Source organism: Phyllostomus hastatus, unplaced genomic scaffold, assembly GCF_019186645.2.
Source record: "Phyllostomus hastatus isolate PE091 unplaced genomic scaffold, TTU_PhHast_1.1 phas_contig_1714, whole genome shotgun sequence".
Lineage (NCBI taxonomy): Eukaryota > Metazoa > Chordata > Mammalia > Chiroptera > Phyllostomidae > Phyllostomus > Phyllostomus hastatus.
Genome location: NW_025333667.1, coordinates 1 through 71,683, shown reverse-complemented (window position 1 = coordinate 71,683; position 71,683 = coordinate 1). Strand labels below are relative to the sequence as shown.

The 71,683-nt window shown below is 40.4% G+C and overlaps 3 protein-coding genes across 3 annotated transcripts; all 3 read right to left on the bottom strand.

Annotated features, from left to right (window-relative positions):
• Positions 1–300: 300 nt before the first annotated feature.
• Positions 301–21,254, bottom strand: LOC123815470 (nuclear autoantigen Sp-100-like; the record flags this gene model as incomplete). Its single annotated transcript, XM_045833738.1, has 7 exons — positions 21,093–21,254; positions 11,419–11,569; positions 10,157–10,325; positions 8,370–8,453; positions 7,620–7,682; positions 2,827–2,910; positions 301–354 (listed from the first exon to the last, which is right to left on the bottom strand). Coding segments are annotated over exons 1-7 (637 nt in total), but the record flags the coding sequence as incomplete, so codon positions are not given.
• A 5,370-nt stretch (positions 21,255–26,624) lies between these two features.
• On the bottom strand, positions 26,625–29,681 carry LOC123815469 (nuclear body protein SP140-like protein). Its single transcript, XM_045833737.1, has 5 exons — positions 29,330–29,681; positions 28,535–28,643; positions 28,157–28,234; positions 27,807–27,938; positions 26,625–27,062 (listed from the first exon to the last, which is right to left on the bottom strand). The coding sequence occupies exons 2-5, from the start codon at positions 28,553–28,555 to the stop codon at positions 26,985–26,987; spliced, it is 309 nt and encodes a 102-aa protein (XP_045689693.1). The 5' UTR covers positions 28,556–28,643; positions 29,330–29,681; the 3' UTR covers positions 26,625–26,984.
• Positions 29,682–35,084: 5,403 nt separating this feature from the next.
• Positions 35,085–62,505, bottom strand: LOC123815468 (nuclear body protein SP140-like protein; the record flags this gene model as incomplete). Its single annotated transcript, XM_045833736.1, has 11 exons — positions 35,085–35,202; positions 36,347–36,486; positions 38,119–38,223; positions 44,194–44,247; positions 49,604–49,657; positions 52,103–52,183; positions 53,861–54,007; positions 56,510–56,572; positions 57,264–57,347; positions 61,082–61,250; positions 62,355–62,505. Coding segments are annotated over 11 exons (1,117 nt in total), but the record flags the coding sequence as incomplete, so codon positions are not given.
• Between the last annotated feature and the right edge of the window lie 9,178 nt (positions 62,506–71,683).

The following is a 71,683-nucleotide window of genomic DNA, read 5'->3' as shown; positions in this document are numbered from 1 at the left end:
GGTCTTACAAATTTGGCATTGAAGGAGGCAGACCTGTCACTTGGCTGCTTCCCAAGATGACTTTGTGAAATAGAGCCCCCACCCCTCCCCTTAAATTCTACTGTTTTCGGGACATAGACCTCTTTGGGGGTTTTGTCATAGCCACTAGTCTAATTAATATAAAAGTTAAAATGTGAACTATCTTAAATTAAAACAAATTTGTACTTTACTATAAAAGATATAGCAAGGAATTAGAAGGAATTTTTTTTTGCAGAAAACACTGCTCATTTGTAACCATGAAAAGCTGTTATTTGCTCTTACCTCTTTTGGAAGGTCTGTTTCCAGGTGTAGATGACTTTGTTAAGTTCACAGACTCTATAAAGTAAGAGGAAGAAAAGAGGTATTTGTTAGCTACTGTCTTACATAATGTATGATAACTCACACAGCACATAGGGTTTGTGATAATCTCAATTTTGAAATGAGCATTTTCCTCTTTCCTTGAGCTGAACCCAGTTCTGGTGCCCACAGTCCTAATCCTGGGTTCCTGCCAGGCTCTCCCCTTTACTTCTATATGTGAATTTGTAAATGACCTTCAAACATTACCTCCAGTTTCCTCATCTGTAATACTGAAATAACCTGGTTACCTCATCTCCCTGTGAAGGTATTTGTGAAAACAAAATGAACCTGTATTCACAATAGCACTGTGAAAAATCAAAATGTAAGCCAATAGTTTAAGTATCATTTGGGCTTGAGAGGTACTTGGTCTGAGCCACTTTTTTCCATCAGTAACTAAATATCAGCACCAATAATTCTATTAAGAATTCTCAAGTTTTGTACTAATAAGAATATAGCTAAGTAATTATGAAATACTATGCTCACTACTCTCTGTAGAATATAAAACATGTTGGTAGAAATGAAGTATATTTTTCAACTCTTTAGCAGTAATTGATATGACAGTGTGTCATCAGTGTGTAGTAAAAAACACTGTCATTTGCCAGTGTAGTTAGTGTGTTATTGCTATGTTGTCATAATATCAATTGATTGGGCTTATCCAGTTGAACAACAGTTCATAATGCCCCTTTTCCCTCTTTCATATTCCAATAGGGCCAAAGACATTAAATGCTCAAAGTGATGCTCTAGAAGTCATTGAATCAATGCATATGGACAATGTCAGGATAAGGTTTGTTGGGAAAACAGAGCTCTGTGTTTAGACTCTGAATTTTGATGTCCAGAAATACATCTTCTCTGGTGCATTTTAGAGTCATGAACAGGTGACTTCTTGGTCTTTCCTCCTTTGCTCAATTCTAAGGAGTCCAGGTTATTTATCTCTGCACAGAGGAATAGGATTTGCTAGGTGTCTCAGTGTGTCAAAGGAACTGATTCAGCAGGAAATTCCCTAATAAACATGGAAATATCTTTGAAAACCCATTTATATCATGGTCTGCATAGGCCACCTGGACTGCTCTCCTAGGTCACCTGCCTTGCAGGTTACTGATGCTCCTTTCCCTGTCCCCAGAGCAGAAACAATTCATTGCTTTGTTTGAACCTGACCTTCCTACACTTCTCTCTCTTCCTCCTCCTACCCCTTCTATTGTCATTCCACAACATATTCATTGGCTGTTTCTCTGTGAGGAGAACTTGGATATCTTGTGTTGAAGGTAGAGAGCCTCCTATACACTGTGGTGCCTCTTGAATCATTTACAAGGCTGAGAAATAATCTTCTCTTGTGTCTGAGCCATAGACCTATGTTGGGGCCACCTTTCAGTGCAGTATGCTACACTGAGACGTGAGTCAGAAAGTACACTCCCTAAAAACTGAAGCAAACTTACATTATACATTGATGGATATAGTGAGATATGAGAACAAAACTATTACTTGTGATATTGTTCTGTCGTAACGTCAAGAGCAGGTAACATTTTTATTTCGCTTTTAAAATCTTGACTTAGTAAACATGTTTGCAATAGACAGGTTTGCAATATCCTCTGAGGAAGTAGAAAGGGAAAACCAATCACCAATTTGTGTGCTGAAGAGCTATAAATCTTACAATTACTCATGTTGCACACAGGATTGAGGAAACCATATTTTTGTAACTGTTTTGAGCTCCAGTTTTGTAAAGGAAACAACACAGCATCCAGCATACTAGTCTTGTCTTTCCCCTTTTTCTCCATGAGACTTTATGGAAGACCTTGGAACATTTATGTGTTTGTGTTTGCTCATCTAGAAACAAAATTAACACTGTCCATCCTGCTTACCCCTCAGGGTTGCTGTAAAGGAAAAAAGTAATGCACTATTTGCAAAGGTCCTTTGAAAAGTCACTGTATGTTTCTAACCTGATGAAGAACTCTGTCAAAAACAATACTTTGGGTTTCAAAATACCTTACCCATTTCTGCTCACACTAGATAACTGAAGGAATTGGCCCTTGACACTATTCAAAGCTTGTGACCTGATGACAATATGACCTTCCAGCAAAGAAACACTTAGCTTTCTTTTCTCTATAGAAACCACTGTAAAAATCCAGCCAGCACTTTATAGTCATAGACTCAGTTTTGAAACACATTCATTACTTTGCTGGCTTATTTCTACTATGCAATCAATACATAGATGCATAGGTTGATTAATAGGACCCATAAATTAATAGGCCCCATTTTCAAAAAATGTAACATAATGAATTCTTATTATCTTGTATATCCCCCAAAGGTTAAGTAAAATAGTGAAATGAATGCAGAGAATGAGATTCCAAGATAAACTGGATCCATAGTGCAGCATGAGCTAGAACAGATGCCCCAGGAAAGAGTTGCTCTTAATTCAGGTCCTGCAGCCCAAGCCTTGAGCTCCCACCTCCTTACCTGGTTTTCTTTTCAGTGCTGAGGTGGAAGCTTTGGGAGGCTCTTTTCTGTTTCTGCATTCTGCAGAGTCAGCACTGCTGGTCACTGCACAGAGGACAAAAACCCCTTAGACTTTCAGGGAGGTGCCAAGGAACCCACTGATAGGAAACATCATGACAGGAGCACAAGGAAGACCTAGAAGCTAAGTCAACTCAGGTCCCCCTGGTTTGTGCCCCAACGTGTGTGGCCTGCAGGTTGTTCCAGGTCTTACACAGAAGGTGGTGACATTCAGGCACAGAGGACAGCTGTGCCCATTCTGCAGCAATGCTTACCCCATAGTCACCCCGTCTCCTACTTCCATCCTCACTCTACATCCGATCCCCACCCTCATTCTACCTCTTCCCTTTGCTCTCTAATACTTCCACCCCCATTCTATCTTTTTCTTTCATTCTTATTTTAATTCTTCATTTCCCTCTTGGTTTAGCCTGTTTTTTGCTATTTTTGTTTCTGGTGATGGTATCTCTTTACACATTCTCTTCTCTTCCTGTGTTTGTTTTAATCTCCTTTCATGAACATCTTGGTTCTCTGAATTATTGAGTTGAACATAGAAAATAGTCTCTGACCTCAACACTTAAATTTACCTTTTCTGTTTTTTTACATTTTTTCCAATCACAGGGGACATTTTTCTGTTGAACTCACTGCATAAGACACTGATTCTTTCCTTTCCTATGTCTAACTCAGGCCACCAGCACAGCCTCCACAGGCCATGTGATGTGTCCAGACCCCAACCTGCTACCATGGTTCACATCACACATTCTTTCAGTCAATCTTGCCTGTTATATCACATGCCAGGTTACAGTCAGTCTTTGCTTGGGCTTCCCATTCATCTCCTGAATTAAAAACATGACTTTTTCCTTCATTATATCCACAAGATCTACAGAGCAAGAATCGATTCAGTTTCTATGGTGTGGTAGCTCTGCTCCTGAACATAATTAGAACTGATGAACAATTTTGTTCGTCTCCCCAAAAGGAGTGAGCACCCTCTCTACAATTAAGACCTTCTCCCTGTAATTCCACTGGGTTTTATTTATTTATCTGTTTTACTTTTGTTTCTACTTTTCAAAGTAGCAGCCTATTTTTATCTGAGAGGGTCCCAGGGCCACTCTGGTCACTATGGACACCTCACCTTCTCAGTGGTGTGAGGAGCAGCCCACTGTGCCTTCGTTGTGGTGCCTGTCTCCTCCTATCAGACAATATTTGATCCTCTCTCTGCCAGTTCTCCATTTATTGTCCTTTACTCACTTCAACACAGTTTTCTTTGTGTCTCACTCCCCCATTTTTTATTTATTGATACTCATTTCCTTCTGTATCTTTGTCTCCTTCTACTATTTCTTTACATTTTTATCATTGCCTACCAGGCCCAACAGGGTCTTGAGTAAAGCAAAGAAGGTGCCCAAGACACAAGAGGTCCTCAGGGTGAGCTCCTCCTTACTTGTGTCCCAGGGTCTTCTTGCTTCACCCTAGATCTGGCCCTGCTACCCAACCTGATTTTTTTTTGTTTATCCATTCTCAGTTATGTTTCCTACTTTCTCCTATTTTCTTTCTGTCTCTTCATTATTTTTGTGACTCATAAAGCCCTCGTCTATGTCAACTTTGTCTTTCTTTGTCATTTCTTCCTGTCTAGCATTCCAGTCATCACTGCAGTCTCCCTTGTGCCTTTACCCACAATGTAGGGTCCCTCCACCTGCCAGTTTCCTTCCACACTCATTATACTCAGCCACTCAATCTTACCTATTGGCTCAAACTCTTGGGAAAATTGTTCAATTGCTTGTTGGGTTTCTAATGCATTGTTGTCACTGACTGTACTTGTATCTGTGCATTTATGTCTTCTGTTCCAGAGAAGCACTCTGAGAGTCTATTATCAGGTGGAGCTGTACTAAGACCATGTATGATTCATAGGTATTTTCCTTGCTTTCTTTATCACTCAGAGTCCAACCAGAAAACAGAAACTTCTCTAAGCTTTTAGAGCCGAAGGAATTTAATCCAGATGATCAGGTCATACAGCCAATGGAAGAGCTGAGAATTCCAACCCAAAGAAATAATGTATAGGAAGCTACTGGGAAGGGATCAAGGGTGAGATCATGTGCCAAGTCTGCCTGGGAGCTAGAAAGGTGATCATGTTTGCCTGCCTGGTGGAAGGCAGAGTCATCAGAGTTACTGCTGCTGCCAGAACTGTTGCCCAAGACAGGGAATGGGAAAAACCAAGCTTCTGCCTTGCTCCCACTCTCCAATCTCTTGCTAATGTGACCCAGGTTAGGAACCCAGGAGGAAGCAGAAGCAATTGAGATGTCCAGCAAGTCTGCATGGGTCTGTGGCCAGAGACAAAGGGCATGTTGAAAGAAGAAACAATAAGGTCCTGGATAAACTACCCAGGGACCAGCACACCCTCTTCCCCACACTGAACCTCCCTCACTCATTACTGAATCCACTGACCCATCCCCCTCTGTTCCCAGCAACCTCAATACTGTATGGATGGAAAATATTTTATCAGTGCAACTTCAATTATTTTATGTACTGCTCTTTTCATAAACAAAGTACTTTATGTAAAGATGATTTAAAATTTATTTCCCACAATTTAAACATAGAACATGGGCCCTGGTACATGTTTTATGTTACATCCATGTTCCTTGGAGCCTCCTCTTATGGTGGGGGGCATCAGACACAGTGTTATCCTCACCTATGCATGTCACAGTCAACCCGTCCTGCTATGTCAGACTCTTGGGTGTATTTACTGGTGGTTTGTTGCACATTATTTGGGTCATAATGTCATGGTTCCACCCAACACCCCACCTGCACATTAATTTGCTTCTCTGCTCATTACTAGTCACAATTCCTTCCTCTCAATCCCTTCCTGTTCCCTACCAGCTACACTGGTAGATGAACTGCTAAGAATACACTTTGATGAATGTTGGATGCATGTTAAAGTGTTAACTCTTTTACTAAATGTAATTTTCTAGAAGTATCATAGTGGCTTTTAAAAAATTGCTCTGTGTTTTTATTTTATATAAAAATGCTAATTCATACTATATTTTATTAAATAACACATCCCACACAAGCTACTGAATTATGCCTTGCATGGTGCAGGAAGTTCCCTGAGTCTCCTCCTTGTCACTTATTTGCAAAGAAGAGTCAGGGAATAAAGACATAAATTTGTTATACACTAGTGTGATATAAGGATGGCGAACCTGTGGTTGTCTATTTATTTTCTTGGGCCTGAGATTGGTACTGTTTTGATCACTACTCCACAGCCCAAGGGATAAATAAATCCACCATTGACATATGTGAGAAAAGAAAACCCCACAGTTTACTGTGGTACATAACAGTTTAGACTCTGGCTCAATACTAATAATAATGATCTATAATGATTAATAATACTAATAATAATGAATAATAATAATAGTATAAACATAGTACTATTAAAAAGTCTTTACAACATTGATGGAGACTCTTGCTGTGACAGGACATAGCTGAGCAGTAGCCATTCTTAGGCAGGAGCTGACCAGCAGCCGTTCCCAGACAGCAGTCTTTCCCAGATAAGTAGTCATGTCAAGGTCGTAAGCTAATCCCCACTTTTAGCAGATGCAGTCCTTTCCCCCCCCTTCTGCCTGTGTAACAAGCATATAAGGAAACTCCAGCTTAAGCTCAATGCCCAGAATTTGGAATTTTATCTCCTCTGGGTCCACATGCGTGAACAAACTCCACTTTGTAAACTCCCAGGCCATCTGAGTCATCTTTTCTGTAACAATGCAAGTCTGTGAATTCTTTCATGATACAACTTGTCACCCTGTGAGGGAGGTACTATTATCACCTCCATTTTATAGATGATGAAACTGAGGGACAAAGAGGGGAAGTCACTTCCCAAGGTCTCAGGGCAGAATTGGAGCCAGCTGTGGGTCACCAGACCTCCTGCTCTGACACTGCCCTATGGCAGAGTTTAATCCCTAGTCTCAGTGCCTGAACTCCCACAAATAGCCCAAGTCTCCAAGCAGATTCTTTGTCTTCTGAAAAACACAGATGACATACCATCATTGTAACTGTTTGACATAAAATATTGCCTATGTTACTATTCGTGATATGGTGACTGACAAAAAATTAACTTTTCAGGATTCATGTCTTTTAATTAATCTTATTTTAAATATTTTAACAACTTTATTATCATATTTTAAATATTTTAACAACTTTAGTAAGTATGTTATAGACTAAGGAAATGTTAAGAGTTGTAAACAGTGGTTATTGGTTGTTAAAGTCTCAAGTGTTTGTTCAGAGGCCCCTCTGGTATTTCTGACCAGCGTCTGGCCCCGCTGTGCTGGGGATGATGGGAGAGGGTTTGCACGGGAGGCACATGGGGCTGAGTAAAGGATTCAACAGGTGAGGGACTCTGCCCCAGGGAACACAGTCATCATTGCTAAGCTGTCTCCTGCAGGACAGGCCACCACAGGATGGAAAATCAGCAGCTGAGGCCACAGCCTATTTCAAGCAAGACAGATGCAGAGGCCATGAAGCCAGGCACGTGGACAATAGGTCCCAGAGCTGTCAACAGTAGGCAGAACGCACATGTGAGAAGGAGAGGACCAACCCTCCCAGGCAACTCAGTGTATGAAGACTCTGTTATCTAAATCTTTGGAGACATTGCACATGACAAGATGGACAATTCTGGTTACTCCATACTAAAAAGAAGCAGCCCTCCCACCACAGCCTATTGCAGAAAGGGACAGGAGCAGCAAAGCATCACAGAACAGCCAGAAGGAACAGACCTGTGTAATTGGACTTGTCCGGGGAGAGCCAGGACAGGCATGGATATGAGTTTTCACCAGTTCCTGAAAGAAAAATTTAGAAACTTATTTCAGAAATTGAAGTGTGAGCTGTGCAATTCTCTTCCAGTCCCATGTTAATCTTTACAGTGTAGTACTTGACAACCCCTTCCCCCAGGAATCAATGCAGACCTGCACCCCTGGCCTCAGTCAGGCCATCTCACTATGTCATCCATGAGGCACTTGGTAACTAGTGATGGCTTGTTTTTTCAGCCACAGCCATAGGGAACCTGTTTTAGTCTCCAGAGCTACCCCAGACTGGTGGTCTTACTGGACCCCCGGCCTGCTTCACACAGACCCTCCCTCTGCAGGTCTGTTCACTCTGCTTTGTGGGCTTTTTCACCAGGGTTCAGCAAGTGATTTCCCTTTACTCCTGTACCTCTTGGTATTCTTCCTTTTGTATCTTCCTTTCTGAATATATTGCCCTATTTTTGACTCATGGGTTTGTCTTTGCCTTCAGTTTATCTTGGAGTTTATAGAGTTTAGAGGATGGCCTTTGGGTTCAGAAAGCCTGGGTTCATCCTGCTAGTTTGACTCCAAGCCAACTGCCTACATGGTCTCTCCGGATTTCAGTCACTTTTTCTGCAAATGGGCACATGGTGATACTTCCACCCAAGGGCAGCAGTGAGCACTAAACACAGTTCTCCTTACGTTTTAGCAGAAGACAATCGGTTTTTATCTATTTGTAATCACCTTGTTCAATGCTCAGTTGAGTATTACGGTTCTCTGCACTCTCACCTCCAGTACTTGCTTGATGAGAAATTTTCTTTAAGATCACTGAAGAGAGAGAGAAAAGAAGTTAGAGATCTCCATCAGAGTGCAGGGACATCAAGTGTGCATGTTTAGGAATTTTCAGCCTTCTGGTCACTCAGAACTCAGTGAGTCCCAGTCCTCATGGTCAAGTTCCACACCATCCCTGGTACAGAAAAGAGAATCCCCAATAAGGGCATCCTTATGTTACCCACACAGAAAGGAGTCACTCGAATGTCAGGATGAAAAAGTCATTGAGAACACCATGAGTTTGTTACTCATGTAAGAAAAATTACAGATGGCTGGAAAAGCATGTGTCAAATAAAAAGTGGAGGTGAAGTGTGTTTTCTGACCTCTTCAAACTGTAAAGAGAAGACAAGAATTTCCTCGTGAGAAGGACAAAGATCCTGTGAGTGACTGCATGTATGAAAGTGAAAGCACAGAAACTTGAAATAAATAGGTGGTCAAGTGAAGGGTGGAGTTTACTGGGTCAGGAGGATGAGCACCTCCCAAAGAGACAGCAGAGGACACAAGAAGAACTAGAAAGACCTCCAGGGACCCAGATCCCAGGAGACTCTCTGAAGCTGCCAGGAGGCAGTGAATATTGTGGCCCTGGAAGACATCTCAAGAGGTCTGTACCAGGGCCTGGGAGGCTGCCAAAAAGGTGAGACCAGTGCACCAGCCAAGTGCTTTTCCAGGAGCCTCTGCACTACTCAGTGCACATAATTCTTTTTCCTGTGAATTCTCCATTCTTATTTGGAGATCTTGGTGGATGCTAAACTGTGTTGAAATAAAATTTTTTGGCAGGTCAAAACAAAAATTATAGGAAGAAGAAATTATAATGAGTGACAATCATGCTAAAATTATTGCCCAAACATTTTGAACAGCAAATTCAGACTACAGTTAAAAATTATACATTATGATTCTCAGGAAAAAGTGTTGAATCAATCATTTTTGTGTGGTACCAAACACAGTTTCTGGCAGAGAAATTGATTTTGAGATTATTTGATTAATGTTTGTCTCACCCCTGGTGGAGAAAGAGCTAATTCAGCCATTATCTTTGTTTAAGGACCAATTTGACCTGGGTTAATTTTCTTGCTCATTACTCTGGGTACCTGATGAAGGTGGTCTCTCTTTTTGGTATTACAAGGTCAACACTGGGTTTAGGGTGAAAAATGACCCATAACTGGACTCAGAAGGACTCCATGTCAACTATGAGCTATAGCAGATCTTCCTCCAATGTGGTGACTCTTGTAACTCAGATGTCCCTCATGAGTCCCTGAAAGCAATGACTACAGAGTTGTTACATGAGACATTGACTCCTCTGGTCTTGGTGCTGCTAAGCCAGGTGGATCCTGCACCCACTGCTGAGCTGTCAGCTGAGGCAGATAGTAGGGTACTTGATGGTCTGCTATTTGGACACATGAAATAGAGCAGCAACTGATGGTGCCTTACTCAGATGCAGTGGTTCTTGTCATTTGTTCTTCAAAGTAAATCTGATGTGACTTTGACTCTAATTGTTGTGTGAGTTTAAATGCTTAGTTAAGCAGACCTCCAGGTGTATTTTATACTGTAGTCACTATAGCAAAAACTTCGAGAAGACTCATGATGTCTGTATTCTTAATTGCTATGTCACCTCGGACCAGCATCATGTGTGACACATGCTCAAAATATATTTGTCAAAAAACATTTGCCACAGACATTGAAAGGTAGGCTATAAGCCTCATTACCATCTGTGAAGCCTTCACAAATGCCATTTAAATCAGGGTAGCTCTTCATCATGAACTCGCTGAACAAGATTTCCAGAAGTGGCAGGTGACGTGTCTCCTTCATTTTATTGAGGACTGCATACACCACTTTTGGTACAGCTGACTGGTTTTCACAAGATGCTTTAGACTCCTTAAAAAGCAGTAAACAGGGAAATATGAATACAGAATTTTAAGTTACAGAAGTGCCCTAGAAAGTGATTTCATTTTAATGTATTACAATTCTCCTACATAGGTATCTTCTCATGTACAGTTTTAAAATTTCCCCATATTAGTATAGCTACAAATAAGTAAATCTTTTTTCCTTAAAAATACGCATTTGTGCATTTGATCTCGTCATTCCCATTTATATTAGATGGAAGGAGGAGCAATATGCAGAATGAAAATTGGTTCAAAGTTAAATGATATGTAGCCCTTTCAGAACCTGGCAAAATATTTTAGGAATTGACTGAGCGGGTGATAGGCTGATGTTCTATTGAATGAAAAACAATTGTCCCTTCCCTAGGGGCAACTTGGCCTGACAAAGTTCAAGGAAGCCAGGTGGTCATTTTTCCCTTCCTGTGAGCTTTGCTGTAAGTAGCCTATTCATAGGGAAAGAGAAGATTCACATCTTTGTATCTCCACCTATGTCTTTTGCTAGAATTATCTAATTTTCAAGATTCCAGAAATAACAAAGGAAAAGAAAACTGAAAGGTGTTGGAGGGAGAATAGCATGTAAATAGTTAGAAATTTGTCCTAACAATGCATTCATTTTCTGTGGGTTTTAATGTTCTCAGACCTAAGCATTTAAATTGATGTTCACTGGAAGAAAGTGTGTGTAAATTATTCTATTAAATCAGTTGATTAAAGTTATTCATCCATTCATTAAAAATACATTTAATCTCTAGTTTATGCTGTATTGTACATCTAACACCTGCAAGCATTATACTGTACACCTATGGGGCCCATAGGCTTCAGATCCAGCCTATCTCCAGTGTAACTCACCTCAACTCTAGGGGGCACCAAAAAGTCCTGTTCCTTCAGTCAGGAGCATGACTGCCTCCAAGGATGCCTGCTTCTCTTTTCTTTTTCACCTTATAGGAACACTTAGAGCAGTACTTGAGAAAGCCCCCACTTACAGGAGACCCCTCACTTGTCTATTTGTGCCCTGACATTTGATTCCAAACTACCCAAAAAGCTAATGTGGGGCTGATTTACCAGATTGTGACATAATAAACTTCACTTACTTTATACGTTTTATTGGTGATGAATTCACGGTCAAGAAGGGTCTCAAGGAAAGGAAATGATGTTTTTATTGCATCTGAAATCTCAACCTTACGTTCTTTGAAGAGTTTGACTGCAGTCTCACATGCAAGTTTGTAGTCTTCTGGGGACATCCTAGGGAGAAAGGATACCATGATAAAATGGTCATCAAGCCTTTTAAGTGCTTGTGCAGAGTGTAATGTTTTATATATGAAGGACAGAATGTGAAGAATCACATGAATTAAATAAGGATTTCTGAGTAGAGACCAGAATAAATGGAAGTGGTGCAATCAACAAAGATATAATAGAAGAAGCATGGAGGATCAGAAAGACATGCGTATTATAGAAAATGTCCAGACTGTCCCAATTGAAGTCATTGTACACATGTCTCCTCCTAAACATATTTGAAATATTTTTTATTAAAACCTTCTATTCAACATAATATTGGCAGTTCTAGCCACAACAATGAGACAAGACAAAGAAATAAATGTCATTATAATTTGGAAAGGAAGAAGTAAAACTCTACTTCTTAGCAGATGACATGATATTACAATAGAAAACCCTAAAACCTCTACCCAAAACTATTAGAACTAATAAATGATATTAGTAAAGTTGCAGAGTACAGAATCAATACACAAAAATCTGTCATGTTTCTATACATCAATAAGAAACAATAAGAAGAAGAAATTAAGAAAACAATCCCATTTACAATTGCATCAAAACATCTAAAATATCTAGGAATAAATTTAACCAAAGAGGTGAAATACTTTTACTCTGAACAGAATAAAACTTGTGAAAAGAAATTGAAGAAGTTACAAATGAATGGAAAAATATAGTGTACCATATTCATGATTTGGAAGGATTAATATTGTTAAAATGTCCTTACTATCTCAAGTAATATATATACTCAGTACAATCCCTGTTGAAATATATTCTTCTAGAAATTAGAATTAATCCTAATTTTTTTATGGAACCAGAAAAGACCCCAAATAGCCAAAAAAATCTCAAGAAGAAACAAAGTGGGAAGTATCATACACCCTGACATAAAACTACGCTATACAACTGTAATAATCAAACAGTATAGTATTGGCAAAAACAAACAGATATATAGATCAATGGACTAGAATAGATAGCCCAGAAATAAATCCTCACATATATGGCTAATTAATTTAAGAGAAAGGTATACAATGGGGTAAAGATAGTTTCTTCAATAAGTGGTGTTGACAAAACTGAACAGTTACATGTATAAAAACTGAAATTTGACCACTTTCTTATACCACAGACAAAAATAAACTCAGAATAAATTAAAGACTTAACTGTTAGACTTGAAACCCTAAAACTTTTAGAAGAAAACATATGCAGTAAGCCCTTTGACATCACTCTTAGAAGTATCTTTTTGGATGTATCTTTTTGAGGGAAATAAAAAAATAAATAAATGGGATTACATTAAACTAGAAAGGTTTTGCACAGCAAAGGAAACCACTACCAAAATGAAAAGACAAGCTACTGATATTTGCAATTGTTCACACATTTAATAGAGGATTAACATTTAAAGTATAAAAACAAGTCATACAAGTCAACACAAAAGAAACAAAAATTCAATAGAAAAATGGACAGAGGACCTGAACAGACACTTCTCCAAAGAGGACATGCAAATGGCCAACAGATATATGAAAAGAGGCTCAACATCACTAGCTACCAGGGAGATGTACATTCAAAGCACAATGAGATATTACCTCACACTCCTTAGAATGGCTATCATCAATAAATCAACAGATAACAAGTGCCTACAGGATGCAGAGAAAAGGGAACTCTTGTACTTTGTTTGTGGAACTGTAAATAGGTGCAGTGACTATGAAAAACAGTATGGAGACTCCTCCTCACACAAGTAAAAACAGAGCTGCCATATGATCTGGCAATTCCACTTCTGGGCAGTTATCTGAAGAAAACAACACTAATTCAAAAAGGTATATGTACTCTTATGTTCATTGCAGCATTTCTAGTAACAGCTGAGATATGGAAGCAATCTAGACATCTATCAATAGAGAAATGGATAAAGATGTTTTATAAACACACACACACATGATAGAATATTATTCAGCAATAAAAAAGCATGAAATTTTGCCATTTGTGAAAACATGGATGGACCTGGAGGATATTATACTAAGTGAATTAAGTCAGATAGGAAAAACAAATACCGTATGATATCATTTATGTGGAGTAAAGAACCTCAAAACAAATGAATAAACAAAGCAAAACAAAGCAGAAACAGACCCATACATCCAGAGAATAAGCTAATGTTTGTCAAAGGAGAGGAGGTGGGGAGATGGGAATTTAAACAAGAAAAAATTACATTTGTATAAAAGTGAGATGGAATAGAGAACTGTTACAAACATGATAGATATTAACTCAATTTATTAGTAATTATTTCAATGTGATTGGTCTTAATATTCCAATTAAGAAACAGAGATTATATATGAAAGAAGTGAAGGGATCAGGCAAAGAACATACAAGCACAACCCATAGACACAGACAACAGTGGGGTGATGGCCAGAGGGAAGGGGAGGCAGGGGTTGGTGGAGGTAGGCCAAGGGGGACACATAGGGACATCTGTAATAGTGTCAGCAATAAAAAAATAAGAAAAACCCTCAGAGATTATCAAAGTGACTGCAAAAATCAAAAAAACCTCTATGTTGTAACAAAATTAAAACCTGGTTGTCTTAACAAAATAAACCTTTAAATATAAAACTCATGTTAAGAATGGAGAAAGAGAGATCATGCTAATACTAACCAAGAGAGAGATGGAGTAGCTATGTTATTTCCAGACAAAGATGATTCAGAACGAGAGAAGGTATGAAGGAGCAAGAGGGCATTACACATGAAACAGGGGTCTGTTTTCCAAGAAGATTTAACAACCCTTAACATGCATTTACCTAAACACACACCATCAGATTATAGAAGGTAACAATGGAAAGAACCACAAGTAGAAATAAATAAGTCTACTATTAGAGTTTGATGCTTTCAAACCCTCTTGTAGTAATTTATAGGTCTAGCAAGCAAAGATTTAATAAAAATACATTTGATCTGAGCAACACCGTTAATGAAATTAGTCTGTCTGGCATTTATAGAATAGTCTGACTCATAACACTGTGTACACACAGACCACATGATTACAGGGAAACTCACCTACACCAAGACAGACCACATTTGGGGCCATAAAGCACACTTTAACAAGTGCAGAAGAACAGAAATCATAGAATATGCACTCAGACAAGAAAGAAATTAAATCAGAAATTAATTACACAGAAATAGATACAAACTCCTCAAATATTTGGAGATCAAAAATATACTTCTAAATAACATATGGGCAAAAATAAGTCTCAAGAGAAATTTTAAAATTGTTTAAATTAAATGCAATTGAACATATAATTTATCAAAAATTGGTGATGCAGAAATAGCAGTAATTAGTGTGAAATAGATTCTGTTAAATAGATATGTTAGAAAAGAATATAAACCTAAAATGGAAGAAATAGGATAAAATAAAAATTTAATAAGATAGGAATCAGTGAAAGTGGAAATAGAGAAAAATAGAGAAAACCACAAAACCTAAAGCAGGTTCTTGGAAAGGATTAACCAAATTGATAAACTTTAACACAGGCTAATAAGAAAAACAGATAAAAGACACAAAATACCAATATTAGAAGTCTAAGCAGGATCATCACCAACTGATCCCAAGGACAATGAAAGCACTTTCAAAACCTACTGTGACAAATCTCTGAGTACCATTTTGGTAATTTCAATAAAATGGGCCAAGTCCTTGAAAGATACAAACTACCAAAACTCACACAAGGACAAATAGATCATTTGAGTAGGACTGCATCTATTTTTTCTTTTTAAGTGAGGGAGTAATTAACACTGAAAAAAAGTAAGTATCAGGCTCAGATAATTTCACTGGTGAATTCTGCTAAACATTGAACTAAGACATGGTATAGTTCTTCAACTCTTGCCCAGAAAATAGAAGCAGAGGGAGAAGTTTTAACTCATCCCATGAGTCCAGCATACTGCAACACCAAAAGCAGAGAAAGACGAACTACAGATTTATAACTCTCATGAATAGCAATACAAAAATCTTCACCAAAACATTAGCAAATTGCATATAACAATGTATAAAAAATTATCCCCATGACCAACTGGAATTTACCCCAGATATGCAAGGCTGGTTCAATGTTCCAAATCACTCAGTGTAACCCACCATATCAAGAGGCTGAAGAAGAAAATGGAGTGATCATGTCAGCTGATGCAGAAAGTTCATTTGACAAAGTTTACTTCCATTCATGTAAAATCCCCTAGCAACCTGGACACAAAAAGGAACTTCCTCAACTGGAGAAGGGACATCCACAAGAAGCCTGTAGCTGACATCAGACTTACTGCTGAGAACCTGCACCCTTTCCCCCTAAGATCAGGAAAAGGAAAGATGTTCCCTTTTACAAGTCCTGGTCAATATTGTACTGGAATGCATACTGGAAAATGAAAAGGAAATTAAAACTATAGAGTTTGGAAGAAATAAAACTGTCTTTGCAGATGACATAACTGCCTATGCAGAAAATCCTAAAGAATTCTCCAAAACATCATCTATAACTAAGAAATAAGTATAGCAAGGACACTGGGTACAAAATAATGTAAAAATGATAATGGCTTTTATACATGCCAGCATTGAAATATTAAAATTCAAGATTAAATAAAACAATACCATTAACAATAGTTTCAATAATGCAAAACCTAAGTTGGTATTCAACTAAATGTGTAAAGAATCTGTATGCAAAAAATTATTCTAGAAAGAGAACATTTTTGTTTTGCAAAATAATAACTATTTCAGTGTAAGGCTGCAAAGTATATCAACAACTTAAAGTGTAGAGCTGAGTGGTAAAGGGAAATTGGAGTTAAATGACTTGTTTTTATATTTCACAATCATTTTTCATTGAATTTTTTCATTACCTCTTATCCCCCTTACAACCTGCTGCCCTAGTTCCCCACACTGGTGTCCATGAGTCCTTTTTCCTTTTTGCTTGATATGATTTTTTTAAAAATTTCAAAGGCTAGAACAATATGGTTTCAAATTCAAAACTACAAAAATATAGATTAAATATAAAATAAACAATTGAAAAGAACCCTGGTTGATTAAAATTAAGCTTTTTAATGTCACTTAAGACAGGAAGAAGTAAAATAAAAAGAAAACATAGCTTGCAGTTTTAGACAAAAAAGGAACAAGGAAAACAATAAGCAGTTTAAAAGTTAAAACAGGAAAAAGTACGAAAATTATAGTATGCAAAATCCTTGATGTCGATGAAACAATGGTGATATTGTTCTGCACAGGACCAAAAGTAGAATCCAGCAAGAGACCCAAGGAAGACAAAGTGCCATAAAAAAGTTGTTAAAATCACAGATAGAAAAGCTATGGTATGTAAACATAAACAACAACAGCACCAACAAAATGATGCTCATGCTGATGGGATAGAAAAATTCAAAACACAAGTAAAGGAACAAATGTTTTATAAATATTAAAAAAAAACTTTTACTTCTAGGTTTTGACTTTTTGCACAGGCAAAAATTATCATACAGGATCTGGAGATGTTTGCTAGAAAGACACATTACTTAACCATGCATGATGAAAAGAGGGAACTACAATTTATTTTCAGTATTTTGAAAGGAATGTCAACACATCATGATCTTCATTACAAAAGAAGCTTCAGAAAATTTTAATTGGTAAAAGCTAAACATGCTGCATGTGAAAATAGTAACAATACACCCAAATTGTATGACAGAAAACAAAAAACCGTCTATTTGGTAAAAGGGGAAACAGATCTTGCTGTTAGAGGTTGTTTTGGAAAAAAAAATACAGGAAGACAGTGGAATGAGATTGAGCAAAGCCTGTTGCATATCAGGAAACCTTTTATGAAATTTATTGCAACAATAAACAAAAGCAGTGAATGTATATAGTTATATTCATAAATTATTTTTTAAAATGTGAAGACTCCATGCTGGTATTTTTAGAAAAACTATATGAAAGAGTTGAAAGCTGACACAGTACAAACTCTCAAAAAACAGCAAATACTACAGTAAACATTGAAGTGATGAGGCCATTCAATGATGCCTACCATTACCACAATTTGCTCACATGTATGTTTTAGCTAATGCAATAGGATAAGAAAAAAATTCATTGGTGTAAATATTAAAAAAAGATACAATATTATATGATGTATGATTACATATAGAGAAATGATAGAGACCTAAATAAATTCCTGAAGAACTAGAAAAAGAATTTGCCAAGAGGCATGAATTTTTTAAAAACGTACATAAAATGAACAGATTTTATTTGCAACAACATATGTTGAAAAGAAAGAAAATATTACTTCAAACACAATAGTCAATACACATTCATATATTTATAAACATCTGAAAGTTATGAACTATATGAAAGAAACTATAATGTCTTATTGAAGAAAATTATCAAGCTCTAAATAAATGGGGAGGTGGAAGGTGCTTTCAGTTAGGAAAACATAACAATTTTAAAGTGTCAATCCTCCTGAAATTCTTGTAAAAGTGTAGTGTAACACCTGCAATTTGTAACCCTATTGAAAGTGGATAAGGTAATTTAAAAATATATAAGACAGAAAAAATATCTGAGTCAAGCAGAGTAAGTAGAAGATTTAATTGATTTAATGTTAAAAATTCAGTGAGATAGTAAAAGAATGTAGAAATATATTTCCAGTACACAGGTCTAAGGGTTATTATATCTAATATACAAAGAGTCCAGTCTATTGACAAAATATGACATACAATGCCAAAGAAAACACATCTGAACAGTCACTTAGAGAAAATAAAACTAAAATGTCCAATAAACATACAAATACATACAAACTAAAATATCAATGAGAAACCATTTGTCACCCACTGGATTGGCAAACACAGTTTCACAAGTGACAATGCAGCGCGGGAGAAGATTCAGAGAAGCAGACATTCACTGCTGGTATGAGCAGAAATTGCAAACGCTGGTGCTGTGTAAAAGGGACAATGACATCACTTTTTGAAAAACCTTTGTGACTTTGAGTTATAGAAGACAAAGAGGTAGCTATGAAACCAAAAGTTTCATCCATAAAGAAAACAACTGATAAATTAGTAAAAAATAGTAAATATTTTGTGCTTCAAAATATACCATTCAAAATATGAAAATAACCAGTCCCAGAGCAGAGAATGAGAACCTAGGCTTGGTCAAGGGCAAGGAGTTCTGCTGGGAGCAAGGAGGACAGGTGAGCTTGCGAGGGTCAGGCAGGGCTGGAGTGAGGGTCCCAACACACAGTCAGATTCCCCCTTCGGATACACGGTCTAGTTTTCCAGGCCACAAAGCGAAAGAAGCCATGTCAAATGTCCCTGAAAAGCAGAGAGGAATTCCCCAAAGGCTCACCATTTGGAGCTGGCCATGACCATGATGATGAGGTCCAGAGAACATCGAGCAGAAAGCTGGGAAGTCACTTCCTCCCAGGAAAGCAGAGCTCAGCTCTGGCCACACCTGGGGGACTGATTACCTGGCCTTTACACAGACAGAGGGCTACAGCTGGGAGATGAGGAAACTCACAGACTCAGCATTTCAAAAAATTAGTAGTAAGAAAAACCCACAAGATCTACTAAAAATTAAGTAGTTGTCATAGGAGAAAATTTGAGACAACTATTATGAACAGGAAGTAAAAAGATGATTTATGAGGGACAAATAAAGCTGTGAAGGCTACAGTTGCATGCAGGGAAGGAGTTTTACCCCCAAATAAAAAAAAATACATTTTGTAGATTTTAGAGAAGCAACTTTCCCTGAAGGAAAGGTAGAATTGACTCTGCCGCCTCACTAAACAAGAACTCTGGTTAAAGACAGTGTGCATGGAATTCACCAATATCTTTCAGCATTGCTTTTATTTATTTGTGATAAACAGGGTGCATCTATCTTATAAAATCAATATGACAAGTTTTTACTCTAAATTTGAAAGCTTTAACAAGATAGAAGTTACCATAAAAAAGTTAAAAGACAAGGAAGCATATTGACAAGTTCAGAGTATGTAGCAAACTCTCCCTTGTCATTGAAGGAAGGACAATCACCTCAACTTACTACATTGGCCAAAATAAACCAACAATTCATAGAAGAGGCAATTTAAGGCCAATAGACTTGAAAACCTGTTCAACCTCCCATGCAATCAGAGAATGCACATTAACAGGCTGCATCCCTTTATCCAGCTCCTTTGTGAAGTCTGGGGGTGAAGAGATGACTCATCAGCCAGTGGCGGGAGAATACAGTGACTGGTTCAGCCATGAGGAAGGCAATTTGGTAGGATCTACGAACAAGTGAATATTAGTACCCTTTGCCTGAACAATTCTACCTTTTGTTTTCTGACACGAGACAAATACTTGTATATATGCAAAAACATAAAGAAATATCTCATGGTTGTTATTGGAGTTTACTGGCAACAGTGAACAATCAAAAACAACATAAATGGATTAAACGGAACATAATTTAACAATTATGGAAAACAACTCCATGGAGCAGTGTGCACCTTTTAATAAGAATGGGGTAGATCCTTATGTTTATTAATGTAAAAAACCTCTAATAATTTTAATATTGAAATTTAACAAATGTAAAATCCAGAATGGTGTATACAATATAATCTCAGTCAAAAAACAAGACAGAAATTATGCATTTAGGTAAACCAGTCATGTTTTCATTTACACAGAAACACGCTTTACATGTTTTCATGTAAATGTAGAGAAAAGACACAGAAGGCCGTGCCCACAACACTCAGCAGGCCCAAGAATGGAAGCCCCACGGGGTGGGTGGTGAACAGGACTGCTTCCCTCTGTGTCCATCCCTGTCATTTGAAATTTCATGACAAAGAAAGTATAATGTATTTCTTTTGGATTCAAAAAAACAAACAATTAGACATATCAAGTAAGGTAATTTATGACTCCTTACTGAAGAAAAAAGTGGGGTTTCTAGCCTTTTCCTTGTCAGAGGTAGAACCCACCCAGAGCAGAAAATCACAGTAGAAATGAGAGCAGCAGCCTGCACTGGGCTTTGGCGTCTTGGTCCTTCCTCTTCCTTTGACTTCCTCATCAAGGCCCCTGGAGGAGACCCAGACCCCCAGCCAGAGGTGGGAATGGGCCCGGTGCTGACCCGTCCCCAGGTCAGTTAGGAGACCAAGGCACCCAAAGTCAGATGTTTAATCTGAATTTCATATTTTCTTAAGTGCCCTCTTTGAAACAACCTAGGTGAAGGTGGAGGGGCCAGAGGGAAATGAGAGAGTTCAGAGGCCATGAGACAATAACAAATCCCTTTCTCAAAGTCAGAAAGAACAGCTGAGTGCAGAGGGGCCATCAGTGGAGCAGTAGGTGTACCACCAGCGTCCTGTGGGCTGCGGCCGCTGCGCTCACACCAGCGGCTGTCCCTCTGCTGTTTAAAGATCCAATTTCCTTATCACACATTCCTGCATTCCACCACACTGCACGTGAGTGTACGTGTAAAGCAGGACTAAGGTCAAGGGTTAGTTCAGTGTCTAATGACAGACAGTGAAGCAGGAGCACAGCTAGAGGGGAAGTTAAAAGAAGGAAGGCAGAGACTGACCTGATCCGAAGGTTGCTGCTTGAACTGGCCATCGTCCTGCCCTGGGCCCTGCCAAGACCTCTGATCCCTCTGGTGTCCCCTGCCTCGTTTGAGCCTCGTTTCAGCCTGGTTTCAGCCCACCCAGCCCTGAGCAGGAAGTCTGTAACAGACTCACCCCGAAAGGGCTCCACCCAAATGGGGAAAACAGAAGTGAAAGTAACTTTCCCAGTGTTGTTAGCCACATTTCCCTCCTCCTGCAGCCCCACAGTGGCTCTCAGCCATCAGGACATGTGGCAGCAGGAATGGAGGACAAGGAGGGACACTCAGGACCTGGAGGGCCAGGGACAGGGGACCTCCAGCAATGAGCAGGACCAGCCTTCAGCAGTCCCCTTTTTGGAGAAAACAAAAACAGAAACAAAAAACATGAGCAAACCCCACTGTTCTCACGGCCCTGGTTTTCTGAGAGGGTGCAGAGGAACAGAGTTAGGTGTCCGTGTTCAGACACAGAGCTGGAGAAGCGCCATTCTCAGGGCGATGGGTTCCATGTTTGTTCCCTGAGTCTGACTCCCCCTGGCTGGACTACCAGTTCCAGTCCAATTAAATTTAAGACACAGGGAAAGGTTGTACCCTCTCTCCACACATGTTCCTTCTTTCCCTACAAGGAGTGAGGATGAATCTGGGCAGACTCCGGGCCCTGATGAGGACGTTTCTTTCCCAGGGTACAGGGTCTCACTGAGTCCTGGATGCTGCACACACGGGGGCGGGGCCTCTCTCTCCAGCCCTGTCACCCTCTGTTTGGGGGTAGAAAATTAGTAAGCTGAGCCTCTGCTGGGCACAGCTGTCCTCTGCTCCTGGCCTCCATGGTTTGGGAGACCCAGACAGGGTCTGATATAGACAACACCAGCCTTTTCCAGGGGCCCCCACCTCTCTCCTCTGTCCCTCAGCAGCAGGCCGACTAGGGCCCCGCTGTGCTGGGTATGGGCAGACATGTGCCTGTTGTCCCTGAGTCTGCTGAGAGTCACCAAGATCACCACATGCATGAGCGGTGGATAGCAGTTGGCTGGGTGGGAGGTCCACCAGGGCCAGTCTCCTGGGTAGACACTCCCACACTGGGGCGGCCCTGGCCAAAGGGAAGGAGACAAACCTGTGGGGCCAGAGAAAGCTGAGCAGGCACCCCGTTCTGCCAACAGCAGTGGTTTCTGAGTGGTCAGGAGGCCTCTGTGCAGAAAGCAAAACTTTTTGATGCAGAAAGCAACCTCAGACCCACCTGGGGGAGGACCTGGACGAGACCACCTTCAGAAGCAGGTTGACCCTAACAGTCCTCCTGGCCTGATGTGAAGGACAGAAGGGAGTGCCTGGGACATTTTCCATGCAGCAAGGACCAATGACAATGGGGACTGTTCCTGTTCTCTGGGAAGTTGCCCCAGCTACGGTGCCCGGAACCTAGAAAGCAGGAGAGGCAGCAACTGAGGAGGCACATGGAGCAGAGGACTCAGAAAGGGAACAGGCTTTCTTGGCTTCACCAGGAGCAGCTTCCAATCAGACGTCAGTAGTGGGCTGAGTCTCCAGCCTGGGAGACCCTGTGGGGACAGGGGTTTGTCCCTGAGATGAGGCAGAGTCCGGACCTGAGAAGTCACCAGCAGGAAGAGGTGGCAGCAGCAGCAACAGCAGCCACTGGGCTGAGGATGGAGACCTGAGGCATCTCAGTGGAGGTAGGAATGGAGAGGGTGGCACCTGGACCTACAGGGGAACTCTCAGGCCCCACACCAGTGTCCCCTTCTGGAAGGTGGCCTACTAACCAGCAGGACTCCTGGTCCCCATGAGCACCCTTCTTTCTGGGGAGACTCTGAGGCTGGGAGTTCTGTGAAAGGTGAGTCTGTTCCCTGGTGGGTCTCCCTGGGTTCATCTGGCTGGAGAGGGTTGGACTTGGTGCTCCTTCAAGCTCAAGGTCACAGGGAGAGCAGTCTGTGGGGTGTGGACTGACTGTGCATTTGTGTGTTCATGGGCTTGTGCAGTTGATTGTAGCAGCCTGAGGCCTTGTGGATAAATCCAACCCTAGGGTTCAGATTTAGGGGTTATCTGGCACACATCGAAGCTGGAACCCCTGATCCACCTTTTCCCAGGAAGACATTTGTGTGTTGATCTTCATCTCTCTCATCTTTGTGCCTTCAGTTGGTTGGGAACTTATGTTTGGTGACTTGGGGAGAGTTTATAAATAAAATTTGAGGTTTCTCTGTGATGGTCCTTTTTTCTGAGATTACCCTCTTCCCCCACTAAAAACTCTGGCTGCCTGACTTTGCTGACTGTGAGGAAAGTGGCTTCCTACCAAAGGATTGACCCCCACACAAGCCTGTGGCTGCTCTCAGAGCCCGGTGATAGTAACCTGGAAACATCAAGTGTGGGCTGCATGTGAGATTTGACTTCTCTGCAGAATTGTCCTGTCTTTGTTCATTCTTCCAACATTTTAAGCATTGTTTCCTCATTATATTTTTAATGATTTAATTTGTTTTTAGAGAGAGGGGAAGAGAAGGAGAGAGAGGGAGAGAAATATCACTGTGTGGTTGCCTCTTATGTGCCCCTGACTAGGGAACTGGCCTGAAACCCTGGCATGTGCCCTAACTGGGATTTGAACAGATGACCCTTTGGTCACAGGCCAGCACTCAGTCCACTGGGCCAACAAGCCAAGGTTGTTCTCCGATTATTGCCTAGAGTTTCTAGCTGTTTTCTTCAATTGGCTGGGTTAGTAGGAAGTCACTCCTACAGATCAGAAGCAGAAGTCTCATCCCTACTCATAAGCAGCAGACCACCCTGCACAGTCCCAGGCCCAGCCTTCTTCTGACTTCTGGAGAAGCCCAGTGGGTCCAGTGCCTCTGAGCCCCTGCGCACCGAGGAAGGGAGTGGAGTGTGGAGCATCAGAGGCACATATTTGTTAGGCGACCCACAAGCCAGGGTAGATACACTTTGTACTTCTGTACATGGGAGCAGAAACACATGCCCATTAGAGTGGGCTCCTTTATAAATAAGATAACACAGCAAACAATATGGCTGCAGCAAAAACAGGGTTTATCCTAACATTTCAGTTGGAGGTAATACTTTACAAGCCACCTAGAATGATGAGGAATGTATGTTGTTGCCAAGAAGACTAAGAATATTTGCTTTTTGGTAAAGGAAGAGATTGAATGATGGTATCAAATCTGTTTTTTTTAATGGTTTATTTATGCAGTCCCTGAACTCTGATGTGGGCCCTTGTGAAGCCTTGCTGGGAGATCTCCCCCCTCCCCACTGTGCACAGAGACCATTGGAGAATATCGGGTCTCCTCAACAAAGGGCACTTCTGTCCAGCAAAGCAGAGCAGTGTGTGAGCTGACGCTGAGAGGGGCCTCTCTGGGATGGCCTCAGGAGCTGTAGATCCCTCCACAACCCCACGTTCTCCAGGTAAGACCACAGCTGAGCTCCCCAGCAAACAGCCCACATCTGAGAGTAGGTAAACGGGACAGACAAGTATGACAACTTAGTGGCCTTCCTTGTTGTTGGCTGTCCAGTGGGGTGGGGTAGACACTCTCCCTTCTAGCATGATGACAAATTCAGCCCTTTTCTCTATAACACAGGGAAACTGGGCCACAGACATGCTGTTCCATTGAAAAAGTGCCAGGGTCTGTGGTCCCTATGACTGGCCTGGGACTGTCCTGTTTGTCCTCTTAGACAGCATGGGCCACTCTGCAGTATTCTTGGTGTTGTCCTCAGTCAGCCACGGTCCCCATGCCTATCTGTCCACCTGCCCTCTCTTCCAAAGACACAGATTTCACTGGCTGCATGGATCGAGTGGACTCAGTGTTAGGTGGACCTTACCTTACCTTCAGAAGTGTACTCTAACAGGTGGTGTTTTGGGTCCCCAAATGTGAACTGAGATATTGTATTAATAACCCTTAAAATTTCTATATATTTTCTTTGTTTTGAATATGGTGGCTTGAATGAATGGCCATAGGCCCCTTTGGTGAAGAACTCAGGGAATTACTACTGTGTACATTTGCATCCTCCTTTCTGATAAAAACTGCCCTCATTTCCAACAATAGCTTCTGGAGCAAGGATTGGCTGAGGTCTGGAAAGGAGGCAAGGAATGTTGTCTTTTCTTTCAGGTAGCACCTGAACCATCTGACCATCTTTTAAAAATATATTTTTGTGAAATATATGAAGCAATATCCTATTGGCTGCTCTGTCTTGCCTGTGAGAATACCATCTTCTGTGAGCTATTTCCTTAGACATCTATGGGTCATGGTCCCTGGTTGTCATTCTAAGCTTGCTGCTCATTACGGAGATTACTCATCTTTCTCTGATAAGTTAGTACTGCCACATAGCTTAAATTACTCTGGAATCCTATCATTTCCTTTGCTCTGAGGGAATCCAGCTCTGTACATGATTCCTACATTATTCCAGCCTACAGAGGACAGTCCCACCTGAGCATCTTAAGGATGCAGGTGCCCTATTAAGAGTGCATTCCTTATGCTCACTAAGGTGGTGTTTCTGAGGCCTCCTGAGGACACAGTCACCTGAAGGATGGGGTTTTCAGTTGCAGAGAGTAGAGCCCTGCCATCTTCCTAAGGGTTTTGAGTGCCCCAACTCCATTTTGTTGGCCCTGGCAAATCTAGTATTTCTTCTTTCACTGTATCTAGTGTGCACTGTGCTTTATAGCAGCCACTAAGAATCACCAAGAATCATTGCCTTTGGAACTGGTCAGGCTAATTAATCTCTGTGGCCCAGGAGAGTGTACCTGTATCAGTAGCCTCCACTGCCCATCAGTGGTACCTTGTAACATTGCTTTTCCAGGATCCAGGCCCACACAAATCTCCTAGTCCTGCAGCTCTGCTGAATTGTTCAGCTAGCAGTCTTATCTCTTATATTCCTAGTTTTGTTATGCTGAGAGAACAGTGTATAGTCTTAAATGGGAGGTAAGACAGGGTTCTCTACCAAGAGGGACAAGGGACCATTTTGCAAGTCTGTGGGATAAGAGGGATCTATAGTTCAGAGTTCAGGTGCATCTACCTAGAAAACCACATTCTGAATTTCAGGGCCTCATGTTTTCTTTATCAGGTCCTTGACTCTGACTCAAGAGGCCACACTGAGCTTAGAATTCAGTCTTCAGTGAAGTTCTATCATTCTTAAACTTAGGGGCTATACTAGGCCTTCCTTACTGCCTGTTTTCTAGCTGTAGGTAATGATAAATATATTTAGGCCTGTCATGTACTCAATATTTAAGTCATTAGTGGTGTTTAGAAATAGCCATCAAATTATACAGTTCTTATGGTTACTATTTCTCCTTTTGTGAATGCTAGACAATTGTATCAGGTAGTATACATCTTCCCCTTTATCACATTCAGTTTCTGAAGGTGAATGTTTTTGGAACCACACTGCTTGAGCACCCCAGGTACTATCTACATTCTGCCTGGAATCTTCTGGCTAAACAGTGTCGCAACTCAGTACTCTATGCCTAAGGGTTGGCTTGCTAAAACCATTATGTTAAGGTGGGCTCCAAAAAGAAAAGCCTGAGATAAAGTGTCTTGAATACGTGATTTATTGTGAGGATTCTCTCAGAAGGAGGAGTATAAGGGATGCAGGATACCATGGAGGAGAAAGCTAAGCAAGGATATGGTCATAGCTGGACAACAGTTGTAGCCTCGGTCCCTGGAGGACATGGAGTCACTGAACATAGTTGGTTCAACCTTGGGGTGGGAACCACCCCCTAGGCCACAGAGATATAACATTCAGGTGAATCTGGCTCCATTTGGCCCAAAGCAATACATTGGGGAGAGGTGGCATCAGCAGCCAACCTCATAGCAGCAGGGGGATAAGAAATGTGCCAGAAAGCAGTGTGATGTTTCAGGGTGCCAACAGCATGCACTGCACCAGTGCACTGTTCTAATTTGTTTCCCAAATAGCGAAGACCTTTTTGAAATTCTCCATAAATTCTTCCTGGTTTAAGTGTAATTTCTCACGCTACAAGAAAAAGCAGACAAAAATAATGATACTCATTTACATTGTCATTAGACATCTTGCAATTGACAATGATCAGAACTCTTAACCAGGTTAAGTTTAAAAACACACACAGCTAAGAGTAACTTGTTTCCTAACAGCATGATTACTTCTTGATGACCAGACAGAAATGGGAAATCATTACTACTCTTGAGGGCTCTTACTCCTTATGTTTGGGTTGTCTCTTTCAGTGAGAGTTAGAAAAGTAACCTAAGATCTCAGAAACAATCAAACATCACAGATGTCTAAGTACAACCAGTGATTTTCCTTTCATGTTGACACTTCTATTCCCCTTTAGTCACCCTGGTTAGCTATATGGGGAATAACTTGCAAAAGACTCTGCATTTTGGGACTTCTGAGAGGTCTCATTAAGTATAAATGGGGAGAGGTAAGAGGAATAATGTGACTTCAGGATACAGTCCCCTTTGTAGGTGTGGAGGGAGAAGGATGTGATTGTTTTCAAAGGGCACCTGTTGCCTTTACTGAAGCTCTCAAGGGGTTCTGGAAGCAGGCACACCTTCTCACTCATAGTTCCTCTCCTTGGTGAGCTGAAATCCTTAATGTAAAAGCCCACTCACTTCCTGAACTCTTGCTCATACTGGCTGATTCTAAAATCTGAGGGAAACTCTAAAAGATCCCCAGCACCAGGAAATGAGAGCAGAGAGACTCATGGAAAGAAAATGCAATGAATGCATGGGAGCCACTTACCCTGGGGTCCTGAAAAAATTTGTTCATGGCCTCCAGAAAATCTTGCACTTTGCAGTAATTGTCCTTGATTAGTTTCTTCTTGATTATGTCCAACTTCCTAAGTTTCCCTAGGTATTGAGAAGCCTTTGTAACCTGGTGAAAAATATATCAATAGCAATCAAATGGAGAGTTTTGACAGAGTTCAATGCCTTCTGTGGATTCCCATCCAATCCAGCAGAAATCCAAGGTGACAATAAAGTAGCTCATGCTCTCCCTCCCAGCGGCTTCAGAGCATAAATCCCACAAGTGCCCGTGTCAAGGTCAGGTACTATCATGGTGGTCTGTATTGATGTTTCTTTGTTGTTACTCACATAATTTCCATGTGGAATATTTGGGAAAATGTTGCTCTCTAAATGGTGATAGACCTTTAAGAGCAGGAACTCACATTTCTGCAAAAGAAGGCAGCAGTGAATGAAAAACAGCTTGGAGAGAATGCGCCCAGAGGCATGCCCTGAGAGACGCAAGCCCAATCAGTCTTCTGGAAGTTTCCCCACACTGGTATTGCTCTTGGACACTAACAGGTAATGACTATTTTTTTTTCCTGCATATAGTTTCTGGTGAGTTTTCAGTGTGGCTCAGACACATTCAGAAGAGGAGGCATCGTTTGACACCCTCCCCCTCATCCTGTGACTGACTGACTTCTTACATGTGAGCACAACAGAAAAGGCTTGGGGTCACACTCAACTCACCACCTTCCTCCCAGGATCCATCTGCTTCACCAGGACCTCAGATTCCGTATAAAACTGCAGACTTTGTGAAGAATTTTCTACTGTGCAGAAGGTACAATTCCAACCATTCCTGAGATGTCAGATATAAGTGAGAAAGGGCAAAGCCCAGAAAGCACCACCATCACTACAGCTGCCACTGTTCTCTTTAAGGAACAGCCAGTAGGCACAGACTGGGGGTGAAGGGGACATCTTCAGGGGTACCCAGAATTCTCATGTGATACCCATAGAGGGTAACCATAGAGCATGAGTGGGTGGAAGGCTGAGTCAGGGTGGGTAGTGGGCTTTCTCCTATTTTTGTCTGAGCTGCTGGGAGCACAGGGAGCCCTGACCATCAACCTGAGCACCAGAGACTGGACCTTAACCCATGGGGACCTTAGGCCTTCATCATCCAGTTGGAATGTAGTGAAATGAGGAAACCAGGCATGTTTTCCTCCTTTTCTGAATAAGCCCAGAATACAAACAATTGGCACTACCACTCCCATGAAAAGGTGTCTGTGCTGGGAAAGTTCTGGAAAGGACAGTAGCAGTGTGTTGGCAAAGGACCCAGTCCCTAGTCCCTGCTCCCCAAGGAGAGAAGAGAACAATACCCTCTTGTTGCCCTGCTTGTTTCAACAGCTCCCAGGATCATACTGCTGGACCCTGTACCTCCAGCCCCACTCTGTCCCCATCAGGAAACAAGGAGGAACCTCACAGGGGGAGTGTGCATGGCGGGAGGATTGGTCTCTAAAAGGAGACAGGGGGCTGCATCTCACAAACCTCTTTGTGTCCACAGGTGGGAGGTGACAGTCCCCATGAAAGAAGCTCTGACAATTTTCACAGTAGAAGAGCTTTCCTCCATCCTGGCAGATATTGCATTTGTCTGAGTTTTCCTCCTAGAAGGTGAAATAAGGTCCACATTCCCATGGGCCCCTGACGACAAGCACTGTGGGAATCTAGGACTCATGGTCTTTGTGTGAGCCTGCAGGGACTCTCATGTGTTTCTGGGAGCTGTGAAGGGGCAGCATGGAGTGGAGGTGTCAGAAGCGGAAGTCTTGGTCTGCTGTGAAGTTCAGAAGGAGGGGCCTGTGTGACCAGACTGGAGAAGCTTTTTCCAATAAAATCAGAGATCCAAAACAAAAAGAAAAAAAGCAAACAAAATATAACCAGAGACATTGAAATTAAGAACATAGCCAGAGGGGACAGGGGAGGGGACAGTGGGGGGAAGGGTTTTCAAGCACTACTATAAAGGACACATGAACAAAACCAAGGGGGAGGGTGGAAGCAAAGGGACAGAAATGGGTTTGGCTGGGTGGGGGGAAAATGCAGACAACTGTAATTGAACAGCAATAAAATAATTAAGCAAAACAAAACAAAACAAAAACCCAGAGATCCTAACACAGAAAGACAGGCAACAAAACAAGAGGATGATTTCATGGAAATCTGAATCATCTTATTACCTTACAGAACAATCAAGTTTCTGAAACAAAGTGATAAATCCTTATGCCTACACACAATGCCTGAACTGAATCATGGAAAGGTGGTATGTTGGGATATCAATAAGGTGGAATAAATGTCCCGTTTTCTTGGCTGTAGGCTCCCCCTGAGTTGAAGGGCCTGGTGGGGGTTTCTGCACTATGGATTGTGGGCCTGGAGGGCCTCTGGCCCTGTGACAGTGCCTTTGGGTGGAAAGGTCATGGACACAAATGACCATGTCTTGCCAGGGAAGATGGAGCTCTTTGATTCTGGAAGCCCGAGGAAGATGCCCCGTGACTCAGCGTGGCATGTATGATATGGAGCCTCCATCTCTGAGTGTCCAGGGAGTGGGGCAAGTGCTTTGTGCTGTAAACAGAGTGGGGAGCTCTCTCCCAACCCATGCACAATCAACTGAACCTGGATTTCTTACCAGTCTCAATATGTGTCTTTCAACCAGATTGAATGTCACTTGGAGAAGATAAAATTTGATAATATTTTCATCCAGAATTTGTCCATTATTCATTAAAACCTAATAAATTTGCATAGCAGATATGAAGATACACTGTATTCTATCCAAGCATGTGTATCTGTGACAATGAACTGGCCTGTGACTGAGCTTTTTGTTAATGAAGAAAATAGTGTGAGAAATAATATTAAAGCTCAATGTCAGGTGCTGCTGTGACATCTGGTAAGACTGAGATGGCCTCAGACAGCCTTTCTGCACATTCCTCTCCCCACTCTATTTCCCTGGATAAGGTCCTACAGCTAAATAATGCTCCTTGTCAAGGGACCAGCACTGATCCTGCCCATCCTGGAATATCAGGTTTCAGTTCCCTGTGAGCCAGGGAATCTTTGACACAAGCCAGCCACAACCTCCCATGGAAACCAGGGGGCCACCCCACACTCTGCAGCCCCTCATTGTCCACTTGGCTTCTGGCAGTGATCTCAGTAAAGCCTGCATGTCTGGCATTGACCTCCTTTTACAGTTTGGGAGTAGGTGTGACTAATAACACCTGTCCATCCAACTGTGCTGTGATAGATGTTATTACTTGCCATCCCCCCTAAAGAAGGTTGAAGAAGGGGGTGATTAAAGCAAAACCCACTTAAAAAATGGAAAACCAGCATTTACAAATGAAGGATGAACTTTTAGGAACTATATAAGCTCGTGGTTGCTTTCCTGGTTCTGCCTTCTGAGAGAATCAAGAAGTTTGAGAACTGCTTGAAGGTTCTTCTCTCCCAGGTAGAAATATCCTGTCTATCCCATGGTCTGTTGGAGAAATTCCTCCCCTCCTGTGACCATCTGAGGTGACACAAATGAGATTGGCTTTGGGACTGGCCCTCCCATTGATGAGTGCTGGGTGGAGGGAAGTCGGCTGTTGAAGAGCAGGAGGCAGGAATGACAGCATCCACCTTTCTCTATTGAGACTCTTCTGCTTTCTCCAAACACTTATGGTCTGTGCTGTCTTTCTCCTGGGGTTACTCCCTTGACTCACTGATGCATGACGTTACCTTCAGTCTTTCTCCTCCAACATTTAGAAAGGATACTCCAGGTTACCATTTTTGGCCATTTGGTTGGTCCCAGATGGTTAAATCACTCTCAAATCCACAGTTACATCACTATGTCTAGTGTCCCTATGTCCCCCCTGCCTCCTGCCTTTGTGTACCTCCCTGCGCTCACCAGCATCGCCTCCTGGGCCCTAAATCACACCCCAAACTTATCCAGTCAAAACACAATGTGTTCTCTTTCCCCAACCCACTACCTGCTCTTTCCTGGTGCTTCCATCTCATAAAACATGCACCTTCAAGCACAAACCTGAGAATCCATTCTGAGTCCCTATTCTTGCTTGTGTCCCAAATCCAATCTATCCCCATTTCTTCTCACAGTAAAATATAAACTTTTGTTGTTATTGTTGTTGTTAAATCCATTGTCCCTGTAGGGTCCACTGCAAACAGGGACGCTGAGACCCTAAAGAATGGTTCCAAGTTAACACATAAAAGAGGGGTCTGTTTCTCAAAGTCTGTATTATATCTCTAATAACAACACACAAAGATCACAAATGTCCTCCTTGAAATCATTGGGCAGAGTAGTTTGGAACATAGCTATGTTATTTTTCTTAATGTAGAAAATAATAAAGGATGAAAAGTCAGTAAGAATCATTTTGATCCTTTTACTGGGATTTTGGGTGAAAAGATTTCCCAGAATCAAGAGTCTGGTCATTTGTTTTATATCCATATAGGAGAAAGTGCAAGTGCCAAATGACATCTTGCCAAGAGCTGCCATTCAGTGTTCTGGGCGAATCCTGAGTCACATGCGCAGTGGGGGCTGAGACTGCTCCACCGTGGGAGCCCTGGGACAGTTTCCTTCTCCTCACTGCAGGGACTCTCAGGTTACCATCACCCTCTCCAGAAAGTGGCGACCCTCTTCTCAGAAGAACAAGGAAATAATAAATGTAAAAAGTGCCTAAAAATCTTGCACTCATACATTTTAATCAAGAGCAGCTCTTATTTCTTTGGCTCGCTCTTTGTTAGCCCAGCTATACATTTGAACTGTCTGGGGAGAGTATATGAAATAATAATTTCCTGGTCCCAGTGGCAGATATTCTGATCAATTGATTTGGGTAGGGCTTAGGCCCTGGCATTCTCCTTAAATTGTAGAATGAGTAACTTGTGTATGAAAATCATCTGAAGATTGTTTAACAATTCTAGTGTCCAAGTGATAATGTAGAACGGTGAAATCAAACTTTGTGTAGAGTGGGATTAAAGCAATGTTATTTTCCAAAGGTCTTCAGGTGATTCCAGTACAGCCTAAACTGAGCTTTAGCCCTGAGCCAGTGTGGTTATTAATGCATGGGAATCTTATAAGGCATTGTTGAATTGGCCTGTAATATCTATCTTGGGAAACATTATTATTAACAGGAGTCAGGGTACTCTTGCTGGAACAGTTGCCTTCTCCTCCTGACAGACTCTTGGTTAGTGGCAGTATGACAGGACCCTCTGGATTGCCATCTCTTTTTGAGGGTCCTGGGAACCATGCACATGTCCCAGAGAAGTCCAGCAGCTCCTACAATTCTTCTAGGACACCAGCCTAATGATAAAATGAATCCTAGGTCCTCTGTACTCCAATTCTTCTTCCAGAAGGTCACACCCCTCTGCATTCATCCAAATCCCCAGATGGCACCTGGCTGGCCTTTCACAGGAAACTGAGCTCTGCACACGACACTTGCAGTGCTTCTGTACCTTCAGTAGAATGACTTGGCCTCCTTCCCTTCAGGCAGCCTCAGCTTTTATCCCCACCCAGGGCAGAGAGGTCACAGACTAGTGTGATCCTCTGATAAGAGACCTGAGAAATGGTCAACTCACAGCCTGTCTCTTGAGTACTCTAGTGTCCCTGATCCCCAATAGTTATTGTCACATGGTGGATAATTGAATTTGAAACAATCCTTGAGCTCAGGGATATGATTTCAATATTATTTATGGACATTGGGCATTTCTATGCACTCAGTAGCTGTATGTTGAATGAGTAAATAAATGAGTATGGTTTCACTTAGGAAAAGAGAACATTTGTTATCTTTTTAGCAAATGTTAGCATATAATAAATGGTTGTTCTGGCTGATTATTTCAGATTACATGACAACACTCAGGAGCTGTCACCAGAAAGTATGAGTGGACCTCATCTAGTGACAGGAAGCTGTTGTGTGGTGCCAAAATTCACACTGAAGTTTTCAGGAACCAGGGGCTCCATCAACAAGAGAAGTTGTGGGAGATACAGATGATCCACCAAGGTAGTAATGCATCCTGAGATCTGCCAATCTGAGTCACTTTGGTTCTTGATGAAAAGACACAAAATATACAGAAAATTGAACCTGGTTGGTACAAAGTGTTGCACCCACATATAATGATAGAACCTGTGGGTAGGAAGTTGCTAGCTCCTTCAGGTAATCCAGATAAAGTAACTCTAGGCACATGGAGAATGATGGAAACTTTACAGTGTTCACTGACTAGGTCCACAGTAATTTCTCTTTACTAAACCCAGTGGGTGAAATGTCCCAATGTCTGGGTTTTTAAAAGACCCCGAACATCAGGTAGTGTAAAGGCCTGGGTCTCACATTCCCAGTGCTAGATGAAGTCCCAGTGGCCAGCTCTGTGTAAGCTGATGTAGAATTCTCTGAATGTCCTGGGGGGCCATTTCTACCTGTAGTGTGTGAGAATGGCACCTCGCACCTTCCCCCGCTTCTCAAGTTCTCATTCATACCCACTGTTGTAAAAACTACCACTTTGTCCTGGATCTGCATTCATATTACATATGTGTTTGTTGCCTCCGTAGCCTTCATCCACAGAAGGAGAAATCAGTTTGCACAGACCCTGAGGTGGAGCCAAAGGAGGGCATCAAAGTAAACAATTTTCCAGGTCTGTCCCTCACTTAAGCTACATCTATCTCCCAAGGGTCCCTCCCCAACAGCACCATCCTCATGACACATGTGGCAATATTTTCTGCTTCAGAAGGAATTTTGTTTGTCTGTATGTATGTTTTATTGAAGGATAAAAGAGTATACAAGTAATCAGAGAAGAAATATGCTCTTAGCTTCCTGTCTCATGAAGTAGTACATGGTTTCATATGTGTCCCAAGATAGATGATCCACCAGACAGGTTCATCTGGATGATGGGGAGCAAACGTTTTCTTCATTAAATTTCATTAAAGTTAGAAAATAGTAACCTTTATCAGAAAAATCTGGGAGGGACTTGAAGATAACCCTATGACCTTATTAAGGAAGGTTTTCATGTATTCCAGAATCATGTTTGCTTTTACAACTGTAACAACTTTACAGCAGCTGCATCTATAGCTAACACTCAGCTATGAGATCTGGTTTGATGGCTCCTTATCATCCCCCTCTGAAATGGTTTACAATTCAGGATAACCTTGGATACCACCTAATGTTCAATGGAGCAATTCTGAAGGCGGGCAAAATACATACATACATACATTATATACATACATGCACAGGTACATAAATAAAGACATAGGAGAGGAGAAAAAGAAACAAAGTTATTATGCAACTGAGAAACCATAAAAATGATGCAGTACATATAAAATCAGTTATGAATAAGAACTAGTATAAAGTAATAATCACCGTTTTTTTGCTTTCACGTGTAATGGGAGGTGAACGGATATGTTTATCCTGAAAGAAAAAAGATCCAAGTTGATGCTTAGCCTGTGTTTAAGTTTTGTGAGTCTGGCATTCCCACCTCCTTATAAATATTTCTACACAAATGACCAACTGTCATCTCAAAGCCCGGGTGTCTAACTGAGGAACCATCTCCCTCTCCTCACCTGTTCTTCTAGATCCATCCACAGAACCCAGAAATACATCTTTGGAAAATTTCTTCCCTTTCTTTTGTGCATTTTAAAATAACTTTTCAGAGGTTTTCCTTCACAATCTCTTAGGCACCTCTCACCCCCTCTCCATTCCCACCAGTGCCACTCAGACCTGCCTGCTCACACCAGGGCTATTTAACTGAATGCATGTGTCCCACACCTACAGGGTGTCACACCCTCTGGACAATGATGGGCACATAAAGGGCAAACCCTATGGGGGTCTAGAGAAACAAAGGGAATGGGTGGAAGGATAAGAATAAGACAGTGTGAGAAGGGCCTCACTTGAGAGTTCAGGGGACCCAGGGAAGGAGTGACCAGGCAGGGTCAGTCAGGGAACATTCAGACAAGAGTTACATGTGAGCTGAGCCTTGAAGGTTGACTATATGTTTCCTGGGCTGAAAGACACTGAATTCAGTTCAAGTTCCCGCATTGTCTGAAATACTGTTTTAAATATGTCATTTCATAGCTCAGGAGACTCTGTGGTTCTGCACTGTCTATGTTACTAGTTCAAACTCTTTAGCTTGACATTAAATCCCTCTGCAAACAACCCCAATTGATGGATTATGCTGTGTCACACACAATCCATCTACCTCAGCTCATGGAGTCACGGTAACTGTGGTTCTGGTTTTATACCACTCTTTCTCTGGAGTTGTTTGACTATACACAGTCTTCTTTCTTTTAGTGCCGAAAGTTGTCTGCAAGCACCTAGGTCAAAATGACCTTTCCTTCCTCCAAGCCCCTGCAGTCACCCTGACAGAGCCCCTTTGACAAATGGATGGGTTCTCTGGTACTGAGGTGTGAGTGTGGGGCACCTCTTCCTCTGAAAAGGATAAAGTCTTGGCCTCAAGGCTCCAGCCACAACTCAGCACATACTGGGTATTGAATACTGACCTCATCTTTGATGACAGCAAAGGAAGTCATACCTTCTGCCCCTGTTACTGAAATACCTTTATCAGCTTTTTTAGGGTTTTTCCACTGCAGGTCAGGCTGGTCTTCCAGTTACATGCTTGGTAGCCTCCTCTGACTTCAAATTCCCTGGGAGTGAACCAGTTTCCATCTTCAGTTCTTATGCACTTCCTTGTGGCTCCTGTAAGACCAGGGTACATTGATGCTGACCCCTCTTTGTCCTCAGTGCTCAGAGGTTGGCCTCCCACCTCTTTGGATCTGATGTCACCCATCTGGGTTCAAGATCAATAGCAGGAGCATCTGGCCTCCCCTTCCATACTTCAGAACCTAGAATCCTAGCTTATAAGTTCCCTCCAAGAAGATTTGCTGCTTTGAATTAAAACCTCAAGTGGGGGCCCTGCAGCTCACAATGGCACTAAGGCAACATCCACGTCCTGTGTTACAACAATTTTCTCTGAGTTTACTGTCATTGTTGAGCAGATATTTTTCCATCCTTGAAATCATGGGTAGCTGATACTAAAATAATTGTGAAATATTAATCAGTAGAAAATTTAACTGATATGTGAAAGATCATCATATACTTAACAACATTATCATTAGATAAAAGGAAATTAAACCACAATCAAATTCTAGAGTCTAAGCACTAGGGTGGCCACTACAAAAAAGACAGACAATAACAAATGTTGGTGAGAATGCAGAGAAATTGGAACCCTCAGATTTTGCTGATGAGAATTAAACTGGTGCAATACTTTGAAAAATAGTCTGTCTTTTTCTCAATAAGAAAAACATAGAATTACCAGGTAATCCTGCAATTCCACTCCAGGGCATATACTAAAAAGCATCTTAAAAATATATTCACAAAATAACTTTACATAAAGGGTTATTATTATTCATGATAGCCAAAGAATGAGAAAACCCTAACTGAAGGCTAAATGCAATATTGCATATCCATATTATGGCTCACATAGGACAATAAAAAGAATGACTTATAAAACATGCCACTGTATGTGTGAACCTTGAAAACTGCATGCTAAGTGAAGGAACCAGTGACAGAAAGGCAGATGTTATGTGAGTCAATTGAGATAAAATGCTTACACAGGCTGATCTACACATCAGAACATAGGGGTTTCTCTCCCTCTCTTTCTCCTTCCCTTCCCTTCTCTGTAAAAATAAATAGATAAAATCTTAGTAATCTGATATGAAGTTCATCATATAGACAAAAAGCTTTAAGCTTTATAATGTTAAAATCACAACACACTTTATATTCATATATAAAAGAACTCTCAAAGTCAGAGCAGGAGGCATGTTTGTAATTATTATCCATTTCTTAGGTGGAAAGTTTCAGGCTCAGGAAGGTCCCAGTCTTCACACTGTCACTCTCAGCAGGGCTGAGGCTGGGATCAGGTTTTCTGACTCTAAACTCTGTGATCTCCTCACTACATCCAACACCCTGTCCTGGTGGTGATTACCCAGATGGGATACAGGATGTGAACGTGGAGGCTGAGGGCCTCTTCGCTGTCATATCTGATTCAAAGTAGAAAATGCAGTATTTTCCACCCAGAGACAGACATTCCTGTACTTCTCTTTGTTTCTTTGGGCATCCTCATGGGCACTTGCACATGGGGAGTGAGCACTTGCTATGCAGCACTGCTTACAGTGTAAAAATATCATCTTAGGGATCCTTCTTTTTTTCTTTCAAGCCACAGTGGGACCTCAATTCCTTTGATGACAGGAGATTCACATGGGTCATTCCATTATTTCATGTGATTCCTTCACAGAAAGGTTGCAAATTAAAGTAAACCTGGAAACCTACCTCGTTCCAATTTTCTCTTAATTAACAGCCCCCTCATCTCCCCACAGGCCACACGAAGTATTTCAGCACGAAAATTTACAGACGCATCTGGGTGCTGTCTTGACCCTGAAAGAGAAGATTTTTATTCTGTCTCATTTCATAATTGCACACAGAGAACTTCCTACCATGTAGTTATTGTTTCTACAAAGTCATAGGGGTACTAAGCAAACTGTATTCCACACATCTTCAGAGCTTCCGAGCCTTTCTTTCAGTGGCATTTTTTCATACATACCCACAGAACGTTTGCCTTGATTTCACCTCTCAAACCCCCCACACTCAGAACGCTTTAGCAGAGACACCAGGCATCAGGACACCTGTCTTAGCTCCCCATGCAGTCAGCCCCCTGATTCTTATGTGACAGTGACAGTGCTGTCCTGGTAGAAGGGAGCTCTGCAACTGTGCTATTTCTCTGGACTTGGGTCATTGGAGGCAAAGTCCCAGACTGTACCTGCCTCTTCCTGTGTGAGCTCTGACTCAGGAGCAGAGAGGACAGTGATGGGGTGACCTAATGGAGATGGTGTCTGCTTCCTGTTTGTGTTCACTGCTTTGCATTATTTCTCCCCCACATCAGCTTTCTCCAAAGCTGAAAGAGGAACTCAGGAATCTCTAGACAATCTGCAAATTGCAAGGGTAGTTAGACTAGCTGTAGTCTGACAATGGTGTGCCATTTATCAAAAGCTACACTCAATGCTCTGATCGTCTAAGTCTATGACCCCATCTTCCCTTGTCCACACACTTCTCTGTTAGGGCTCTTTGGTCCCTGAAGGCAGCTGTCCCCAAAGAAGGCAGAAAGGGATCATCTTCTTCCTGCATTGTGCTCAGGACAAAAGTGAGTGTGGGGATTAATGGTGTTACAGAGACCAACTCTGGAAATTGTGGATTCTGCTCTGACCCTTGCTGGCAATGATGCCTCCTTCTTTCCCCAACCAGCCTGGAAGGTGGAGTCCTTGGAGTGCCCAGATGATTCAGATTTAATTTTTGTCATGTTTATTTTTGTAAATGTTTTTGCCCTTTTTATGTGTGACCCTTCTGGATGTAAAATCTGAGTGAGAGCAGGAGATTATGGAAAGAAAGATAAAGCTGGAGCCAGTGGAATAGTACACACAGGTTTTGTAACAGTGAAGGAAGAGCAAAGACGCCAGGCACCTGAAGAGGAAACATCTAGGAAGGTAGGGGAGGTAGGGAGGCCTTAATGATATCTGTCATTCAGAGCTCCCTGAGTCCTCCTTAGAGAATGAAACAACCTGGTCCAGGTCTTTCACCACAGGGATGCTGAGTCTGCCACTCAGCACCTGATCCAAGGAAACAGGGGCTGGTGCCAGCATCTGAAATCCCATGAAGAATGTCTCTGGGCAATGTGCCCCACATAGATTCTTAGTCATTTGGTGGAGGGTTGTGAAAAGAACAAATGTGAGCTGGATGGTGTCATGGACATAAGAGGCAGATTGGATAGACGGTTCTTAGGTAGTGACCTTGCCCCCATCTTGCCCCATTAAAAACTAGAAACAATGAACAGAAGCACAACTCATAAGACCTATAGCTGGCCAGTGGCCCAGACTGGAGAACATGCCTGTCCCCCCACCTCCTAGCTGATGTATATACACATCCTCACAGACCTCGACAGTGGTGAATACTTCCCTTTGAGGGCACTGTGTTCACTTGTCTGTCTCATACAAACATGGTGACTTGCACCATAGGGGTGATCACAGGATCCTAAAGCACTTGCAGTAGAAGAAACTTGGTAAATGCTGCAGGAAACAAATGAATGGATGGGGACTCAGCCCCCCTTGGTGGTGATATTAATCAGAGTGGCTGGTGGAGTGGTGTCCTCCTGGGGACACTGCCAGACTCTGCTATGTGGGGTGAGCTTATTGGGAGGCAATTTTCTGTGGCATTTCCAGGTTCCTCAGGGTATCTTTTCAAGGAATTTTGATTAAGAAACTGTGTTGCAAGTTAATGTTAATGTTGTTACCTGATCAATATAAAATAGAGATCACCTCACCCCTGAGATATTTTAGGATAGTCCATTGACCCTCCTCTCCCCAGGGGAGAGCTCCTTATGTTTCAGGGTGATGGTCATGTTCTGCATCTTCATAAAGATTGGATTTTACAAGAGAATACTTTATTCATAACTCTTAGTATTTGTGCATCTTATTATAAATGATAAACTTCATGTCCAGAGACAAAGAAACACACTGCAAACAAATATTGCAGTCTAGTTAATACTCTGCATGCTGAAGGGATTGGAGAGAAATGTACTGATGCCTGCAAGATGGAAATGTTTCAAACCTGAGGATGGATAGGGACATGGATGGATGGACAGAAATGTGATAAAGCCAGAATAGTGAGTGTTAATTTTGCATTAATGGGAAAGTATTTTGATGTTTATGGTACAATATTTTAAGTTTTAAGTGGTTTTAAAATTTTTACAACTTGATAGTTGGAAAATAAGATTTTGGCAAAAAAAGACACTATTAAGAAAAAAATGACAGTTAAACTACAAAAAAGAAATCATCACCCATGCAATAGATCCTGAAAGACAACCAGTAACCATATTGGCATACTGAGAAGATCTTTCTATTTAAAAATTCTTTCAAATCGAAGGCAACTTTGCATGTACAACACTGGCAGGTTTGCCACATAGACAACCTACTACAACAACTAGGTATTAATTCCACTAGACACAAAGTAAAACCAAAGGAAAGAAACAATGATAAGTGTATAAAATGATGAAAAATTGTTTTGCAGAAATATTGACTACAAAATGGTAATAGTTTCAAAATTCATAGTTTGAAAAAGAAGTAACAAAATGTTAAACAACAATCATGGAGATTAAAGGTTCAGTTTGAGAATATTCATGCTGAGATCCTTGACATCTTTTGAGATTAGGGCATAGTTGGAGAGATGGCAGAAATTTTATCTCCAATTTCCAAACCAGAAGAGACAAATGGTGAAATATGGAATTCTATCTCAATCAATCAGGATGAGGAAAAAAACATAAAAACACCCAACAGAAATGGTTAACAAGAATATAGAATACATAAGTCCACATATATCAGGAATCTAATAATAATAAAATCATATTAAAAGATCAGATTTATCAGAGAAGGTTGCAAGAGGCAGAGTGTCATTATGAGGCATAACATAAACTGCATAGGGGGACTTAATGAAAAGGCAGTAAAAAACATAAAACATAAAAGTTAATGTGACAATATTAGCACCCTGAATAAACATTTGAAAGCAAAAAGCATTAAGTACGATATACAGGAACACTCTGTAATTTTAAAAGAAGAAATCCACCTAAGTAATAACAGTCATGAATAGCCTCAAAGTATTTCCAGTAAAAAAACAGAACAAGGAGGAATTGTCAAATACACAGTCAAGTCGGGGCATGTAATACATCCCTATATGACAGGATGGAATGCATACACCCTAATTTCCTATGCATCCAGGGGATTTAAACAACCAAGTTGTGCTTCAGGAAGAGAATGTATATGGGGAGGAGCCAGATCACCAAAATAGTTCCAATGTGCATACTTTGAAAGAGACAGAAAACATTTATAAATATGGATCACACAATTAGATTCCAAAGGAACTTTCAACAGACTTTTAAGAGCTGAAAGAGTCAATTCTTCATACTGTATTCCAGCTGTGCATTTTTAGTTCCTAATTTACTAAGAGAACATGTGTCTTCTTGGAGATGTCACAGTCCAGACAAAATACCATAGTCCATAACTTCACTAATAGCTGGCAGGACCACCTGTTTCAGATTTGATGAGTGAGATGTGGGAGGTGGGGAAGTCTAGGAAAGCTTCTCACAAAAGGGGCAGATCTCTGAAGGAAAGTATATTTTGCTCTTCCCCATTTCTCCTTTGGATGGCCTAGAGCATGTCTAGGTGGCTGCATTCAGCAGGCACCTTGGGCAATGATGTGATCTTCAAAGTGGCTAAACTAAAGGAAAAAGAAGAAGCTTCCAAATACACAGGGCCTAATATAGCTAAAACCATTTTGAAAAAGAGAAACAAAATTATAGGTCTTAGTATATAATTTTAGGACTTATCATAAAGCTGTAGTAATCCAGAAAATAGAATATTGACCTAAAGATAGACACATTGGAAAATAGAACAGAAAAAGAAGTAGAGAAATACATCCTACTTGGATGGGCAAATGACTTTTGGCCATAAGCCAAAATGTCAAAGCAATTGATTCAATGTAAAAGGATAATCTTCAGTAAATGGTACAGGGACAATGGAATATCTATATGCCATCCCCCAAAGACCTTACTTAATGTCATGTGCAAAAATTAAGGAGCTCAAACTGGATATCAGATACCAATCTGATAGCTGTCAGAGGGGATAGCTGTCAAGGGAGGTTAAGGGGACTGGGTGAAAGAAGGGGAAGGGATTACCTAAGGAACACATATGCATAACACATAGACACGCACAACAGTGTGGTGAAGGCCAGAGGGAAAGAGGATGGGGGCTGGGTGGCGGTGCCTAAGGGTAGGAAATGGGGACATCTGTAATAGTGTCAACAATAAAAAATAAAGTAAAAAAAAGAGAAACAGATTGCAGATTCTGGGGTTTGCACATGGACGGCTCTGTTTCTGTTGGTATAAAATTCTCAAGCATTGAATAGGTCTCCCAGGTATGTCATGGGGATTTGGTCCATTAACAAAGGCTCCTGCACGGATCCTCCCTACGTAATCACATGCCAATTTTTGGCTTCTGCTGGGATGGCTGAGAGGATCTGTAAATCACACACACAGTCTCATCACAGAATTTTCCTGTGACTGAATCCTCTGACTTTTCCTTACTTCTGAGGTTCCAGCAAATAGTCATTAAGCCACATTCTTGGTCATTCTGCAGAGCACACTTACCTGACAGTGAATTTCAGCTTTAGCATCTTTTGCAACCTGAGTAAGCTAAGAAGAACCCAAGTCATCAAGTCCTGATTCCTTTATTGTTTTAAAAAGCAGTTCTCCCCTTCAGTTTATCTCTTTCCTCTCACATTTTATTATAAGCAGCAAAAAGAAAACTGCTGCATTCTTATCACCTAGAAATCTCTACAAAGTTCTGCTTTCCACATATGTGCAGATCAGGGTTTCCCTACGCTTTCAGCCATTTTGTAAAAAGGATCTTTTTCTTACCGTTCCCAAGCACATGTTCTTCATTTCCTTCATACCCTCACCAGTCACACCAGTAACCTCCCTGTTCAGGATGATTTACAGTTTCTCTGAGACAGCACAGGTTTTCTTTCCCATATTCTTCTCTCCTTCTGAGTCCTCTCTAGGTCTTCAGCAACCACATTTCTAAGAACAAATTCCTCAAGGCCATCTAGGCTTTTAAAAAATCTTTCTACTTAAATTCTTCTAGCCACTGCTCACTGCACAAAGACACTGATGGATTTTTAGGATTGTTTTATAGCCATAAGGCACTTATAAGAGCCAAAGTCTGTATTATTTCTATATTTCTGTCATAACAATTTACTACAAATAATGGGTTAAAACAACACAAACTTATCAGTTTATAATTAATGTCAATAAGAAGTCTGGCAATAACTCACTGGAATAAAATCAAGTTTTTATCAGACCTTCATTGCTTTCTGGGGGCTGTAGGGTATAATCTGCTTCCTTGATTTTTCCAGCTTCTTAAGGTCACCCACATTCCCTAGTCCCTCCTCCATCTGCAGAGCCAGAGGTATTGACCCACTGTGACTGTTCCTCCATAGTCACTTCTTCCTCTCCCCACAGCCAAGAAAGGCTCTTCATTTTCTAAGGGCTATTGAGTATATTGGCATCATCCAGGTAATCCAGGGAAATCTCCCCCATTTCAAGCTCCCTAGTTTAATCACATTTGTAAAGTTCACTGGCCATTTGAGATAATGGATTACAGGTTCCAGGGTTTAGGACATAAACATCTTTGAGGAGACATTATTCTGCCTAATACAATATTGTAAATAATAATAATGATGAAACTCTGGTGTTTAAAACTAATTTCTCACATTAAAAGTAAGTAAAGTTTTATTCACTCTTACTTCTTTTTTTCTTGGGGTTTTGTAAAGCAGAGTTGTTTCCAAGATCCATGAAACCTAGAAAATAACAGATGGTGGTGAGAAAAGAGAAATGAACAAATGAAAGCTCCAGGTCTTAGGATGGTTCATGCCACAGAAGACCTTAGTATATGAGTATAAAGATGTCTGATTTCTTGAGAAATAAGTGTCTGGAATGGGCCCTGGGTCTTTGTTTAATTTCTCAACATGACTTTGAAATATACCTTAAATGCTTCTGCACTTCAGCTTATGCAGGGATTGTAACAGGTATTCCATCCTGTCCAGGTCTCAAGGTTTTTGTGAGATGTCAGTGCTCCCTCAGCTTGGTCCCCAAAAGGCAGGCCTATCAAGTATATTGGTGTCACCCAGTTGTCCTTTTATTTGCAGACAAATGCACTTGTGCTGCACTTGTACCATTGACCTTTTATACCAGTCAGCAGTCCTCCAAATGCATAATATTTGTGTATCATCTTAAATCCCAACAAATTACTATTTTTTATTTAAAGGAAAAAAACCAGGAATACTTGAATAAAGCTTTTGTAACAAAGAAAGCTATTAGTTATCTTTGCTCTTAGGTTTTTTCTGATTGCCTATTCCCTAAATAGGTATTTTTTAAATGTCCACAAGGTTTGGACGCAAAGGAAAACACAGCTAATATTCTATAACTAAAAGAGTGGTAAATCTATAAAGACACAGCAAAGAAAGAAAACTTTGGGCCGACATCGCTGATGAACATAGATGCTAAAATCCTCAACAAAATATTGACAAACCACATCCAACAATACATTAAAAAGATCATAAACCACGACCAAGTCGGATTCATCCCAGAGATGCCAGGATGGTTCAATATTCAAACATCAGTAAATGTAATACATCACATAAACAAAAGCAAAGACAAAAATCACATGATCATATCAAAAGATGCAGAAAGAGCATTTGATAAGGTACAGCACCCATTCATGATAATAACACTCAGCAAAGTGGGAATAGAGGGAGCATTCCTCAACATGATAAAGGCCATCTATGAGAGACCTACAGCCAACATCATACTCAATGGGCAAAAACTGAAATCTTTTCCACTGGATCAGGGACAAGACAAGGTTGTCCACTTTCACCACTTCTATTCAATATAGTGTTGGAACTTTTAGCCACAGTGATCAGACAAGAAAAAGAAATAAAAGGCATCCAAATCGGAAAGGAGGAAACAAAACTGTCACTGTCTGCTGATGACATGATAGAGTACATAGAAAATCCTATAGACTCAGCCAGGAAACTGCTTGACCTAATAAATGAATTTGGCAAAACAGCGGGATACAAAGGCACTATCCAGAAATCAAAGGCATTTTTGTACAGCAACAATGAAACAGCAGAAGCAGAAATCAAGAAAAAAATCCCACTTGAAATAGCAAAAAGAAAAATAAAATACCTAGGAATAAACCTAACCAAAGAGGTAAAAGACCTGTATTCAGAAAACGACATAACACTGAGGAAAGAAACCAAGGAAGACACAAACAAATGGAAGCATATACTGTATTCATGGATTGGGAGAATTAACCATCATCAAAATGTCCATATTACCCAAAGCAATTTACACATTCAATGCAATGTCTATTAAAGTACCAATGGCATATTTCACAGACACAGAACAAACACTTCAAAAATTTATATGGAACCATAAATGACCCCGAATAGCGGCTGCAATTTTGAGAAAAAAGAAGAAAGTAGGAGGGATCACAATACCTGATACTAAACTGTATTACAAGGCCAGTGTAATTGAAACAGCCTGGTACTGGCATAGAAACAGGCACATGGACCAATGGAACAGAACAGAGATCCCAGAAATAAACTCAAGTCTCTATGGTCAATTAATATTTGACAAAAGGGGTAGCAACATAAAATGGAGTAAAAATAGCCTCTTCAAGAAATGGTATGGGGAGAACTGGACAGCTACGTGCAAAAAATTGAAACTTGAGCATCAAACTTACACCATATACAAAAATAAATTCAAGGTGGATGAAAGATTTAAATATAAACTGTGACACCATTAAAGTCCTAGGGGAAAACATAGGCAGGAAAATCTCAGACATTTCACGCAGAAACATTTTTACTGACATGTCCCCTAGAGCAAGAGACATAAAGGAAAGAATAAACAAATGGGATCTCATCAAAATAAAAAGCTTCTGCACTGCTAAAGAAAACAGTATTAAAATAAAAAGAGAACCAACTGTATGGGAGAACATATTTGCCAATGATACCTCAGACAAGGGTTTAATCTCCAAAATATATAAAGAACTTACAAGACTCCACTCTAAGAAGACAAGGAATCCAATTAAAAAGTCGGCAAAAAACTTGAATAGACACTTCTCCAAGGAGGACGCACAGAGGATCCAGAGACACATGAAAAGATGTTCAATATCGCTAGCTATCAGAGAGATGCAAATTAAAGCCACAATGAGATACCACTTCACACCCGTCAGAATGGCCATCATAAACAACAAACAACAAGTGCTGGAGAGGTTGTGGAGAAAAGGGGACCCTAGTGCACTGTTGGTGGGACTGCAGACTCATACAACCACTATGGAAAACAATATGGAACTTCCTCAGAAAACTAAATATGAATCTACCTTTTGACCCAGCAATTCCACTGCCGGGACTATATCCTAAGAACCCTGAAACACCAATCCAAAAGAATTTATGCAACCCAATGTTCATAGCAGCACAATTTACAATAGCCAAGTGCTGGAAGCAACCTAGGTGCCCATCAGTAAATGAATGGATCAAAAATACTATGGTACATTTACACAAGGGAATTCTATGCAGCAGAAAGAAAGAAGGAGCTCCTACCCTTCGCAACAGCTTGGATGGAGCTGGAGAGCATTATGCTAAGTGAAATAAGCCAGGCAGTGAAAGACAAATACCATATGATCTCACCTTTAACAGGAACCTAAACAACAAAACAAACAAACAAGCAAAATATAGCCAAAGACACTGAAATAGAGGACAGGCTGACAGTGACCAGAGGAGAGAGGGGAGGGAATTTCCGGGGAATTTCAGGGGGAATGGGAAGTGTTTACAGAAACAAATATAAAGGACACATGGCCAAAGACTAGGGGGTTGAAAACGGTAGGTGGGGAAGGATGGGTGGATGGGCTGGGATGGGAGTAAAGGACAGAAACTGGTACTTGAACAATAATTAAAATAAAATAAAATAGAAGAATGGTAAATCTTATGACTCTTGACATTTTTGAAGGATTTGGATTATAAAGATGTGGTGATGATCATTTCTGTCTCTGTCTCATCTGAAGGAATGAGATTGCTACAAAATGAACCAAAGACTCACAACCCTTAGCTCATAGGCAGAATCAAAAAGTCTTGAAAACCAATAATTTTTTTACAGGTTTATAGCAAAGTCTCTTGGCAGGGAAGCTGGACTTAGTTGCCATGAGTCCATGTAGAATCTTTAACTTATCACACTTGGTTTGAATTCACACAATTTGTTGCAGAAACATTAATGTATTTGAGAATAAGATTTTACCCCTGGCACTGTTGGGGTCTTTTGTAACATACAGGATATAAATCCCAGTGCACTTCTAAAATAGTAAAACATTATTATTTTATGTGTGGCTTCAGAGGTTTTGAATAAAGGTAACTCTCCCTGTGATTGTGTAAAGATCTTGAAAACCTCATAGGTACAGAGAGCAAAATGACGGCTCCCAAACAGTGAAATGGGGGAGCAACTGTTATCTGGCCAAACTTTGAGGTTGTTGTAAACATAAACAGATGTCCTTTTTGGCAAACCATGTTCAAACATCACTATATAGGCCAATGTCATGTTGGGGGTCATCTGTCAAAAGCTATAAAGGGAACGTAATAGTCATAACCTTTTAAAGTCACAAAAACTTTTCCTTGTGTCCATAACTAAAAATTAACTAGAGTCTGTTGAAATATGAACAGGCTTGTGACAAAATTGAGCAATAACTGACTGTCCAGCTGTCTCTGTCCTGTACAGATCAGGTGCTGAGTGCGTGACCATCTCTATGTGGTCCAGTACTTGGGGGATGATGTCTCTGAGCATGTAGTCAGTAAGGAGGCACTGCTGTCCTGCCAGAGCCATCTTGTTAAGCCTGAACTTAAGTGATTTCTTTCTTTGCAGGTTTTATTTACTTTCATTTGTTATTGAATTGGTTGGGGTGACATTGGTTAATGAAATTATGTAAGTTTCAGGTGCATGATGCTATAATACATCACGTGTACATCGTGCTGTGCATTCACCACCCCAAGCCATGTGTCCTGCCATCCCCATTTATCCTCCTTTATTCTCTTCTACATCTCCCCACCCTACTTCCATCTGGTAATCGCCATACTGTTTTATTTGTCTGTGTATGAGTTTTTTCTTTTCTCTTTTCTTTTCTTTCTTTTTCTTTTTTTCTGCTTAAACCCTTCTTTCACCCAGCCCCTTTACCCCCTCCCATCTGACACCTGTCATTTTTCCCTCTGTATCTATGAGTCTGAGACTATTTTGTTTGCTAGTTAATTTGTGTCCTTTGCAGTCTTCACAGTGGCCACATGAGAGCAAGGCAGGACTGGGCTCCCGCATGTGAGGTGTGCTCAGAGGAACAGGAGCCCTGACCTCAGGCTCCTGCTGTCCTGGAGCCCAGCCATGGTGACCCTTACCCTGCTGGTCAGCACCACTTCTCACTGCAGAGCTCCCAGATTCTGGGTGCTTCTCCTGTGCACTGAACCCTGAAGACCCTTCAGGACTTCTCACTGCAGAAGGAGCAAATGTTCCTTGAAGGTCTCAGTGTGTGACAAGGAACTCAGGAAAAAGTTGGGAAGCTCTGAAAACCCAGGGCTAGCTTGTCCCTCCCTCAGTCCCCCATGATGTGTCTTTTGTATTCACGTGACCTGTAGGTCAGTACTTTATCATCCCTGTCCCCTGGGCCTGGGGTGGAGATATCTCTCTCTCACTGGACTCCTCTGCATTCTCTTGGCCCTCTGCATTCTGCACTGCACTCTCTTTCTTCCTTTCCATGTAGCTTCATGGATTTGTGTTTGTGTCTGTAATTGTGTTAGTTATTAGCTCTGCTTCTGTCCCAAGGTGGTCTTACAAATTTGGCATTGAAGGAGGCAGACCTGTCACTTGGCTGCTTCCCAGGATGACTTTGTGAAATAGAGCCCCACCCCTCCCCTTAAATTCTACTGTGTTCGGGACATAGACCTCTTTGGGGGTTTTGTCATAGGCACTAGTCTAATTAATATAAAAGTTAAAATGTGAACTATTTTAAATTAAAACAAATTTGTACTTTACTATAAAAGATATAGCAAGGAATTAGAAGAAATTTTTGCAGAAAACACTGCTCATTTGCAACCATGAAAAGATGTTATTTGCTTTTACCTCTTTTGGAAGGTCTGTTTCCAGGTGTAGATGACTTTGTTAAGTTCATAGACTCTATAAAGTAAGAGGAAGAAAACTGTTATTTGTTAGCAACTGTCTTACATAATGTGTGATAACTCACACAGCAGATAGGGTTTGTGATAATCTCAATTTTGAAATGAGCATTTTCCTCTTTCCTTGAGCTGAACCCAGTTCTGGTGCCCACAGTCCTAACCCTGGGTTCCTGCCAGGCTCTCCCCTTTACTTCTATATGTGAATTTGTAAATGACCTTCAAACATTACCTCCAGTTTCCTCATCTGTAATACTGAAATAACCTAGTTACCCCAACTCTGTGTTAAGGTATTTGTGAAAACACAATGAATTTATATTCACAATAGCACTGTGAAAAATCAAAATGTAAGCCAATAGTTTAAGTATCATTTGGGCTTGAGAGGTAGTTGGACTGAGCCACTTTTTCCATCAGTAACTATATAGCAGCACCAATGATTCTATGAAGACTTTCCAAGTTTTGCACTAATGAGAATACTGTTAAGAAATTGTGAAATACTATGCTCACTACTCTCACTTTGTACAATATAAAACATGTTGGTAGAGATGAAGTACATTTTACAACTCTTCAACTATAATCAATATGACAGTGTGTAGTAAAAAAAGACTTTCATTTACCAGTGTAGTGTATTATTGCTATGTTGTCATAATATCATTTGATTGGGCTCATCCAGTTGAACAACAGTTCATAATGCCCCTTTTTCCCTCTTTCATATTCCAATAGGGTTGAAGACATTAAATGCTCAAAGTGATGCTCTAGAAGTCATGGAAATAATGCATATGGAGAATGTCAGAATAAGGTTCGTTTGGGAAACAGAGCTCTGGATTCAGATTCTGGATTTTGATGTCTAGAAATACATCTTATCTGTTGCATTTTAGAGTCATGAACAGGTGACTGGTTCTTGGTCTTTCCTCCTTTGCTCAATTCTAAGGAGTCCAGGTTATTGATCTCTGCACAGAGGAATAGGATTTGCTAGGTGCCTCAGTGTGTGACCAAGGAACCGATTCAGCAGGAAATTCCCTAATAAACTTGGAAATATTTTGAAAACCCATGTATATCATGGCCTTTGCATATGCCACTGCACTGCTCTTGTAGGTCACCTGCCTTGCAGGTTACTGATGGTCCTTTCCCTGTCCACAGAGCAGAGACAATTCATTGCTTTGTTTGAACCTGACCTTCCTACACTTCTCTCTCTTCCTCCTCCTACCCCTTCTATTGTCATTCCACAACATATTCATTGGCTGTTTCTCTGTGAGGAGGACTTGGATATCTTGTGTTGAAGGTAGAGAGCCTCCTATACACCGTGGTGCCCCTTGAATCATTTGCAAGGCTGAGAAATAATCTTCTCTTGTGTCTGAGCCATAGACCTATTTTGGGACCACATTTCAGTGCAGTTTGCTACACTGAGACACAAGTCAGAAAGTACACTCCCTAAAAACTGAAGCAAACTTACATTATACATTGATAGAGATATCAGAAAAAAATTATTACTTGCGATATTCGTCTGTTGTAATGTCAAGAGCAGGTAGCATTTTTATTTGTTTTTAAAATCTTGATTTAGTGTGTTTTCCTAAGTAGACATGTTTGCAATATCCTCTGAGGAAGTAGGAAGGGAAAAACCAATGTCCATGTTGTGTACTGAAGAGCTATAGATCTAATGATTATTCATGCTGCTCACAGGATTGAGAAAACCATATTTTGGTAACTGTTCTGAGCTCCAGTTTTGTAAAGGAAACAACACAGCATCCAGCATACTAGTCTTGTCTTTCCCTTTTTCTCCATGAGACTTTGTGGAAGACCTTGAAACATTTATGTGACTGTGTTTGCTCATCTAGAAACAAAATTAACACTGTCCATCCTTCTTACCCCTCAGGGTTGCTGTAAAGGAAAAAGTAAGGCACTATTTGCAAAGGTCCTTTGAAAAGTCACTGTATGTTCATAACTTGCTGAAGAACTCTGTCAAAAATAATACTTTGGGTTTCAAAATTCCTTATCTGTTTCCTCTCACACTAGATAACTGAAGGAATTGGCCCTTGACATTATTCAAAGTTTTGTGACCTGATGACAATATGACCTTCCAGTAAAGAAATAGTTAGCTTTCTTTTCTCTATAGAAACCACTGTAAAAATCCAGCCAGCACTTTATAGTCATAGACTCAGTTTTCAAACAAATTCATTACCTTGGTACCCTATTTCCACTATATAATCAATAGATCAATGCATAGGTTGATTAATAGGACCTACAAATTTATAGGCCCCATTAAAAAATGTAAACATAATGAATTATTACCTTGCCGATTCCCAAAAGGTCAAAAAAAAATAAATGCAGAGAATGAGATTCGAAGATAAACTGGATCCATAGTGCAGCATGAGCTAGAACACATGCCCCTGGAAAGAGCTGCTCTTAATTCAGGTCCTGCAGCCCAAGCCTTGAGCTCCCACCTCCTCACCTGGTTTTCTCAGTGCTGAGGTGGAAGCTATGGGAGGCTCTTCTCTGTTTCTGCGTTCTGCAGAGTCAGCACTGCTGGTCACTGCACAGAGGACAAAAACCCCTTAGACTTTCAGGGAGGTGCCAAGGAGCCCACTGATAGGAAACCTCATGAGAAGAGCACAAGGAAGACCTAGAAGCTAAGTCAACTCTGGTTCCCCTGGTTTGTGCCCCAATGTGTGTGGCCTGCAGGTTGCTCCAGGTCCTACACAGAAGGTGGTGACATTCAGGCACAGAGGACAGCAGTGCCCATTCTGCAGCAATGCTTACCCCACAGTCACCCTGTCTCCTACTTCCATCCTCACTCTACATCCGATCCCCACCCTCATTCTACCTCTTCCCTTTGCTCTCTAATACTTCCACCCCCATTCTATCTCTTTCTTTCATTCTTATTTTAATTCTTCATTTTCCTCTTGGTTTAGCCTATTTTTGCTATTTTTATTTCTGGTGATGGTATCTCTTTGTACATTTTCTTGTCTTCTTGTGTTTTTAAAAAATCTCCTTTCATGCATATCTTGCTATTCTGAATTATTTGCCTTGAATATAGAAAATAGTCTCTGACATCAACACTTAAATTTACCTTTTTTTGTTTTTTATATTTTTCCAATCACAGGGGACATTTTTCTGTTGAACTCATTACATAAAATACTGATCCCCTCCCCTTCCTATGTCTAACCCAGGCTGCCAGCACAGCCTCCATAGGCCATATGACGTGTCCCAGTCCCCCACCTGCTACCATGATTCACATCACACATTCTTTCAGTCAACCTTGCCTATTATATTAGATGCCTGGTACAGTCAGCCTTTGCTTGGGCTTCCCATTCATCTCCTGAATTAAAAAATGACATTTCCTTCATTATATCTACAAGATCTTCAGAGGAAGAATTCATTAGTTTCCATGGTGGGGTGGCTCTGCTCCTGAACCTAATTAGAATTAATGAAGATTTATTTTTTGTCTCCCCAAAAGGAGTGAGCACCCTCACTACAATTAAGATCTTCTCCCTGTAATTCCACTGGGTTTTATTATTTTTTTTCACTTTTGTTTCTATTTTTTCAAAGTAGAAGGCTATTTTTACCTGAGAGGGCCCTAGGGCTACTCTGGTCACTGTGGACACCTCACCTTCTCAATGGTGTGAGGAGCAGCCCACTGTGCCCTCTTTGTGGAGACTGTCTCCTCCAATCAGACAATGCTTGGTCCTTTCTCTGCCAGCTCTTCATACATTGTCCTTTACTCACTTCAACACAGTTTTCTTTGTGTCTCCCTCCCCATTTTTTATTTATTGATACTCATTTCTTTCTGTATCTTAGTCTCCTTATACTATTTCTTTATATTTTTATCATTGCCTACCAGGGCCAACAGGGTCTTGGGTAAAGCAAAGAAGGTGCCCAGGACACAAGAGGTCCTGAGGGTGAGCTCCTCCTTACTTGTGTCCCAGGGTCTTCCTGCTTCACCCTAGACCTGGCCCTGCTGCTCCACCTGACTTTTTAGTTTATCCATTCTCAGTTATGTTTCCTACTCTCTCCTATTTTCTTTCTGTCTCTTCATTATTTTTTGACCCATAAAATCCTCATCTATGTCAACTTTGTCTTTCTTTATAATTTCTTTTTGTCTAGCATTCCAGTCATCACCGCAGTTTCCCTGTGCCTTTACCCACAATGTAGGGTCCCTCCACCTGCCAGTTCCCCTCCACACTCATTATACTCAGGCACTCAGTCTTACCTACTGGCTCAAACACTTGGGCAGATTGTTCAATCGCTTGTTGGGGTTCTAATGCATCATCGTCACTGATTATAATTGTATCCACCATATGTATGTCTTCTGTTCCAGGGAGGCACTCTGAGAGTCTAGTATCAGGTGGAGCTGTACCTAGACCATGTATGATTCATAGATATTTTATTTGCTTTCTTTACCACTCAGGGTCCAACCAGAAAATAGAAACTCTCTAAGCTTTTAGAGCAGAAGGAATTTAATCCAGATGACCAGTCATACAGCCAATGGAAGAGCTGAGAATTCCAACCCAAGAATAGTGAATAGGAAGCTATGGGAGGGATCAAAGGTGAGATCATGTGCCAAGGCTGCCTGGGAGCTAGACAGTGGATCACGTTTGCCTGCCTGCTGGAAGGCAGCGTCATCAGAGTTACTGCTGCTGCCAGAACTGCTGCCCAAGACAGTGAATGGGAAAAACCAAGCTTCCTCTTTGCTCCCCCTCTCCAATCTGTTGCTAGTGTGACCCAGGTTAGGAACCCAGGAGGAAGCAGAAGCAAGTGAGCCTTCAAGCAAGGCTGCATGGGTCTGTGGCCAGAGACAAAGGGCAGATTGAAGGAAGGAACAATAAGGTCCTGGATAAACTACCCGGGACCAGCACACCCTCTTCCCCACACTGAATCCTCACTCACTCATTGCTGATTCCACTGACCCATCCCACTGTGTTCCCTCCAACCTCAAAACTGTATAGACGGAAAATATTTTATCAGTGCAACTTCAATTATTTCATCTACTGCTCTTTTCCTAAACAAAGCACTTTATGTAAAGATGATTTAAAATTTAATTCCCACAATTTAAACAGAACATGGGCCCTGGTACATGTTTTATGTTACATACACATTCCTTGGAGCCTTCTCTTGGGGTGGGGGCGGCATCAGACACAGCGTTATCCTCGCCTGTGCATGTCACAGTCAACCCATCCTGCCTGGTCAGACTCTTGGGTGTATTTACTGGTGGTTTGTTGCATATTATTTGGGTCATAATGTCATGGTTCCACCCAACACCCCATCTGCACATTAAATTCCTTCTCTGCTCATTACTAGTCACAATTCCTTCCTCCCAATCCTTCCTGTTCCCACCAGTACACTGGTAGATGAACTGCTAAGAATACACTTTGATGAATGTTGGATGCATGTTAAGTGTTAACTCTTCTACTAAATGTAATTTGCTAAAAGTATCATGATGCTTTTAAAAAGTCACTCTGTGTTTTATTTTATAAAAAACGCTAATTTATAATATCCTTTATTAAATAACACATCCCACACAAGCTACTGAATTATGCCTTCCATGGTGCAGGAAGTTCCCTGAGTCTCCTCCTTGTCACTTATTTGCAAAGAAGAGTCAGGGAATAAAGACATAAATTTGTTATACACTAGTGTGATATAAGGATAGGGAACCTGTGGTCCTCAATTTATTTTCTTGGGCCTGAGGTGGGCACTGTTTTGATCACTACTCCATAGCCTGAGGGATAATTAAATCCACCATGGACATATGTGAGAAAAGAAAACCCCACAGTTTACTGTGGTAGATAACAGTTTACACTGTTGCCCAATACTACTAATAATGATCATAAACATAGTAATATTAAAAAATCTTAGAACACTGATGAAGACTCATGCAAGTCTCTGAATTCTTTACATGATACAACTTGTCACCCTGTGAGGGAGGTACTATTGTGACCTCCATTTCATAGATGATGAAACTGAGTGACAAAGCGGAAGTGTCTCTTCCTCAAGGTCTTAGAGCAGAATTGGAAGCCAGCTGTGGGTCACCAGACCTCCTGCTCTGACACTGCCCTATGGCAGAGTTTAATCCCTAGTCTCAGTGCCTGAACTCCCACAAATAGCCCAAGTCTCCAAGCAGATTCTTTGTCTTCTGAAAAACACAGATGGCATACCATCATTTTAACTGTTTGAGTAGATTAAATAAAATATTGCCTGTATTACTATAAGTGATATGGTGACTGACCAGGAAATTAACTTTTCAGGATTCATGTCTTTAATTTATCATATTTTAAATATTTTAACAACTTTAGTAAGTGTGTTATAGACTAAGGAAATGTTAAGAGTTGTAAACAGTGGTTATTGGTTGTTAAAGTTTCAAGTGTTTGTTCAGAGGACCATCTGCTATTTCTGACCAGCGTCTGGCCCGCTGTGCTGGGGATGATGGGAGAGGGTTTAAATGGGAGGCACATGGGGCTGTGTAAAGGATTCAGCAGGTGAGGGACTCTCCCCCAGGGAACACAGTCATCATTGCTAAGCTGTCTCCTGCAGGACAGGCCACCTCAGGATGGAAAATCATCAGCTCAGGCCACAGCCTATTTCAAGCAAGACAGATGCAGAGGCCATGAAGCCAGGGACATGGGCAATAGGTCCCAAAGCTGTCAACAGTTGGCAGCAAGCACATGTGAGAAGGAGAGGACCAACCCTCCCAGGCAACTCAGTGTATGAAGACTCTGTTTTCTAAATCTTTGGAGACATTGCACATGACAAGATGGACAATTCTGGGCACTCTGTACTAAAAAGAAGCAGCCCTCCCACCACAGCCTATTGCAGAAAGGGACAAGAACAGCAAAGGATCACAGAACAGCCAGAAGGAACAGACCTGTGTAATCCGATAGATTTGGGAAGAGCCAGGACAGCCTTGGATATGAGTTTTCACCAGTTCCTGAAGGAAGAAATTAGAACCTTATTTCAGAAATTGAAGTGTGAGCTGTGCAATTCTCCTCCAGTCCCATGTTAATCTTTACATTACAGTACTTGACAACCCCTTCTCCCAGGAATCAATGCAGACCTGCACCCCTGGCCTCAGTCAGGCCATCTCACTATGTCATCCATGAGCCACTCAGTAACTAGTGATTGTTTGTCTTGTCAACCACAGCCACAGCAAACTTGTTTTAGTCTCCAGAGCTACTCCAAACTGGTGGCCTTACTGGACTCCCCACCCCACTTCACACGCACTCTCCTTCTGCAGGCCTGTTCACTCTGCCTTGTGGGGTTTAACACCAGGGGTTTCAGCAACTGATTTTCCTTCACTTCCTCTACTTCTAGGTATTCTTCTTTTTGTATCTTCATTTCTGTATATATTTACCTATTTCTGCCTCAAGTCTCTGTCTTTTCCATGAGTTTATCTGGGAATGTACAGGGTTTAGAGGATGGGCTGTGGGTTCAGAAGGCCTGGGTTCATCCTGCTCATTCAACCCCAAGCCAACTGCATACATGGTCTCTCTAGATTTCAGTCTCTTTTTCTGCAAATGAGCACATGGTGATACTTCCACCCAAGGGCAGCAGTGAGCACTAAGACCACTTCTCTTTTCTTCTTAGCAGAAGAGAATCAGTTTTTATCTATTTGTAATCACCTTGTTCAATGCTCAGTTGAATATTACAGTTCTCTGCACTCTCATCTCCAACACTTGCTTGAGGAAAAATTTTCTTTAGGATCACTGAAGAGAGAGAGAAAAGAAGTTAGAAATCTCCATCAGAGTGCAGGGACATCAAGTGGGCATGTTTAGGAATTTTCAGCCTCTGGTCACTGAGAACTCAGTGAGTCCCAGTCCTCATGGTCAAGTTCCACACCATCCCTGGTACAGAAAAGAGAACCCCAACAAAGAACCCCCACACAGAAAGGAGTCACTCCAATGTCAGGATAAAGGAGTCATGCAAAACGTTGAAAGCTTGCTATGTATGTAAAAAAAATTGCAGATGGCTGGAAAAGCATGTGTGAAATAAAAAGTGGAAGTGAAGTGTGTTTTCTGACCTCTTCGACCTGTAAGGAGAATGCAAGAATTTCCTCGCGAGAAGGACAAAGATCCTGTGAGTGACTGCATGTATGAAAGTGAAAGCACAGAAACTTGAAATAAATAGGTGGTCAAGTGAAGGGTGGAGTTTACTGGGTTTACTGGTGGAGTTTTTGGGCCTTGGAGGCTGCCAAAAAGGTGAGACCAGTGCACCAGCCAAAGCTCCTGCATGTATGTGACCCAGGAAAGTAACAGGACGGAAATAAACCAAGAAGTTCAGTGTAGTATCTGGGCATTGTCCACGCAGGAGGAGACCAGAGAGGAGGTGTGTCCCCTCTTCCCTGGGATGATGGCAGGTGAATTTTCTGGAACAATGAATCTGTACTTATAAACGTATGAGCCTGTAGTATCTCTTTAATGTCCAGCAAATACATTTGAATTCCTTAGCTTTAGAATGTCCAACTTCCAAAATATTTTTCAAGTTTATCCCTTTTGTATCAAGTCGCACAAACTGTTTCTCAGTCTCTGATGGAGAGAAATCTAATTTGTCTGTGTTGCAGATACTAGGGGCCCTTTCACATTCTATACCTTTTCCCAGAGCATTTGCTCTGCTCAGTTCATATAATTCTTTCTTCTGTGAATTCTTCATTGTTATTTGGATATCTTGGTAGATACTAAACTGTGTTGAAATGAAAAATTTTCCAGCCAGTCAAAACAAAAATTATGGGAAGAACAAAATATAATGAAGGACAACTATCTGAAAATTATTGGAGGGATAGTTTGAACCACAAATTCAGAGTACAGTGAAAAATTATAAATTGTTAGTCTCAGAAAAGTGGCAAATGAATCACATTCATGTGGTATCAAACACAGTTTCTGGCAGAGAAATTGATTTTGAGAGTATTTGATTAATGTTTGTCTCACCTGTTGTAGAGAAAGAGGTAATATAACCATTACCCTTGTTTCAGGGCCAATTTGATCTGGGTTAATTTTTAAAAAATATATTTTATTAATTATGCTATTACAGTTGTCTAATTTCTCCCTGCATTCCCCTCCACCCTGCACACCCTCTCCCACCCACATTCCACCCCACTATAGTTCATGTCCATGTGTCATAAGTTCTTTAGCTTCTACATTTCCCATACTATTCTTGCCCTCCACCTGTCTAGTTTTTACCTACCATCTATGCTACTTATTTTCCATACCTTTTTCCCCTCTCTCCTCCTCCCACTACCCTGTTGCTAACCCTCCATGTAATCTCCATTTCTGTGGTTCTGTTCCTGTTCTAGTTGTTTGTTTAGTTTCTCTTTGTTTTTGTTTTAGGTGTGGTTGTTCATAATTGTGAGTTTGCTGTCATTTTACTATACATGTTTTTTATATCTTCTTTTTCTTAGATAAGTCCGTTTAATATTTCAAAAAACAAAGGCTTGGTGATGATGAACTCCTTTAACTTGACCTTATCTGAGAAGCACTTGATCTGCCCTTCCACGCTAAATGAAAGCTTTACTGGATAGAGAAATCTGGGATGTAGGTCCATGCCTCTGATGACTTGGAATACTTCTTTCCAGCCCCTTCTTGCCTGCAAGGTTTCTTTTGAGAAATCAGCTGACAGTCTGATGTGAACTCTTTTGTAGGTTACTGTCTCTTTGTCTCTTGCTGCTTCTAGAATTCTCTCCTTCATTTTTACCTTGGCTAATGTAATTATGATGTGCCTTGGTGTTTTCTTGGTGAGAATCCTCTACTTATTTTTTTGAATTCTTATTTCTTCATTTTTTTCTGTTTGTTTGTTTTTTTCTTCCTTCTGGTTCACACCCTTGATGTGAGTCCCAGTTTCCTTCCCATCACTATTGGTTCCCTGTGCATTTCCCTTTATTTCTCTTATTGTAGCCTGCATTTGTTCATCTAATCTGCCACCAAAATCAACCAATTCTGTGAGCATCCTGATTACAAGTGCTTTGAACTGTGCATCTGATAGGTTGGCTATCTCTTGGTGGCTTAAAAAAAACTGGCTCTGGGCCTTTTGAATTCTGTTTGAGTCATCTTTTTTATTTTATTTTTTTCCTTTGGTCTGCTTGTGCCTGTTACTAATGAGGGGCAGAGCCTTAGGTGTTCACCAGGGCAGGGCAGCCCAGTTGCTGGGTAGTGACCTTGTGTGTGGGGGTGTGGTCCGAGAGGGAACAAAGGTGCTTTATCGGCTCTCCTAGGGACCTCAGTCTCTTCTGCTGCTTCCCCCAGCAAACTGGGTCCCTCTGGTGTAAGATCCCCTGTGGGTGGGGTTGTATATGCTGTGGGACCCTCCAAAGGTCCTCTCCTGAGAGCCTGGGAGGCCCTCCCTGCTCCTCAATCCCCACAGATGTCCTCAATCAGTGCCCCAAGGCTCTATTTCCCAGCGCTGGCATCCTGGGGTGCGCGCAGTGCCTTGCTTCACAATCCCCACCTGGCTGGGTCTGCTGGTTGCCACCCCTCGGCAGGGGTCTGCCAGCTGCTGCTTCTGCGCCGAGGGTCCACCCACTGTGGTCGTTTCTCACAGATGCCTTACACACCCAGTCCCAATGCTCTCTGCTCTCTGAGCTGCAACCTGAGACTGGCTGCCCAACTCTGCCCCTCCTACCTGTCTGGATGAACGTCTCTATTTTCTTGGTTGTCCGACTTCCATTCAGATCAATTTTCAGTCAGTTTTGGTTCTCATTGCATTTCTAAATTTTTGTTGTCCCTATCTTGGTTGTGCAAGGAGGCATAGTGTGACTACGTATGCCTCCATCTTGGCTGGAAGAAGTGACCTGGGTTAATTTTCTTGCTCATTGCTCTGGGCACCTGATGAAGGTGGTCTCTCTTTTCTGTATTACCAGGTCAACACTGTGTTTAGGGTTAAAAATGACCCATAACTGGACTCAGATGGACTCCATAAAACTATAAACCATAGTTCATCTTCCTCCAGCATGGTGACTCTTGTAACTTGGGTGTGCCTCATGGGGTCCCTGAAAGTTATGACTACAGATTTGATACAGGAGACATTGGCTCCCCTGGTCGTGATGCTGCTAAGCCAGGTGGATCCTGCATCCAAAACTCAGCAGTCACTCAAGATGGGCAGTAGTCAACTTGGTGGATTGCTGTGTGAACACCTGCAAAAAGAGTAGCAACTGATGGTGCCTTTCTCAGATGCAGTGGTTCTTGTCATTTGTTTTTCTCAGTAAATCTGATGCGACTGTGACTCTGATTGTTCTGGGAGTTTGAATAAATGCCTAGTTAAGCAGGCCTCCACATGTGTGTTGTACTGCAGTCATTATACCAAAAATATTTAAAAAGCTCATGATATGTCTGTTTTCTAACTGCTATATTCCTAACGCCCTGCACTGTGTGTGAGACATGGTAGATGCTCAATATATATTCATCAGTAAATTGACCATGGAATTCAAAAGGTAGGCTATAAATGTAATTACCATTTCTGAAGCCTCTGAGAATGCCTTTTAAATCAGGGTACTTGTCTACAATAACCTTGCTGAACAAGATTTCCAGAAGTGACAGGTCAAATTTCTTTTCCAGTTCATTGAGAACATCATACACTACTTTTTGTACAGGTGCCTGGTTTATCCAAGATGTTTTAGACTCCTTAAAAAAACAGTGAAAGGGGAAAATGTAAATATGAGCTTGTAACTTACAGAAGAGACCTAGAAGGTGATTTCATTTTTAATGTATTATAATTTCTCTACAGTTATTTTCTCATGTACAGTTTTAGAATTTCTCTATATTCAATGGCTGCTAAGTAAAATAAGTACATCTATTTTTCTGAAAAATTCCCATTTGTGAATCTGCTCTCCCTACTGTCATTTACATTTGGTAAAAAGAAAAGCCATTTGCAGAACAAATATGGGTCCAAAGTTAAATATTGTGTAGCCCTTTAAGAGCCTGGCCACATGTTTTAACATTTGACTTAGCAGGTGATGGGCTGCTGTTCTACTGAGGAGATAGCCCTTGTCCCTTCCACAGGACCAAATTGGCCTGCAAGAGATCAGGGAAGCCAAGTGGTGATTTTCCCTTCCTGTGAACTTTGCTGAAAAGTAAACCCATTTGTAGGGAAAGAGAAGGCTTGCATCTCTGTATCTCCACTTATATCTTTTGCTAGAATTATCAAATTCCAACATTCCAGAAACACCATAGGAAAAGAAGGCTTAAAATTGTCGGAGAAAGAAGAGCAAGCATATACTTCTAAATTTCACCTAATAAGACATCCATTCTCTAATGATTTTAATGTTCTCATATCTAAATATATAAATTAATGTTCATTGGAATAAAATGCTGTGTAAATAATTACACTAAATAAGTTCATTAAATTAATGTATGCATTCATTAAAATTACCTCTCATCCCTAGTTTATGCTACATTGTATATCTAACACCTGCAAGTCATTATATTGTACACCTGAGCTGCCCATAGGCTTCAGATCCAGCCTATCTCCAGTGTTACTCACCTCGACTCTAGGGGGCACCAAAAAGTCCTGTTCCTTCAGTCAGGAGCATGACTGCCTCCAAGGATGCCTGCTTCTCTTTTTTTTTTTTTCACCTTATAGAAACACTTAGAGCAGTACTTGAGAAAGCCCTCACTTACAGGAGACCCCTCACTTGTCTATTTGTGCCCTGACATTTGATTCCAAACTACCAAAACTACTAATGTGGGACTGGTTTACCAGATCGTGACAAAATAAACTTCACTTACTTCATACATTTCCTTGGTTATGAGTCCACGGTCATAAAAAATCTCAAGGAAAGGAAATGGTGTTTTTATTGCATCTGAAATCTCAACCTTCCATTCTTTGAAGAGTTTGAAGGCAATCTCACACATAAGTTTGTAGTTTTCTGGGGACATCCTAGGGGGAAAGGACACCATGATAAAATGGTCATTGAGCTTTTGAAGTGCTGGTGGAAGGTGTAACGTTTTATATATGAAGGACAGAATGCGAAGAATCACATGAATTAAATAAGAAGTTCTGAGTAGGGACCAGAATAAATGGAATTGGTGCAATCAACAACGATATAATAGAAGGAGCATGGAGGATCAGAAAGACATGCATAGTATAAAAAATGTCCAGACTGTCCCAATTGAAGTCATTGTACACATGTCTTCTCCTAAACATATTTGGAATATTTTTTATTAAAACCTTCTATTCATCATAGTAATTGCAGATCTAGCCACAACAATGAGATAAGACAAAGAAATAAATGTCATTATAATTTTGAAAGGAAGAAGTAAAACTCTAGTTCTTGGCAGATGACATGATATTATAATAGAATACCCTAAAACCTCTACCCAATCTATTAGAACTAATAAATGACATTAATAATGCTGCAGAATACAGAACCAATATACAAAAATCTGCTTGTTTCTATATATTAATAAGAAATAATCATAAGCAGAAATTAAGAAAATAATCCCATTTACAATTGCATCAAAACATCTAAAATACCTAGGGATAAATTTAACCAAAGAGTTGAAATACTGTTACTCTGAAAACAATAACACATTGATGAAAGAAATTGAAGAAGTTACAAATAAATGGAAAAATATACTGTACTATATTCATGATTTGGAAGGATTAATACTGTTAAAATGTCCTTAGTACCTCAAGTAATATGTATATTCAGTGCAATACCTATTGAAATACATTCTTCTGGGAATTAGACTTAATCTTAATTTTTGAATGGAATCACAAAAGACCCCAAGTAGCCAAAAAAATCTCAAGAAACAAAGTGAGAAGTATCACACTCCCTGACATAAAACTACACTATACAACTGTAACAATCAAAACAGTATAGTATTGGCAAACACAAACAGATATATAGCTCAATGGACTAGAATAGATAGCCCAGAAATAAATCCTCACATATACGGCTAATTAATTTAAGAGAAAGGTATACAATGAGGTAAAGACAGTCTCTTCCATAAGTGGTGTTGACAAAACTGACAGTTACATGTATAAAAATTGAAATTTGACCACTTTCTTATACCACAGACAAAAATAAACTCAGAATAAATTAAAGACTTAACTGTTAGACTTGAAACCCTAAAACTTTTAGAAGAAAACATATGCAGTAAGCCCTTTGACATCACTCTTAGAAGTTTATTTTTGGATATATCTTTTTGAAGAAAAGAAAAACTAAATAAATGGGATTACATTAAACTAGAAATGTTTTGCACAACAAAGGAAACCACTACCAAAATGAAAAGAAACGCTACTGATATTTGCAGCTGTTCACACATTTAATAGAGGATTAACATTTAAAGTATAAAAACAACTCATTCAAGTGGACACAAAAGAAACAAAAAATTCCATAGAAAAAATGGACAGAGGACCTGAACAGACACTTCTCCAAAGAGGACATGCAAATGGCCAACAGATATATGAAAAGAGGCTCAACATCACTAGCTACCAGGGAGATGTACATTCAAAGCACAATGAGATATTACCTCACACTCCTTAGAATGGCTATCATCAATAAATCAACAGATAACAAGTGCCTACAGGATGCAGAGAAAAGGGAACTCTTGTACTTTGTTTGTGGAACTGTAAATAGGTGCAGTGACTATGAAAAACAGTATGGAGATTCCTCGTCATACAAGTAAAAACAGAGCTGCCATATGATCTGGCAATTCCACTTCTGGGCAGTTATCTGAAGAAAACAACACTAATTCATAAAGATATGTGTGCTCTTATGTTCATTGCAGCATTTCTAGTAACAGCTGAGATATGGAAGCAATCTAGACATCTATCAATAGAGAAATGGATAAAGATGTTTTATAAACACACACACACAATAGAATATTATTCAGCAATAAAAAGCATGAAATTTTGCCATTTGCAAAAACATGGATGGACCTGGAGGGTATTATACTAAGTGAATTAAGTCAGATAGGAAAAACAAATACTGCATGATATTATTTATATGTAGAGTAAAGAACCTCACAAAATAAATGAATAAACAAAGCAAAATAAAACAGAAACAGACTCATACATCCAGAGAATAAGCTAATGTTTGTCAAAGGAGAGGAGGTGAGGAGATGGGAATTTAAACAAGAAAAAATTACATTTGTATAAAAGTGGGATGGAATAACCAAATCATCACAGAGGAATAAAAAATCATAACATGGCAATAGAATTTAACCTTAAACATGTATCTTAATTAACAACTAAGAAAAAAAAATCACAGAAAGTTAAATACAAAGTTTCCCCTCACTGACCTACAATTGTTAATAAAAATACCATCCTGAATTATAAAACCAGTTTATAAATAATAAGATGTGATTTAATAATGATATGGTAAGGTGTAAATTGAATCACAAGAATAGCAATAATTTCTCCTGGGACCCCTACTTTGTGGCAAAATGTATCTGCCTGTGTTGTTGTATATAATGAATCTTTTTACATATTTGAATTCTCAGTAACATCTGCTATTTCCTGTAATAGCTGTAAACATGAATCTATAATTTTGCTTCTTAGTTGGTCATTTCATAGCTCTGATAATAATATTTCATTAACATCTTGTGTCCTAAACATTATGAAGATATATAAGCTTCCTTTTTCAAACAAGAAGAGAATTATTGGTACCTTTCAGTACCCAACATGCATCAGAGAATAATAATGTCCCATTATTGTGTCAAATTTTAATTATAAGCCCACTGTAATCAAAACAGCCTGATACTGGCATAAGAACAGACACATAGATCAATGGAACAGAATAGAGAGCCCAGAAATAAACCCAGGTTTCTATAGTCAATGAATATTTGACAAAGGGGGAAGAAGCACAAAATGGAATAAAAATAGCCTCTTTTAACAAATGGTGTTGGGAGATCTGGGTGAGTACATGAGAAAAAATGAAACTCAACCACCAATTTACACCATACAAAAAATAAAGTCAAAATGGACAAAAAACGTAAATATAAGTCATGGCACCACAAAAGTCCTAGAGGAGAACACAGGTAGGACAATAGCAGAGATTCCATGCAGCAATATTTTCATCAATGTGCCCCCTAGAACAAGGGACATAAAGGAAAGAATAAACAAATGGGACTACATCAAATTAAAAAGCTTCTGCATGGCTAAAGAAAATACCAGAAAAATGAAAAGGGAGAAAATTGAATGGAAAAATACGTTTGCCAATGATACCTTGGACAAGGTTTTGATTCCCAAAATATATAAAGAACTCACATGACCCCACTCCATGAAGATAAACAATCCAATTAAAAAATGGGCAAAAGACCTACACAGAAACTTCTCTAAGGAGGACATACAGAGGACCCAGAGACATATAAAAGGATGTTCAGCATCACCAGCCATCAGAGAGATGCAAATTAAAACCACAGTGAGATACCACTTCACACCAGCCAAAATGGCCATCATAAGCAAATCAACACACAGTGCTGGCGAAGATGTAGAGGAAAGGGAACCCTAGTGCACTGCAGGTAGGAATGCAGACTGGTGCAGCCACTGTGGAAAAGAGTATGGAACTTCCTCCAAAAACTAAATGTTGAACTGCCTTTTGACCCAGCAACCCCACTGTTGGGAGTATATCTTAAGACACCTGAAACACTGATGCAAAAGAACGTATGCACCCTTATGTTCACAGCAGTGAAATTTACAGTAACCAATTTACAATGGGTTGGAAACAGCCCAAGTGCCCATCAGCAAATGAGTGTATCAAGAAACAGTGGTACTTTTACACAACAGAATACTATGGAGCAGAAGGAAAGAACCCCACCGTTCACGACAACGTGGACGGAACTGGAGAGTATTATGCTAAGTGAAATAAGCTAGGCAGTGAAAGACAAATACCATATGATCTCAACTCTAAGTACAACCTAATCAACAAAACAAAAGAGATAGCAAAATAGAACCAGAGACACTGAAATAACGAACAAACTGACAGTACCCAGAGGGAAGTAGGGGGATAATGGGGCAAAGAAGGGGGAGGGTCAAGTCAAGGGACATGTACAAAGGGCTGAAGGACAAAGACAACAGGATGGGGGAGGATTAAATGTGGGAGGTGGTGAGTGGGTATGGCAGGGAAGAGTAATGGGGGAAAAACTGTAATTGAACAACAATAAAAATAGAAAATATTCTATTTAAAGACAGCAGATGGAAAGAAGCATTTGTCTTCTCTCTTATTAAAAATGTCACTACAGTAATAATTAAAAATCAGCTTCATAATGACAAAGAGAATGCAAGGGAGCAAATGAGAGATTTCAACCAAACTTGATAGGACAAATAGAAGAAAGAGGAGCATTTAATGCTATTGTGGGTGAAGGGTGCTGCCAGCCATCAGGAGGCAACCCTGTGCCCTGTGGAATCTTAAAGGCAGTGGAGACTGAAAGGGAGACATGGTGCTGAAAACTAAGATGTTATTTGAAAAATGAAGAACAGGGCGATGTACCCTCCACCCCTCAGCCTCCATCCTGACCAGCTGGAGCCAGGCAACCTCTCTGTGGCAAACATTAGTGTCCTTTCTGTCACCATATGCTATTGTTGTCTGTTACTGGATTTCATGCATGGACTAGTACATCATGTATGTTTTTTTTAAAGATTTTATTTATTTAATTTTTTTTTAGAGAGGGAAGGGAGGGAGGGAGAGAGAGAGACAGACAGACAGACAGACAGACATCAATGTGTGGTTGCTGGGGGCCATGGCCCGCAACCCAGGCATGTGCCCTGACTGGGAATCGAACCTGCGACACTTTGGTTCGCAGCCCAAGCTCAATCCACTGAGCTACACCAGCCAGGGCACATCATGTATATTTTTGCGTCTGACATCTTTTGCTCATCATGCATGCTGTAGTGGGATTGGAAATTCGTTTCTTGTATTGTTCAGTGGTATTCCATTGTGTGTGTCCACCAGAATGTGTTCAGTCATTTTCCTGCTGATGGACATCTGAGAGATGCAGTTTAGGACTGGAATGAATAAAACTGCTCTTGTATAAATCTTCCTGTAGTATGTTTTTGTTTCTCTTGGGTAAATAACTAGGAGTAGAATTGCTGGGTCATTGTGTAGGAGTACATTTAACTGTGTTCACACATGCAAAACTGTTTTTCAACTGTGCTTGAACAACAATAAAAAAATGAAAAAAGAAAAGGCCTTTCTATCTTCATCATTCCAGTGTGCTATGTGCTTTCTGATATAGTTTTAATTTTTATTTATTTAATGACTGATGATGTTGGAAACAATTTCACATGATTAATGGAAATTTATATACATTTTTGTGAAGTGTTTGTTCAAGTGTATGGCCCATATATATTATTGTGCTGTCTTTTCCTTACACATGTGAAGGAGTTTGTTTTATATTTAAGATATAAGCATTTTATTTAAAGTAGCTGGGGTGACCTTTTTTCCCCTATTTGTCATTTTTCTTTCATATTGTAATCTCTGTCTTTTGATTAGGAGAGACTTTAATGTTGATGAAGTTCATTCTATCTATTCTTTTCCTTTTCCCATAAATGACAATATACTATCTATAATATCTCTTCCTACTCCAAGTTTATAAGAATATCCAAAAGCCAACATGTCTAAGTCTGGAATTTGTCTTCTGTACCATCGATCTATTTGTCTATCCTCATGTCAGTACAACATTGCCTTGATAACTATAGCTTATAGAAGTCTTGAATTCAGTTGGAAAGAGATAGCCTTGAGTTTCCTGTAGTTTTTGCTTTTCCATATATCTTTAGAATCAATTTGTCAATTTTGGCTAGACAGGTCTTTTGGACATATATTGGATTTCATTTAATCTATACATAAATTTGCTGAGAATTGATATCTTAACTATATTGAGCTCCAATTGGTTAACATAGTAAAGTTTTCCATTTATGATGTTTTCCTTAATTGTAGTTGCCAGTATTCATCACTTTCAGTATCATATGTCATGCACATCTTTTCTTAAACTTATTCTTTTTGATAGTACCTTCATTTTTCTCTTAATGCTCACTGAGAACATTTTTTATTGCTTTTTTAGAGAAAGAGGAAGGGAGAGGAGACAGAAAGAGGGAGAGAGACTGTGAGGGAGAAAGAGAAAGGAGAGAGAGAGAGAGAGAGAGAGAGAGAGAGAGAGAGAGAGAGAGAGAGAAATAGAGAGAAATACTGATGTGTTAGGGATCGATTGGTTTCCTTCTTGAATGCACCATAACCAGAGATCAAACCTGCAACCTGTTATGCACCTGGACTGGGATTGAACATGCAACATTTTGGTTTATGAGACAATGCTCTAAGCAAGTGAGCCACAGCAGCCAGAGCTTGATGCTACTTTAAATGGTATTGATTTTATGTGTCTTTTTATTGTTATTCAATTATAGTTGTCCCCATTTCCCCCCATTACTCTCCCCTGGCCTACCCCCCCACCTCCCACATTCAATAGTCCCCCCACCACTGGTTTTGCCCTTAGGTCCTTTATACATGTTCCTTGATTTGAGTCTTCCCCTTCTTTCCCTCATTATCCCCCTTCCCTCTGGTCACTCTTGGTTTATTCTTCTTCTAAAAAAAATTGTTACTGTTTTTCAGTTACAGTTGTCCCCCTTTTCTCCCCATTACTCTTCCCTTCCCTACCAACCCACCACCTCGCACATTCAATTCCCCCACTGTTGTCTATTTAACAAATCACAACCATCAGTGCTTGAGTACAATCTTCATTTGCAACTAATATCTCCAGGCAATTTTTCTTTTTCTTTTTTTCTTGTTGCTAAAATACCGTTGTCTTCACTTTTTCACCCCAACTATACTTGAACATCAGTTTGTTCTTTATTTCTGTGTCTTTGGTCCTATTCAGTAAATGAGGGCATTAAATGGTATTGATTTTTAACTGTTTATTACTATTGTATAGAAATAGCATTGCTTTAAAAAATGTTAACCATGTATCTATAACCTTTCTAATTGGCATGTGAATCTTTGTAATGTATTACAAATTAACTTTGGATTTTATAGAAAAGAATCTTGACATTAACAAAACCCCTTAGACGTTTTTGCTTTCCAACAATTATTTACTTTTCTTTTCTTATTGCTTGGTTAGGACTTTAACTTCCTTGTTGTGGAGAAGTGATGAAATCTGACTTTCTTGCCTTGTTTCCAATCTTAGAAGGAAATAATTCATTATGACCATTAAGTATAAAGTTCATTCTACATTTTTGTATATACATTTAAATGTGACTGAGGAAGTTTCTGGCTGGTTGCTTCTTTGTGTAAGTTTACCAGAAAGAGATGCTGAATTTTATCAGATGTATCCATTGAGGTATTCATATGATTTTCATTCTTTATTCTTAGTAATGAATTCCATTGATTAAATTCTGGCAGCTTTTCCTTAAGAAGAATCATATAACCACAAGTCCACAAGCATTGGGGAAATTCTCCAATGTCAGAATGAAAAAATAAAACAATTTTTAAAAGGTATCTAATGAGAAAAAGAATATAATGTATGAAACAGGAGAAGACTTACCCAAAGTAATATTTTTAGAGATATACAAGAATTTATATTGGACAACATGTTACTAAGAAAATAGAACTACTATGGAAAGAGGTAGAGGTCTTAGATATTTTTTAAATGATTTCAGAAATAAAAATTATTTAAATGGCTGTAAGATAAAACTGAGGAACTATCCGACAAAATTAGGTAAAGAGATTAAAATGGAATAAAAGTAGCCTTGAGAGAATGTATAAGAAGATAAGCCCTAACACACACAATTTAACAGCTGATGTAATTGGAGTCAAGACAGCCTGACAGGGAAAATATAGAGGAGGAACATAATCAAGGGAATCATTTAAGGAGATACCACAGAGTAGAAGCACATGAATTTTTTGAAAGGACACTGTTGAGTATTTTACCCAAAAGAATTTTGTAAGACCCTCCAAGGCACATTATTGTGAAGTAACAATACCTGACAACCAAAGACCAAACTTAACCTTTCCAGCAGGGTTAAGAAATTGGAGCCTATGGAGGAGTGACGGAGCATAGCTGAGACGTCTCTCCCACAGCAGTGGTTGCAGACTCAAGCTTTCAGACCTCAGAGTGGATCAGGTCAACTTCACACATGTGAGGCTGAGACACTTTAGTTCATGAAACACCTTCTCTAAATGATGTTTTTCCTACATCTTCATCATCTTCTTTATACACATGGACATAAACATTTATAGTTATTAAAATTTACAAATGCTTTAAGTTTTTCTGGGATCACCATTTTACTTTTTGGCCTGTTTCCCACTCAGCATGTTTCCCCTTCCTCTCCACCCACATCAATGATCAGTGTCCCCACCTCTGCCACATAACCCATTTAAATTACCTTGCATGGATTCTTCCCTTAATGTCCATAAACATATAATCTCATCTACCCTTATCTATATCCTAGCCATATCTTCCAAAATGTTTTGTCATCCTATAATATTATGACATTATATGATTTTGTTTTTCTGCATCATGCATATTTTCTGCAATATACACCCTTTTCTGCATCACATTTGCTTTTCATACAGTAACATCTTGCAAAAATTTTCTAAGTCATCTAGTATGGTTTTAGATTTTGTGTATGTTTGTTCCATGAATGTATCATATTCAGCAGCATCCTTATAATTTTATCAAAATACATTAGGATGAGGTCCAGAAAACCAGAAAAGAAAGCCAGTAGTGAAGAAGATGTGAAAATCAAAACACAGTGAATCTAATCCAGAAGACAGTAGAAAGAAGTGCAAGATGGCAGGCAGCCTGGCTGCGGACTGAACAGCTCAGATTGGAGCAAGTGATGATTACAGCACACAGACAGGTGTAACGAGTAACTGCAATGTCAGGAGGAAGGGGAGGAAAACACTGGGAAGAGTCTGTTATAAGGTAGAAGCACTACAGGTGGAGTGGTGTAAAATGCATATTGAGTTACTAGGCAAACACTAAAAACATTTAAAGAGAAGTAAATTGATATATTAATAGATGGGATAAATAAAATCATGTAACATGCTAAATTAAAACCAGAGATGGTATAAAAAAGGGTGAAAAGGAAGAAACACCAAGTACAGTGAATAGAGAACTAT

Coding starts and splice junctions, on each gene's coding strand:
- LOC123815469 (XM_045833737.1), bottom strand. CDS start 28,555: ATGGATCCTGGGAGGAAGGTG. Junction 28,235..28,534: donor TGGATCCTGGGAGGAAGGTG/GTGAGTTGAGTG, acceptor CTTCTTTTGCAG/AAATGTGAGTTCCTGCTCTT. Junction 27,939..28,156: donor ATATTCCACATGGAAATTAT/GTGAGTAACAAC, acceptor ATTTTTCACCAG/GTTACAAAGGCTTCTCAATA.